Source organism: Lactuca serriola, chromosome 4 (assembly GCF_051521515.1).
Source record: "Lactuca serriola cultivar US96UC23 chromosome 4, Lser_US96UC23_V15, whole genome shotgun sequence".
Lineage (NCBI taxonomy): Eukaryota > Viridiplantae > Streptophyta > Magnoliopsida > Asterales > Asteraceae > Lactuca > Lactuca serriola.
This window is the reverse complement of record NC_136411.1, coordinates 252,220,030-252,292,118: the sequence shown is the minus strand read 5'-3', so window position 1 is coordinate 252,292,118 and position 72,089 is coordinate 252,220,030. Positions and strand designations below refer to the sequence as shown.

Here is a 72,089-nt window from a genome sequence, read left to right as displayed (position 1 = left end):
TGGTTGTTTCTAAGGCTCATACTCCCAAGAAGTCAAAGACAAGGTCCAAGGGAGTGGTTATTCAAGAAACAAAAGGTGATGATCAGCTACAGAGGAAAAGGAAAGCAATTAGGGTTTTAAAAACGCTTTCAAGTAAAAGGTTAGCAACAAAACCATTTCCTTGAAGACTCATGAGGATGGTTGTCTAAACTTATGATGTAACTAGGGCTACAAATGAGAACGAAGAAATTGATACAGAGTATATGGATCAAGGTCAATGTTCACAGTATACTAGGGAGGCGGATACAGATGATGTGGATCAATTATTTAATGAGGTATTTAATAATAATCTTTTAAATGTTTCACCATAAAGGGTTACCACTATCGAATATCATGCAGTGGAGACACGTAATCTAGATATCACTGTGAACACATCTAATATGAACACAAATATCAAAAAAGTTGAAACACCTTCAACATCATTTCCTATGTTGATGATTGCACTCCACCACAGTTTTCTACTATTGAATCCACTATAGAGGAGATCACGAATCTAGACATCCCACAATAAACATCAATATGGACTCAAATGTCACTACTAGTGTGATCCGGTCCATTGATACTTCAACATTACTTACACCATCCATTGCACCACTTATCACTTCTATCACTCAAGCTACTAGTATTATGTATGACTTACATACCTTTGATGGGATTCTTCAACAACCCACTAAAACCTTGGTTTCATCTCAATCCATTGATCCTTCATATGATCATGGGATTGATGATTTTCAGCAAATGGATGATCAAGATAAAGGTTTTGATTTTGGTTCTCTTAATTTTTATCCTGACAAAAATGATGTCGAAGATGAAGCTATCATATCTGGGAAGCAGTATAAGATTTTGAATTATAAGATAAATATGATTTTGCAGTTTCTTAATGATTCATCTGCAAATTCTTCTTCATTTCTCAATAGAAAAGTGGTGGCTTCGTTGTTATTTATACAAGAGTCAAATTTGAAGAGTTTGGTGAAAAAAGCTATGACAGACATACACGGTATACTTGAAGATAACTTGAGGTCATTCAAGTTTGATGTATCAGCAAAGACGAATGTTGCGAGAGACCGAAATGCATTACTTACGAAGGAATTCTCGACTTTAAAGGAATTGATTAATTTAAAGATTCAAGGATTTTGGGATCTTATTTATTCAAAATTTATAATAAGATTGGCGATTTCTTTTCTGGTGCTCAGAGGAATGTTGATAGCCTGATATCAACTATAAAGACATTAGTAGTGGATGTTCGAGCTTTCAATGTTCAATACAAGGCTGAGCTGGAGAAGAAGAATGTTTTTGATAATACACTTTTCAAAGGATTGTAGAATTCTCTCAATTCCTTTCTATAACAAACCTCAAAGTATTCAAACAATTCACCATCTTTGATGGCCAAAGACGAAGGCAAAGGTATTGAATTGTCTGATGAAGAGAAGAAAATGTTGAAAGAGTTGGAGATTGAGAAGCTAAAATAACTGAATAGCTTCATGACACAAAGAGAAAATGATCCACCCACATTAAATAAATGTGATGTTAACAAAACCTGGAACTATGAGAAAATAGAGTCTGTTACATTTGGAGAAGCTAATGCATTTGAGAAAATGCCTAAGGAAAGTTTGGCCATTGAGAATTTTCCATTACAACAGCTTGATTTTCCTTCAATCCAACAATGTTCATTTTTCCTATAACATCCGTTTTCCGTCTTGGTTTAGCTTGACACTTAGCAGGTTCAAAGATGGAGTTTTTTTTGGAAAAACTCCATGTGATAACATGGAACATGGAAACCCACGACATGGAAATATTATTCTGGAAAGCACATTTTTCGTGGGCTCCATGACGTGGCAAAGGATGGCCATGGCGTGGCAGCCACTACAACATAAACTTGTGATAGTTAGCGTTTTACTCATATATAAACACATTAAATCCCATTCTAGATCATCTTCCTCAGCCTCCATCACTCTCAATCCCAAAAACCCTAAACATAATCCCTTTTGGTGATTCTTCGCTCATTTTGGCACTTTTGGTGGCTTGAAGAAAAAGAAAGTGTTCTAGTGTGTTAATCCAACAAGCAAGCCTCATCATCCTTCTCTTACACATCTTCTGGATCTTTGTAAGTGTCCAAGATCCTAGATATTTGGTGTCATGCTTAAGATATAAATTTCTTGTCCCTTTTCTTCATGATTGTGAATGATTGAAAGAATGGACTCCACAAAGTTGGCAACTTTATGGAACCATCGATTCTCTTTGAGGTCATATGTTGTAGATCTAGAGTATCTTTGAGTACTTGGTCTCATGCAAAAGTTTAATTTCATTTATCCCATATGTTGACCTGAAAATGCAGGAGGCATGCATTGGACACACATGTCCATAAAGTTGCAATACTTATGGTCCATCAGGAGCTGGAAAGCCTTTTGGAAACTTTTGGGAAGTGGATTTTATGATTAAGTGCTTAATGGTTGAGTCACCCCTAAATTTGCCAATAGGACATAGGTTTTGAGATCTTTGTGTATGGCGATGTCCTAAGGGATAAACATGGAAATTGCTTTGGAGCCCTTAGTGTGGTTGGAGGCATCTTAATGCATTAAGATGTTGAGCATCTAGTTCCCACAACATGGCACCTTGCCACCACGATGTGGAGAATAGAGTGAGCCCCAATTGTTTTGTTATATTGCTGCCACAAAATGGTTAATGGGAGGCCACGACGTGGTGAATCGCTGAATAGTTTTTGATAATTTGACTTTGGACCATTGACTTTCACTTGTTGACCTATGTTGATGTTTGGTCAAGATTATTGGATTTAATGTATAGACTAAGGTTGTACCTGGTATGATTTGATAGGAGTGTTATAGCACATGTTGGATTGCTTTGAGCAGTGATTTAGCTTACTTCATGAGTGTCACACCCCAAAACCATGAACGGCGGAAATGTTCTGGGGCGGAGGACGTCATGTACAATATCACAACAATGAATAGTAGTAAACAAGCAACAACATCATCCATTGCATTAATAATATAATTTCATACAAGTGTGTTCTGTCAAGTTATATAGACACCAAAAATACATATCAAAATAAAAGACGAGTCTTGAACGAACTCCATCTTCTCAAAAACCGAGTACCTGTATCTGTCTACTGGTGACCTAAGAATACAAGTTATTTTGAAAAAGAGTATCGGCTTTAAAGCTGGTGAGATCATAAGTATATTAGTGTCTGAATTTGTATGAAAGTATTTGTAAGATGTTTTGAACTCTCCTAGAAAACCCTATGTTTCCTACTAAAAGTAGCCTTCTACAAAGGCATCTAGTGTATGTGTGTGTGTCTCTTGTAAGAGTGTGTATTTTCCCAAATCCGACTATCATTTATCAAAAATATAGCTTTTACATTACCGTGCATCGTGTGAATGTTCACGAAGTGAATGTATGGGAACAAGATGTAGTACTGTAGTACTTCGATAAGTAACTACCATTGTACTAACTACCTTAAACTAATCATAATTCAAAGTATAATGATGAGCAGCCTGTATCCTGCTACCGACTATAGAACGCGGCAATGTACAATGTCGGAGAAAAATGACATTTGGCACCCATAGACAATTAAGTCTTACTGTAGCTAGCAGCGAGGTATAGGATAGTCAATCCAGTATATATATACGCAAACTCATACACTCCCCAATTAAGGAGATTCTAGATACATGGACGGCCATGGCAGGTAGTGCCATGCCCCGGAACGTGGCTCTCATAACTGCAAAACTGCATATGTAAAGAATGTGCTAGTTGTAATGTATGTTCTCCCTTTGTCTAACCTGAATTGTAATGTACTGTGCGTGCTAGCTGTATTGTATGTTCTCTCTCTATCTAGCAAGTATTGACTCATGAATGAACTAACTCATTGTATGATACTTTGGTCTAGTAAGAGTACTAGTAACTTCCTATACTACGCCTATTGTAGCTTACTAGTAATATGACTTGTATGTATGAACATCAAGGTATACCCTTGCTACCCAAGGGTATTGAATTGACTGAAAAAACTTTTATGTATATATATGTATACATAATATATAGCTAATATTTAGACGACCTTCGGACGGATAACCGATGCACTAAGGCCACATCCCAATGAGGAAAAGGAGATAAAGCGAGCTAGCCTTCCTAAGTCCATTAAACATTACTTATATAACTATACATACATAGGCATGCATTTGACAATATAAAAGTATAATAAGAGTTTAAGTGAAAGCATTTGACAACAGAAGAGTTTGTAAAATAGTTTGAAGCAAAACAATTTGAAAAGTAAGAAAACCACTTGTTTGATAGCTATTAATCACATGTGATTGATATAATAACTATAAGTATTCAACTTTTACCCCCCCCCCCCCCCATAAAAGCATTTAAAAACATTAAAAGGTCTGTTTAAGGGGTATGAACTCACCTGTAGTGAGTGTTATGGATGAACTGATGAAACAAGATTGTTAGGTGTCAAGTGAAGACTTGAGCACACACAAGGATCCTAGTTACATATAATGACACATATATGTATCCAATTAGTCTTTAAACAACAAATTAAAAAAGTTAAGTCATCCTAAGACAAGTTTAACACTTTATATAAGTGTTATAAGTCCCTAGGATTGCATCAAAGTGATGCAGGACAAAGCTATTGGGTTTAAGGTTCAAAAGAACCCCTTTCTTGAGTTTACGGTTTTGTACCTCAATTCATTGAGTGTACGGTCTAGGGACCACTTCCCCATGAGTTTACAGCCATAAACTCATGGTAAGAAGTACCATTTCGCGAATTGGGGTCCTTAGATCAATGGTGTAAGGTTCTAGGCTACTAACCAAGGCTTAATAAGGTGTATAGGGCATCAAAACACACTTTGGGGGAGTTTACGGTTTTAGGAGGTTCCCAAACCGTAAACTCATAAACAAGGTGTTTTTGGTGTTTTTCATGTGCTAAAATCATCAAGGAAGGGATCTATGCTAGGTTCTAAGCATAAGGAAGGAGTTATGAACACTTTGGCACCCAAATTAGGGTTTACGACCTAAGAAGATCTTGGGCCATAAACACCTTGTTCTTGTGATTCTTGAGGGATTTCTTGATATATGGAAGTGTAACAAGCCTTAAGATACTCTAGGATAGAAGTACTTACAATATAGAGGCTTGAAAAGGTGCCAAAAGGCCAAGAACACTAGTGTGTGTTCTTGGTGTTCTTGGTGAAACTTGAAGATCTACACTTTTGGAATGATTTCACGGATAGTAGTGTGTTAGATCACTAGATTAAGTAATATATTAACTTAATAGGGCTAGAAACACTTACAACTTGAAGATCTAGGAGGAAAAGTCGGATGCTACTTGAGAGGATTTGAGTTCTAACTTTGAAATGGTGAAAAAGTGATTTAATTGGCTAAGTGCCATATATATACTCACTAGGGTTTACGGTCCAAATACCATTTGGGCCATAAACTTCAAACTCTTTAAGTTTTTGGAACTTTATTGTTGCACAATAAACCCTAGGGCATCCTCTCTCCTGATATCTTCTAAAGGGTTAAACCTAACATACTCAAACTTATTCCAAAAAGCTTGAAAGTTTGCAGAAACTGTTTCGACTTCTATTGAAGTGAAGGGTTTAATAGAATAGAAATTTCGGTTGTCACAATGATTCAGGCGAGTCTTCTGACTATACTATGTAGGATGCTTGTTGTCTTAGTGATACTTGCATGGAAGACCAGGTGGTGGCCCCTGGCATATGTATGAAAGACAAAGTGGTGGATCCTGTCAATTGTATGGAAGAGCATGGTATGGCCCATGACAGTTATACGTATGTTGCTAGTTGTCTTTGTGATGCTTGCATGGAAGACCAGGAGGTGGCTCTTGGCACTTATACATAAGACCATGATTTAGATCCTGGTGTGATAAGAAAAGACCATGACTAAGTCATGGATGATAGTGACAGCGAGACTATGGATTTCCCATAGCATTACCTATCTTTTGTATGGTGTGTGGTATTTTTTAGCACTCATTAAGCCTTGTGCTTACAGTTTTGTGTTTTAAACATTTTCAAGTACTTCCAATTCCAGAGGGAAGGGCCCGAATTGAGTGCACCACATCTCCTGATGGCATTTCCGCATTGACTACTTTTGATATACTTTCATGTTTGAAAATACATTCTTAATTTGTTGGGTTTTGGAACAATTGGTTATATAACTCAACAGTTTAAAATGAATTTTTTTTGAGGATTCGAGTACACTCTCAACTGTGTCTGAACTTAAACTGAGGAACTGATAATCTTTCCAAAAGAAAATAAATTTTCTAGAAAGTTTTTTTATTAAACAAAGGGGTGTGATGTGTGGAATCAACCAAGCTCATGTAAGTGGTTCCCAAAATACCCATACATGCTGTATAGTTATCTACTTTGCATGCTAGAAGTTAGCATAGGGATATGATAAGGGTTGCATGTTAGGATGCCTACTTGGAGAGATGTCTATTATAAAAAAATGACTTATGATGTTTTGTGGCATGTATAGTTCTACTGATCAAATGCTACTTGCTTGTGATTTATAGAGCTCATAATGATGTGAGTTAACTATTAAATGAATATGATAAGTTACATGTTGTGAATGTTAAATAATCTTAGAGTGATTAATTTGGCCCTACTACACAACTCTCATTTGAGTTTTACCATTGTAGGGTTAAGTCTTTTAGTCGAACGATTATTTAAGTTTTGTTGCATGTAATTGTATTCATGAAGTAGTTAGATGACATTGGAAGGGAGGTTTTCAACAACTGATAGCAGGATGAGGTGGAGGATCCTAGGAGAGCCTAGGAAGTGCTTTAGTTTGAGTGGGGAACTATTTAGCAGTTATGGGGAGTGTCAGTACGAGAAGGTGTCGTAGAATATTCTGGATGATTCTTGAGGAAAGTATAGATAGGTGCGGAAGGTAGTATTGGACCCATACTACTGAAAGTACAGGATCCATACTCATATCAAGAAAAGTCATGAGGATTCTAAGAACCATGTTGAAAGAGGAATCTTCGAGTATGTTTTGAACATTTGTTTAGTTGCTTTTCAGTATGGCGATGAGCACTCGTGGAGGAAGTTGTAGTCCTAGTTCAGGTCCAGGCTCTGGTGTTGAATTGATTGATGAGAGGATTCACGAGTTTGTTTCGTCTGAGATCACTCTCGATATTTTTGGATACGATTCCTATGATGTTTGGTACCATCAAGGAGGGGATCATGGAGCTGATGGGTGAGTTGCTTGGGGCATTTCATTCGGATATTGCAGCTGGTTTGATTGGTGCACAAACTCTATCTCTATTTTTGGTAGTTCAAGGCTTGCGGAGCCCTATAGTTTTTTTAAAAGAAGGACGCTATTGCGAGTAGGCGGTATGTCGTTGACATGGAGAATGCTCAACGGAAGAGTTTCTGTCCTCAGGGATCGAAGGTGGGATTTGCAACTTGCCTTCTGAGGTATGAAGCCTATGACTAGTGGGAGGAGGTTAGTCACTCATTGGGAGATGAGGATCTTGCGGCCATGTCTTGGGCATATTTTGTAGCGAGATTCAGGGCGGAGTTTGCACCAGCCATTGAGGTGAAACAATTGGCGAGGAAGTTTCAGGAGCTTCATCAGACGATGGAGTCAATAGCAGAGATCACTGCTAAGTTCAGGGAGAGGAATTTGTTAGTTCCTCAGTATGCAAGAGATGAAGAAATAAAGAAGGTGAGGTACCATGATATGCTGCAAGATGAAATTCAGGAGTTTCTGAGCAAGTCCAACTATAGGACCTTGGAGGATATGATTTCTAAAGCCTGGGAATGGGAGATTGATTTGGATACTGAGGAAGTAGAAGCCAATTCAGATTTGATTTCTGAAGAAGCAGAAGCCAATTCAGATCCAGGTAGTGGAGGGCTTAGCTAAAAGGCTTAAGACTTTTGATTCACGAACTGGATGCCAGCTAGGTTGAGGCCATTATGGAATGTATGGGAAACCACATGATATGGTATGTCATTCTAGAGGTATTGGTTGCTAGAAGTGTGGCGGTATTTTTCATGTCACCAGGGTTAGTCCCCAGAGATCGAGTTCAATATGTTTTCACTGCATCCAAGTGGGCCATAAGAAGGTCGACTGTCCGTGATTGATAAGTGGAGCTATGAGGAAACTTTCTCCATCTATACAATGGTATATTGATGGTCGCGAGGGTAGGGTCCAGGCTCCAATGGTGAGGAGCCAATCATTTTAGTTGCAGGCCTAGGAGGCCCGAGTTTCGACATATGATACCGATAGTATGTATCATATTCTTTCCCTTCATGCTTTTGTTATCTATAATATGATTATGTGATTTAGTTTGTGAGACACTATGTTCATATTATGTAAGTATCCACCTTAGGATTGCAGTTTCTTTATGATTGTTTTATTATTACTTTTGAGGGATTATCATATGCCATATTGCATTATGAGGATCTTGGTTAGAGGGTATCTAGATGAGTTGGTTTTTGGCTGCATCATGGGAGGTGTAAGCCAATGATAGGGTGAAGCCTAAGAGGAAGACAACTGATTATTCTGCTTGGAGGATCAGCCGCCGAATCGATCCTAATGATTTCAATGAATTAGCTCCGAGTTAGTTGCAGTGTAGTTTTTTGGATATTCAAGTTCGAGATTGTAGAGACCCCACATTGTTGCAATGAAAAAGGGATCGGTCTAATTCATGACTTCAGGTTATGGTCAATGCATTCTGCATGGGTTGTTCTCTGTAGCAAGTAGATTGTTGGATTGTTTGGCGATCCGATTCAAATAGTTAGTTTACTCTTTCTTTGTCATCGATTAAGTTGTCCGAGGATATTGGAGTGGTATGAGTGGAAGGTGCTTTGGAGGCACCTATCCTTCATCAAGTTTAGAGCAATGGGTGCCTTGGTGTTGGGGTATGGTTCCTTGATGGTTGGATGAGGAATTTTATTCTTGCAACCTCCGAATGGTTACGATCTTAAATAGTGAATCGTGGAACAATTTCGGAATTTGAGTAACTCTGTAGTTGGTAGGGTGTGGATGAATGCAAGTGGGGGAGAACTGTTTTGGATTAATTGGTATATCTCCAAGTGTAAGTCAACTTGTAGTTTTGATTCTAGGGTAAAGTGGATAGCCATTTTTGGTTGTGGTTTGAGTCAAGGCTTGTGCAAGGGATTATGTTCAAGGAAGCAAGGTTAAGAATTCAAGTTATCCTTTTCGAAGACATAAAGCATCAGTAGTGGCGCATGTTCGACTTACGACTAAGTTCAGGTTAAGGGTTGTGTTAGGACCTCTCTGCATGTTCTTGTTAGACGAAGGCTCTAGGGTTAGAAGCACGTCCCGAATGCCTGATTGGGTTTCTCAGGATCGGGTTTCAGCTTGATAGATGCCATTTTATGCATCTTTTAGGGTAGTTTTTATTATCAATTAGCATCATATTTTCAAATTTTGCATTCCATTACTTAAAATAATGTTCAAATCATGTCATTCGTTGGAATTCCCGAACTACTCATGTTTTTATGTCGTTTTTAGATAATACGAGTGGAGCAGTACTTTAGGAGAAGCTTTGGATGTGTTTAATGGAGCATTGAAGTCTAAATGGACCTTGGAACTCATTAATGGAATGCTTGGAAGATGTTTTAGTCAAGAAAATTTCGATCGAATTGATCATACGGAGATTGATTGCAACATTTTAAAGGGTGTTAATCCCTACACAACAGTTTTTAGCCATACACAACAATTTGTGTTTTATATGTTTATACTGTACAACTCCATAAAGCACAAATTGTTGTGTATTACCAAAAAATCTTGTGTACGGATCACTACCACATTCTAAAGCCTAAATGATGTTGCAGACAGCTTTGACCCCCTGTCATTATTTTGACCATATCTCTTGACTCGTAACTCCAATTGATGAGATTTAAAATGTTCTGGGAAATAAAAAAAATTTGGAAAACTTTCATGTTTGCATAAACATCAGAAAATGCAAAAGTTTGATCAAAGTGTGCCAAATTTGATCGAATAAACACTTGGAAGCTTCAAAAAGTCCTAAAAAATCAAAAAATGCAAAATTCAATCAATGTGTAAAATATTCGATTGAATTTTTGGGTTTCTTGCTCCGGAATACTTTGGCTCGTATACATAGGACACCTCTCTGATCAGATTGAGGGTTGGCCAATTCCTGAAGCTCTAGACGACGAGAAAGACGATTTCTTAGGCGTTTTCTCTCTGATTTCAGCGACTTTTGAAGATCTGAAGACTGTGACTAATGTCTCTCAATTAGTTTAGTAAGAATTAATAGTTTAATGCTTCTTTTTACTAGTTTTAATTCATTTTTAGCCATGTCTGGCTAAACCCTAGTTTTAGTTATGCATTGGACTAGTACTTTTCATGTGATTAGACTTTATATCTGGTTTTTGATTTGTGTTTCTTTCTAGATTTTTTAGTTTTGAGATTAATGAATGTTTGATTTTTAATTCTTGTTAGCTGATCAATTAGCTAGGGTTTTATCAGTCCGGTTAATCAGTTAATTGAATGTATAATTGTTCTTGTCAACTGGTAAAAAGTAACAAGTATCAGATTGGTTCCATGTTTGGGATTTAACATTAATTTAAATATAAACATCATATCTTTACGCTTCCGAGCATGTGACAAGTATTTGGTATTGCTGGGAATTTTATACAGATCTTATTGCAACTTTTCTATTCTTAATTTAATTGAAGAGCTTGTTTTGGTTAATTTAACTAGGTAAAAGAGATTATACTAGAGCTTGTTAGTTTTTCTCAGTACCATATTCGATAGAACGTATACTGAATAACCAGATTTGAACTGATTGCATGATTAGTAAAGTCATAGCAAAACTGAAATTGTTTTTATTATTGATTTTCATTTAATTTATTTTCACTGCAATTTTTAGTTTCTAGTTTAATTAAAAAAAACCCTTTTATAATTTCTATTTTACTGACTAGAATGTGTCTGATGCAAAAAGGCATTGACTGTTAGGTGGTGTCCCTAAGGATTCGACCCTACTTCCATGTTCTATATTATTAGTGCAACCAACAGTGAAATTTTATTTGCTTAATACGCCCACGATTGCGTGTTAACATGTCTCGTGTCGACTTTAGTTGGATGTTTTATGGATAGTCGGCAATACCATGGGTCTAGGCCCTGGCGGTTGTAGTAGTGTTGTAAGACTGCGAGGTGGCCCGTATTATTCACTAGGTTGGTAAGCAGTTGTAGCAGTGTTGTAAGACTGCTGGATAGCCCGTAGCATTTACTAGGTTGGCATGTAGTTATGGAAGTGTTATAAGACTGTAGGGTAGCCCATAGCATTCACCATGTTTCTATGCCGTTGTGGAAATGTTGTAAGACTGCAAGGTGGCCATAACATTCGCTAAGTCGATAAATAACTATGGGAATGTGTAAGTCTACACTATGGAACATAGCCTTTACTAGGATGAGTTAGAACATTGTATCCATGGTTGTGAGATTGTGGGAAGACCAAAGCATTCATAGAATCAAGGAAGTTTGAAGGTTGACTTGGGGCTAAGAGTGATGTAAGACTACGACTGGGCCTATAACATACATTAGAAGTGAATCAAACTAGTTATGGTTCATATTTTGGTTGGTTATGCCTTCATTTGTTTAAGTTGGAGGGTTGTTGCAGCCGTGTTAGCGAATAGGCTAGTATAGCCTTTGGCAGCTAGACTCTTGGTTGGAGTCTTATGGTGTGTTTGTGTGAGAGGTCATCAACTTCAACAGTTAGTGATGGGTTTTGTTTTCTAGTTATCCGTGTGATGTTCTGGGTGAAATGGATTCTGTTTTATTAGGGTTGCAAATTAGAGTCCTCATGGATGCGGTTGAAATGGTTCAGTCTTTATGGAAGTCATGCATGGCATGGGGTTTTGGATTTTGGTTAAGGGCAACATATTAAGGTTGGTTTTTTTTCTCAAGGTGTGTGTTTCCTGCAAAGATTGGTTCAGCAACGATAGCAAAAGGTGGTCGTCTATGTGAGATGATTTCTCAATTTTGTTTTGGTTTGAAGGAAGTTCAGATATGGTGTAAGGAATGATTTCGAGGACGCAATCTTGTTTAAGTAGGGGAGATTTGTAATACCCATTTTCCATATTGGTTTAGCTTGGGAGTTAACAAGTTCAGAGATGGAGCTTTTGGGAAAAACTCCATGCCACGATGTGGCGCATGGAAGCCCACAATGTGGCAATATTATTCTTGAACGCATGTTTTTGGTGGGATCCACGACGTAGTAAAGGATGGCCACGACGTGGCAGCTGCTGTAGCCCAAAACCCTATATTTTTAGGGTTTCACTCATATATAAACACATAAACTCCCATTCTAGGCCATCTTCCTCATCCTCTATCACTCCCAATCCCATAAAGCATAACCCTAATCTTTTTGGTGATTATTAGCTCATTTCTGCACTTTCGGTGGCTTGAAGAAGAAGAAGAAATTGTTCTAGTGTGTTAACCCAGCAAGCAAGCCTCATTATCCTTCTCTTGTGCATCTTTTGGATCTTTGTAAGTGTCCAACATCCTAGCTTTTTAGTGTTATGCTTTAGATGTAGATTTCTTGTCCGTTTTCTTCATGATTGTGAATGATTAAAGGAATGGATTCCATAAAGTTTTCAACTTTATGGATCTATCGGGTCTCCTTGAGGTCATATGTTGTAGATCTAGAGTATCTTGGAGTATTTGGTCCCATGTAAAAGTTTAAGTTTATTTCACCAATATTTTGACCTAAAAATGAAGGAGACGTGCATTGGACGTGCATGTCCATAAAGTTACGATTTTATGGTCCATCTGTTGTAGGAAACCCTTTTGGAAACTTTTGGGAAATAGATTTTATTATTAAGTGCTTAATGGTTGGGTTATAACTGAAGTTGTCTATATGAGCTAAGTTTTGAGATATTGGTGTACAAGGGTGTCCTAAAGGATAAAGTTGGAAACTTTATCTATCAAGACTTTAGAAAAATATAGATCTTAACTTTGGAGCCCTTTATATGGTTAGAGGCATCTTAATGCATTAAGCTGTTGAGGATCCAATTCCCATGGCATGGCACCCTGCCGCCATGATGTGACAAACAAAGTGAGCCCCAATTGTTTTGTCATCTTGCTGCCATGACATGGCTAATGGGAGGCCACGAAGTGGCGAATCACTGAAGAGTTTTTGAGTGTTTGAGTTTGGATTCGTGACTTTGACTTGTTGACTTGGGTTGAATTTTTGTCAAGAGTGTTTGATTTAGTGTATAGACTAAGATTGGACCTTATATGAATTGATAAGTTTGTTGTAACACCGCTGGGATAGATTTGAGTGGTTATTTAGCTTACTTCGTGAGTCAGGTGAGTCTACATATTATACTATGTAGGATGCTAGTTTTCTTAGTGATACTTGCATGGAAGACAAGTCGGTGGCCACTAGCAAAGACTTGGTGGTGGCTCCTAGCAATTGTATGAAACAGCAGGGTCCGACCCTCAACAATTATATGCATGTTGCTAATTGTCTTTATGTTGCTTGCAAGGAAGACGAAGAGGTGGCTCTTCGCACTTATACATAAGACCATGATTTGGCTCTTGGTTGGACAAGAAAAGACCATGATTGACTCATGGATGATAGTGTCAATGAGACTATGGATGACCCATAGCATACCCTATCTTATGTATGGTATGTAGTAATTTAGGGAACTCACTAATCTTTGTGTTTACTGTTTTTTGGTTTAAACAATTTCAGGTACTTCCAGTTCTAGTGTGAAGCGCCCGACTTGACTGGACCGCATCCCCTGATGGATTTTCTGCATTGTTTACTTTTGATATACTTTTCTATTTGAAAATACATTCTTAAATTTTTTTTTTGGAACAATTGGTTATATAACTCAATGGTTTAAAATGAAAACTTTTATTGGCATTTTTAAGACGTTTCATTTCCTCAATTCAAGCTGCCCAACAACTTTCAAGATGATGAAGCTTACAAAAGTTTCAAAAGAAGGTTTCATGTAGTACTTGGAAAGAAGGGGGGAGAAATTTGGTCTTTAAAGAAAATTGTTAGGCTTATCTCAATATCAAAGGATGTAGATTTAGAGAATCTTCTCCAGAATTATTGATACAAGGTCATCAGAGATGATATTAGTGTGTATAGGTTAACTATTATAGATTTCCCTCTAATGAATTTGAATGATCTTATCACCTTAGCATATCCTATCAATACTCTTGATGATAAGCAAGTTACCGATAAGAGATCATACATTTTTGGATGCACACATGTGATGAATTTTATTGATTGTTATTAAGTGCGTTTTTTCCAAAACTCGTTTCTTTTCTTATAACCTGACTGCTTCTAGAATACTCAGAGCTTAAAATGAATTAATTACTTCTCATGTTCTATTACTTTCACTGAACTCATTACTTGATTGAATTCTTAACTCATCAGATTCAGCACGTACACTCTTGGTTTTGATATGCCGAACTATGTACAGGTTTCAATGAAAAGTTTAGATGGCAGATCTGATATATAGCTCATTAGTGACGTTTGATAGATGGAATGATGTTACTAGGTTAAATTAGAGAAGAAATTCTTTAGTTATAAGGAAAATCTTTTTTTTTTGTTGAACTTCATACCATTCTTTTGAAAGTTTCCGATAATATTGTTAGAATTTTATAACATATGAGGTGGAAGATTTTATACGGATGTGATTTGTAAAAAAGTTTAAAACACTTTGGATCAAACTTGCAGCAAAATGAAAAGTTTGGACCTTTGGTGCTAGCCCAAACATTTTTAGACCAAAATCGCATTTTTCAGCTAACCACAAGACCATTCGTGCAGTTTTGTCTAGAACGGGTAAAATGGTCTTTTCATATGGACAAGGGAACACCTCTGCAAGAAACGCAAACTACATGACTTGCCAAGTCAAAATCCAATACTAATACACAAATATGAATTTTTGCAAAACCATAGGGACCAAATGTGAAATTTACTATAATATAATTAAAGAAAAATGTGGATCTATAGTCAACAACAATAGTCAAATCCTCTTAAAAATGGACCCCATTGAGTGGTTTGCATGTCTTAGAGTAGTAGTCGTAAGGATTGAGTCAAATATCATCATCATCATCATCATCAATGCCTCTCTCGTTATTGAAAATCATCATCCAATTTACTCTACATGACTATTTTAATATTATCACTGAATTAACAGCATTAATTTGCATATCCAATGTAATTATACGTCTATTTTAAAACTTTTTGTCCTTTGTCATCTTCATGACCCTTCACTTTTTAGTATTAGTACACACAAGCAACTGAAGGAAAAGAATGAAAAAGACAGTCCACTAAGTACAAAACTTACTCCAAGTAAGTCCATGTAATAAATGTTTGGAGATTAATATAATGAAAATAATTTAAAGTAATTCATCACTACACTCTCTTGGGAAGTAGAGTCCCACACATGGTTAAAGATCCAGCCACTTGTCAGTATGGTCAAACCAATATTATGATGTTTTTTTTTTCTCAAAGATAAAAATAAATAAATGTGATTGGTATTCAGTTCTAACCCTTTATATATTCATTCTATTTTATAATTAATATTTCTGTTTCATTCTATAAAAACAAAAAAATTAAGAACAGATTACTAAAATTATTCAAATGGTTTATTAAATTTGTGCTTGGTCTCTGTATTTTCTATTTGCACTTAATCCGTAAGTTTTGATTTTGTTATATTGTAAGTTTCTGTCTAATAGGAAACGACTATAATATATATATATATATATATATATATATATATATATATATATATATATATATATATATATATATATATATATATATTATTTTTTTACTATTTTCATATAAAAAAAATAAATTAATTGATTTGTTAACAAGTGGGGCCCACAAACACTGTTGCTCTTCTCAATCCCACTTTTACCAACAACAACTAGCTACCGTCAAAACATAGGCAACCCCCAACAACCACTACCAAATATGGACAACCACCACCCCTAATGGTCACCGCCAGACAACAACAAACACCATCAACCTCTTACTTTCAGACATCATCAAAACCTAAATATTGTTGTAAAAATCTCCACTACTCCCCGATTAATCTTTAGACGGTGTACAACCGACTAGACACCGTTTAGTGATTATTCTCTACGTAGACAAATAGCTAAATTGTCCGAACAAATGAATATTTAACGTAAGGAAGATGTTCTATTCCAATAAAAAAACATTTTAAAAAATATGACTCTTGTGTTAGTTAAATTAATTTATTTTATTAATATATTAATTCATTTTGTTATTACATTAATCGTATTTAAATACAATTTATGATATTTGGTCATACACTTTATTTAAAATTGAACTGATTTACTATTTAAGATCCACAACTAGACCAATTAATATCTAATTGTTAGTTGACCGACTTAGTATCAACAACTTTTACAACCTTATATCCTAAGAGGGTGGTTTTAACTTTTAATACTACCCAACAAAATATATATTTTTGTGAAGTCGAATATATATTATATAAAATGTTTGAACTTTTAAAGAAATTGTCAAATATGTATTTTTTATGAAACCAAATATATGCTACAAAATTCTTGAACTAATTTTTAAAGTTAAATTTAGTGTCTTAAAGATGTCTTGTCATGATGTTTGTGTCATATACATTCTCACTTTATCTTTAGTAATTTGCACAATCTCTAAACTCATGAACTGTTTCTCGTTGTGCGTTAACCAACATGTAGGAGTGCGACGTTTCCTTCCGTAAAGCATCCTATATGGGGCCATGTCGATACTAGAATGGTAGGTATTGTAGGCAAACTCCACAAAGGAAAAATGAGTGTCCCAACTCCCACCATACTCAAATAACACAAGCTCGTAACACGTCCTCCAGAGTTTGTATTGTCCTCTCGCTCTGCTCATCAGTCTGGGGTTGATAGGTTATACTTAGATGCACTTTGGTACCCATTTCCTCCTGAAGTTTCTGCCAGAATCTCAAAGCAAACCAACTATCATGATTTGAAATGATAGATAGTGGTACTCCATGCCGTGTAACTATCTCCTCCACATACATCTTAGCTAACTTTTCCAACTTCACATTCTCTATGGTTGCTAAAAAGTGAGCACTTTTCCTCAACTGATCCTTTATCACTCAAATCATGTGATTACACCTCTAAGTCTTCGGTAACTTTGTAACAAAATACATCATAATTTTATCACCTTTCCATTCGGGAATCTTCAGCTGCTGCAATTCACCATAGGGCTGCTGGTGATCAGCTTTGACTTGCGCACATGTCACACATTCTGCCACGTACTTTGCTATCTCTCACTTCACACCCGGCCACCAATAAGTGGCTTTCAAGTCTCGATACATCTTCGTTGTACCTAGGTGGATCGAATATTTCGATCTATGCAGGTCCTGTAACAATGTGTCACAAACACTGCCTATATTTAGTACCCATAATCGTCCGTTAAAGGTCATAAGTCCCCACTCATCATCAACTAAACATACATGATACTTAACCATTATCTTTTCCTTCACATGAGCTTCTTTAAAACTTTCCTTCTGAGCAACTCATAACTGCTAAAATATACCTGGTGTAACAACCAATGTCATAGACTTCAGGTGATATGACACTCGCGGCTCCTTATTGATGGGTTTTATGCATAAGAACAATCCTATGTGCTCATACAAACCCTAATGCTTGGATCTAGGTTTCTCTATTGTACATGCTTTGAATCCAAGACTTACAACCCTAGATCTATCATATAAAATTTGAAATTAACATCATAAGAATAGATCTAAGTTTTTACCTCTTTCAAATAGCTTGAAAAAACCATGTAATCTTCTTGATCTTGAGCTTAGAGTCACAATTGTAACTCATCTAATGGTTCACAAACCCCACAAGCAAGAAGGCAATTTGAAAGAGGGTGAGAGAGGCTAAAATCGGCCCCATGATTCTCGTGGAATCAAGTGTAGCCGATTTTCATAGCCTAGGGGTCTTATTTATACTGCAGGTTGCTAGGGTTTCAGTCTAAACCCTAATCGACAGCTTAATCACCAAGCAGCCCAAGGAACCTTCTAGATTAGGGCCTTGGACGAAAAATATGATGGATCCCCATCATAATTTCGTTCCCCTCCCCCCCCCCCCTTAGTCCATTAGGTTTTCCAGCCCAAAACTCAACTATCATACATTTGACAGTTTATACCCCTTTATTCAATTAATTTCTTTTAGTCACCAAATTAATTCCTAATTAATTTATGACTAATACTAATTAAATAAATATGATTTCTAATTTAATATATTATTCTCATAATATATTAATAAACCATAATTCTCTCTCTCTCCTTAAATTACCTTGTCAAGTTGCTTTGGTGAAGGCAACCCAAAAGGACCATGCAGAACCGAGTCAAGTACATACCAAATATAGTTATGGGCTTAGGCACTAATCCAACAGTCTCCCACTTGGAAAAGGCTAGTAACTATATCTCATATATGTCTTCAAAATCCGATTAGCAATCATAGATCTTATACTTCGCTGTCAACCCTGATCAGCAAATCGTCCTTCAGATAAGGGATCATATAATCCTCTCTTCTAGATATCATGCTGACAATGCCTATCGTCCAACATTCGTTCCTCGATTTCTGATTTGTTTGACATAGAATTTAGTTGAACAAATCAACTTCATTCTGACCGGGCCCGACACATAAGTCAAACCAAATCATCAAGTGGCCAAGATATCACCTTTATTCTCATAGAATAAAAGGAACAAATTAACTTCGACTCATATGCATCCATTATTTACTAATTAAATCATGCACAACAATGTGTTTTATAACATCAAGTTACTAATGCGTTTACACATCATCAATGCATAACCAACCAGCAAACAACAACCATATCTCTAAGTTTTAAGACTATATGATATTATTGCTTTGCGATCACTTAAGGTAAAACAACATGAAGTGATACCAGCAAATACGGGTTTATTCCAATGCTCAAATCATATTCATAAGCACTCATGAATTTTGCAGCAAACCTTTTCTATGTCCAAAACCTTTTAGACAATCTATGTCACACCCCCAAACCAAGGATGGCGGAAACGTCCGGGGGTGGAGGACTTCATGTACAGTATCACAACAATGTGTATAATAGTGCTCAAAGTAGATACAACCATCATAAATATAATTGAAAAGGTTACACCAAAGTATATGTTTACATGTTTCAAAATCAATTGCATTATGATGACAAAATAAATTGTTGACGGTTTAACGTCCCATCCTCAAAGCGCTGAAGTTTTCCCGTTTCACTGATTTCCTGAAAATACAAGTAGTTTTGAAAAAGTGTCAACAATTAAGTTGGTGAGTTCATAAGAATTTTGTTTGAAGTAGAAACCATTTTCCTTGTAAAATCGATAGAGTTTGATTTCCATAAAATCCAATATTTTCTTAGTTAAGTATGAACAGAATGTTTCTATATGATGCGTTAATGAACCCTAGAATAACCCGTAGATTTCCTCTATAATCGTCCAGCGTATATAAGTTATATAAGGTTTAGGTTAGATAAAACGTTGAATATAGTGGGTCTGCCCTAGGTCCACAACCCAACGAGGAACAGGAGATGAGGCGGGCACCACCAATTCTAAGCCAATCAAGACTAAATTCTTACATGACTCAAGCATATACGCTCAACGATTATAGTTGAAGTCTAACAATGCGAAAATTGAACGTGGACTTAAATCCAAAAACCGGAACCAAACCCTAGTGTAGTGTACGAAATAGTAATAGTGACTGTGAACATAAACTATACATATCATAGTTCATCGGATAGTGATAGTGACTAGTGAACATGAACTATGCATATTATAGTTTACCAAAAGTGGTGGTGATGGTGAATGTAACCTATACATATCATAGTTCATCAAATAGTGATAGTGGTAGTGAACATGAACTATGCATATTATAGCTTATCAAAAGTGGTGGTGATGGTGAATTCCTTTCTTGTAATTAAGTTCATAGTGTAGATGAAACATAAACTATACCTATTATAGTTTATCACTTTGTTTGTAATATATATATGCCATAACTATACTGATTATAACTAGCGTGTTCGTTTGTGGGGGTATAATGGCTTAACTATACTTATTATAGTTTATCATAATTATTCATAGTGGTAATAACTCTTTTGTATGTTTAACACCTTTAATAACGTGTTTGTTATGTAAGATAACCCTAAACTATACCTATTATAGTTTAATGAATATTTGTGTGGGTAGTGAGCATAAGCCTTACTTGTCATAGTTTACCGATGTTTGTATTTTAATGGATATAGCCTTGTAATATCATTTATATATTTACCATACTTGTGGAGGTAAGAATCCATTTGTTTCTGATGTATGTCTATATAAGAATACAAAAATGTCATATATTGCAACAACACATAATCACATAATGATGTATACCTTGCTCAACATGTTACAAGGTGAAATGAAATTTATAGTGTTTTTCTGTTAATAACATTTTCTGTAACTGTTATTGGAAAGTTTGTAGAAAAATCATAAAATGTCCAAATCAAGTTCTGTAACTTCTGAGAATTTGGAAAATGAGTCTAGCTTGTTCATAATTTTTATTATAATTTTTAATGACCTCTTACTTGTGTGAAAAAGTCCATAATCACAGACTGGTCCGGATTGATGTTTGAAATGACAGGCAGTTTTGTAAAAATCACCATAAATTGTAGAAAAATCGTATGGAGATGTACAAGTAGTCAATGTAAAGTTAAGAAGTGGAGCTACATGCACCTAAAACAGTTTTGAAAACTAAAATGTTTAAATTGTCCAAAACAATCCGTGAATGGAGTTGAACTTTTCTAATGAAGGCTGTTAGAAAAGTTTAGTTATGTTCTTGGTGTTTTAACTTGTATTCCCCCCCCCCCTAAAATCTTGAGAAAACATAAAAATGTAAGGGTATGAACTCACCTTGAGTGATTTCAGAAGATGGGTGATGGAGAGAAGAAGTGTTCAACTCAAGAACACTTGAAGAATCATTTGACGGTTTGAAGATCTAACAAGAATGTAATGATGTTTGTGTAAGCAATCTATGATTTTGAGTAAGGGGATGTGTAATAATCATAAGAAAGATGATGATACTTACTAAATGAAGGAGAAAAGTCTTGGAGTATGCCTTGAAGTTCTCGAATTTGAGAGAGAAAGATGAGAGAGTTTGGAGTGTGGTTCTTGGTGGAAAAATGAGAGAATGGATGAAGTGTGAGGAGAGATGGTGGATAGTGACATGGAGTGGGTATGGGAGTGGTTGCTTGTGTCATAGAATAGAGGAAAGTCAACACTCCACCTCTTGTACTTCACCCACTCTTCTTGGATAAGGTTTTATCCTTAAAAACATGATTAATTAATAATTAAGGGTCCTTATATGTTAAAATAAAGTTTTGGGTGAAAATCCCGTGTTAAAAGAATTAAAAACGGGCCTAAAACGCAAATTTAGACGAAAACCGAGAGAAAAGAGGCTTCCCAGCGAGACCTCTCGGTCCTAGGCCGAGGTTCGGTCCCTAATGATGCCGAGCCGGAACGAGATGGGGCGAACCAGAAGCGAGAAGCGAAGGCGAGGGGCTCGGTCCGAAGCAGTCAGAAGCGAACTAGACCGAGGGCACCATGATCCGAAATGGACCGATGGTTCGGGTTCGGGTTTGGCATGCGAGGATCGGGCCCGAGAGGACCTTTCGGGTTCGGTTCAGCAGCCTTCGGCTCAGAAGGGTTCGGTCCCTTAAGAGGACTTTCGGGTCCTTAAGAGGGGTTTCGGGTCCTTAAGTCCGTTTTTCGCGTAGACTTCCGTTTTTGGGGTGTTTTCGCCAAATTCGAGGGTCGTGATGCCCCGAGTGATTATAGAAAGTTGAGAGAGATTTTGAGAGAGATTTGAGAGAGATTCCACATACTTAGAGAGATTTGGGAGAGATTTGACATTCTTGGAGAGATTTCACATACAAAGAGATATTTGGGAGAGATTTCACATTCTTGGAGAGATTTGACATTCTTGGAGAGATTTCACATACGAAGAGATATTTGGGAGAGATTTCACATTCTTGGAGAGATTTAGGAGAGATTTGACATTCTTGGAGAGATTTCACATACAAAGAGATATTTGGGAGAGATTTCACATTCTTGGAGAGATTTGGGAGAGATTTCACATACTTAGAGAGATTTGGGAGAGATTTTCGATAAGAAGGGATAGAGTGGAAACGATTGAGAGAGGTTTCATTTGTGACCTTTTTGAGCGTCCGGCTTCGCAATGCAAGGTCTATAAACCCCGTTAAGCCTTGCTTAAGGATCTTACACACTCCCAATGAGTATGCAACATTGTATTATCGGTTTGGCTCGTCACTCACCACAGTTTTAGGTTAAGGAGATCTAGATGTACGTACTTTTCGATTTATGATCCCTTATTAGAATAGCGAGTTGTTTAGTAATTACATAACGTAATCCCTAGTACACAAGGGTTAGTTGAGTTGACCGGTTCAACTTGTTGACTTTAGTTGACTTTGACTTGACCGGAAATTGACGGTTGTCACAATCTACAAACAATTCATGACAATCTTCATTCATATCTACTTCCAAAATATGAACGATTGTGGACTGTTCGAATAATTCTATCATTCAGGAAGTTAAAACATGCAAAATTGAAACAATAGATAGATAACCAACACAAGATAGTAGGTTTACTCATAAATAACACAACTTTATTTATTCATCAAATGTCAAGTACAAAATATCTATTACACGTTTCCTATATGATCCAAACTTATATCATCCTTTAGCCCAATGCTCCTAGCGTGCTGTAAGTGTTTGACTCTACTCAGTCCCTTCGTAAGAGGATCTGTTGGATTCTCTTCTGATGATACCCTCTTTACAACGAAGAGTCCCTCTTCTACCCGATGTCTGATAAAATGGTATTTTCTGTCGATATGTCGAGATTTACCATGATCTCTTGGTTCCTTGGTTAAGGCAACCGCTCCTTTATTATCACAAAAAATTTCCATCGGCTCCTTTATGGATGGCATAACTCCAAGGTCTCCAGTGAAGTTCTTCAATCATATAGCCTCCTTTGACGCTTCGCTCTCCGCAATGTACTCTGATTCGCAAGTTGAATCAGCTACAGTCTCCTGCTTGGAACTTTTCCAAGTCACTGCTCCTCCGTTTAGGGTAAAGACCCAGCACGACTGCGATCGGTAATTATCCCGATCCGTCTGAAAACTAGCATCATTGTACCCTCGTACCCTTAAGTCATCACTCCCACCGAGGACTAGAAACCATTCCTAGGTCCTTCGTAAGTACTTAAGAATATTCTTAACTGCAATCCAATGAGATCTACCATGGTTCCCTTGATACCTGCTGACCATTCTCTAAGCGAAGGTCACATCAGGGCGAGTATAGGTCATAGTGTACATGATAGAGCCTACTGCGGAAGCGTAAGGTACTCGGCTCATATCATCTATCTCTGCCTCTGTACTCGGGCTCTGAGTCTTACTCAGATTGGTATTGCTTTGGATTGGCAACTCCCCGTTCTTGGAATTTTCCATACTAAAACGCTTTAGTACCTTATCCAAGTATGTATCATGACTGAGTCCTATCAGTCTCTTTTCTCTGTTTCTTACTATCCTTATTCCCAGAATATAAGCAACCTCTCTGAGGTCCTTCATAGCGAAACATTTCCCAAGCCAGGACTTGACCTCCTACAAGGTTGGAACGTCATTTCCTATGAGCGGTATGTCATCAACATACAATACGAGGAAGCTCACTATACTCCCACTGGCGTTGACATATACACAAGATTCATCTTCGCTTTGTAGAAAGCCAAACTCTTTAATTTTCTCGTCAAAACAAAGATTCCATCTGCGAGATGCTTGTTTCAATCCATAAATGGATTTCTCAAGCTTGCATACTCTATTTGGATGCTTCGCATCGACAAAACCCTCTGGCTGATCCATGTAAACATCCTCAGCCAACTTCCCATTAAGGAAAGCGGTTTTCACGTCCATCTGCCATATTTCATAATCATGAAACGCAACTATTGCAAGCATTACTCTAAAAGACTTTATCTTCGCAACTGGTGAGAAGGTCTCATCATAGTCAACTCCGGGAGTTTGAGTAAATCCCTTCACAACCAATCGCGCTTTATATGTATGCACTTTCCCATCCATGTCCGTCTTCTTCTTGAAGATCCACTTGCACCCGACTGTCTTACAACCCGGTACATTGTCAACCAAATTCCAAACTTGGTTGTCGTACATGGACTGAATCTCGTTGTCCATCGCCTCTTTCCATTTAGCAGACTCCTGACCTGCCATGGCTTCCTTGTAGCTGCTAGGTTCATCCAAATTCATTAGTGTTTCATCACTACTAAACGTATCCCCTTCACTAGTAATATAAAAACCATAAAACTGGGGTTGAACACTAACTCTGCTAGTACGTCTAAGAGGTAAGGGCCCATCAACGGGCTCAACAGGAGTTTCCTCCTCGGGTTGAGTGCCAGTGTCTGAGGTTCCTTCATGGCTTTGATCTTGAATATCTTCAAGTTCAATTTGCCTCCCACTGTCTTCTTGGCTTATCAATTCCCTTTCTCGGAAAACTCCTCTTCTAGCAACGAAGACAACATTGTCACTCGGTCTATAGAAAAGATAGCCAAAAGACTTCTGAAGATAGTCGATGAAATAACACTTCTCACTATAAGGTTCTAACTTGTCGTGAGTCTCTCATCTTACGAAATTCTCGCAACCCCAAACCTTAATATGTGCCAACGAGGGAGATTTCCCTGTCCACATCTTGTGATGAGTCTTGTAACCTTCTTGGTGGCAACTAAGTTAAGGATAAGGGTGGCAGTCTCTAAGGCATACCCCCAGAAAGCTATCGGTAAAAAGTTCGGCTCATCATAGAACAAACCATGTCCAACAAGGTCCGATTACGTCTCTCAGCCACACCATTCAAATGTGGTATTCTCGGAGGCGTCAATTGCGAAACAATTCTGCATTCTTTTAGATAGTCGTGAAACTCAAGACTTAGGTACTCTCCTCCTCGGTCTGACCGAAGCATCTTGATTTTCCTGCCAAGTTGATTCTCCGCTTCATTCTTGAACTCTTTGAACTTTTCAAATGTTTCCGACTTTTGCTTGATTAAGTAGATATATCCATATCTGCTATAATCATCTGTAAAAGTCACGTAAAAGCGGCAAGCATCCCTTGTGGCAGATCTAAAGGGCCCACACACATCGGTGTGTATGAGATCCATGTCACACCCCAAAACCGTGAACGGCGGAAACGTTACGGGGTGGAGGACATCATGTACAGTATCACAACAGTGTAAAGTAGTAAACAAGCAACAACATCATCCATTGCATTAAAAGTAAAGTTTCAATACATGTGTGTTCTTTCAATGTAATAAGACACCAAAATATACAATCAAAATAAAAGACGAGTCTTGTATGTGTTCTGTCTTCTCAAAACCTGGCCATCGTACATGTCTACTGGTGACCTGAGAATACAAGTTATTTTGAAAGCGAGTATCAGCCTAAAGCTGGTGAATTCATAAGTATTTAAGTGTCATTGTCTTGTTTTGGAAAACTGTTATGAATGCCCTGTAAATCTTTAAATGAAACAGTTGATGTAAGTAATGAAAGCTCTAGAAAATCCCTTATTTCCTACTAGTATGAAATGTAGTCTTCTACCAAGACCCGTATGTTTTGTAATTGAAAATAATAGTTTTTCCTTTCTTTTGACTATTACTAACAGTACTTAGTCTAAGTCATCGCTTATGTGAATGTATCACAAAATAAAGTAATAGGAAAATGTACTAATGTAATTGTTATCCTTTTGTATTAGGATTAACACGACATCGCGATTTGCGAAATGTATAACCTTTGAACATCCATAGATTGTTCAATTGTCTTTTGTAGCTGCAGCAGGGGGAGGAAGGGTTAGTCCCGTAAAGGTACTCCTAGTATAAGTATTAACCGTAGGCATCCGTAGATGTTCATTAACCTCTGTAGCGAACAGTAGGCCCAAGGAATGGTTAGTCCCGTAAAGGTACTCCTAGTATAAGTAATAACCGTAGGCATCCGTAGATGTTCATCAACCACTGTTGCTAACAGGTGGGATTCGGAATGTTTAGTCCCGTCTAGATATCCCGTTGAACTGGGATAGGCAGGAAAATTTACACAGGAGGTACTAATAAATCATCCTCCTGAATCGAGATACAAGTATTCATGTAAGTGTATATAGGTAAATGTATCTACGTAAAGGTACTCATGCAATATATTCATGTAAGTATTCATGTAAGTGTATCCATGTAAGCGTACTCATGTAAGTGTATTCATGTAACATGTAATATATAGTATAGACTCATGAATGAACTGACTTTAATGTAATTCCTTGTAATAGGAATAATGTTTTGTATCTTCTAACTATCCCTATAATAGTTAACTAGAAGGTAAATAGTTGTTCAAGCAAGTTTATACACCCTTGCTACACAAGAGTGTGGGAAACTGAATGAAGGATGAAAACTATAACATCAATACATATATAAGAACATAAGTGTATAAGTATAGTTTTGTTCAAGAAGGTAAAAATGGTTTTGTAAGATATCTATGAGTTTTGAACAATAATTAACAATGACTTGATGTCATTTTAATAAACCTTTCAAATGTAATACTTTTGATAACAAGGTATTTTAAGATAGAAAACCTTCTCATGCATCACATTTTCAAGTATGTGAAATCTGCTGGATGAAAACACAGTTATAAAATACATATGAGTGATTTAATAACATACTGTTTTCTACTTGTATTCCCCCCATTAAAGCATTTAAAATCATTTAAAACATTGATTAAGGGGTATGAACTCACCTGTAGATGGTGGTTTGGATGAACTGAATGATGTAGGATAGCTAGGTGACAAGTGAAGACTTATTCACACCCAATGATCCTAGTTAACATATAATCACACATATATGTACTCAATTAGACTTTAAACCACTAATTTACAAAGTTAAGACATCCTAAGGCATGTAAAACACCTTATTTAAGTGCTACAAGTCATAAGGATTTCATGTAAGTGCTAAAGGACCTTGCTATTGTGTTTGGGGTTCAAGGGTAAACTCCCTTGGAGTTTATGGTTTTCATGTCCTTGACCTAATGAGTTTACGGTCGTAAACTCAGAGTTTACTGTCATAAACTCCCTTCTTTTTTACCATAAGTTGTTTTGAGGATTTGCAAGTCCTTTGAAGCATTTCTACTTGGTGGTTTGGACTTTGGAAGGGACTAGGGCAACAAAACACCCCTTTTGAGGTGTTTACGGCCTCATGGTCATTTCCCTTTGGGTTTACTACCTTAAACCCATATGGAAATTGGTATTGTTATGTTTTCAAGTCCCTAACTCATCAAGGTAATGTCTATGCTAGTTTTTAGGCCTAAGGAAGGAAAATGATCCATTTAAACACACTAAAGGGTGTTTATGGTTTTGGGAGCTCCCCAAACCGTAAACACATGATCATGGAATTCTTTGGTGTTTTTCATGGCTTAAACCCATCAAGGGAAGGTTCAAACATGTCAAGGAAGGCTTAAACATCCGACTAGGGCTTAGATTAATGACTTAGGCACACTTTGGTGCCTTATATGGTGTTTACGGCCCAAGAACATTCTTGGACTGTGAACACCTTGTTCCATGTGTTCTTGGCATATTTTCTTGATTCTAACTTGTAATACTAACTCAATAAGACTCAAGGATTGAAGTACTTACTATAAGGAAGCTTGAAATATGTTAAAAGTCCAAGAACACTTACTGTGTGTTCTTAGTGTTCTTGGTGTTTTTGAGAATCTAATCAAAACACAAGAAATGAATGGATGAATAGATGCACAAACACTAGATTAAGTGTTTAATCAACTTGGAATGGATAGAACACTTACAACTTTGAAGATCTTGAATTTTTTCTAGTTTTCTATTTGAGAGGTTTTCTTGAGTTTACTCTTTTGGATAAATGGGGAGTAAAACATCATTTACTAGACTTAGGGAGTAAACTCATGGAGGTTAGGGATTCTCCACTCCCCATCTTAGCGGTGATCATGTTAGTAATGATCTCATAGCGCTCTTGCCTCGCGCTCTGGTGATACCTGTCCAGCAAATCCTGATGTATTTCATACAGATACATGTCCTCATAAGACTTTTGGAGTTCGAGGTTCATGGTGGCCAGCATGATGCAATGAACTTCCGTAGCATCACGCTCGTGGGCCTCAAAGGCGGCCATCTGTTCCGGAGTAGCAACATCTGGGATGATCTTCTCAAGCTTTTCATCGAGGACATATTCTTTGTCCTCGTAGCGTGTGATCATGCGAATGTACCTCATCCACTTGTTGAAGTTTGACCCATCAAATGTCACCTTTTGACATAGGTGCATCAACGAGAATGACCCAGGAGCATTGTTGTTGTTGTTTGCAGACATCTGAAAAATGAAAGGAACAAAGTTTGATTAGAAATGAGTCCCTAATTATACACCCAAATGAGAAATTAGGCTAGGACCCAACAACAATATTTACAACTTAGAAAGGGATGTCGTACTCTAAAAGTAAATAATTTGAAGGTAAGTGAATGACGATTCACTAATTCTCACCATGAAAAACGAAAAAAGAGATTTACGTTCTAAATGTATTGAAAATTCCTAGATCTTTGAGATTCATTGAACTTTTCAATGGCATGTTTAAATCTCGATATGCACTTCAAATTTACAACTGGGATACCGAGGATCGCAAATAAGTTGTTAATAACCATGCAAATCAACATGGTGCACTCAATGTCTCTATCACCTAATCAATGTGTCGGTAAACCACATACGCTCCATTGATCTATGACAAACATCGAGTCACCCTTCGCTACCAATGTCATTCCCAAATTAGTGTGTCGGTTAACCACACGCGCTCCACCAACGATTGACAAGGGTACAACGTGTAATTCCATGGATTAGCATCATTTTCACATTTTACCCTAAAGTAACTAAGATTGGGAATTTGTAAAACATGTAGTTACTTTGTATCTTACATTATACTTTTAATGAGGAAAGGATTGCCCTATCCTACCCGTTCGGCTAACGACCCTCCACCAGTCAAGCAAGCGGTCGGTGTGAGTGTACACCCATTAAGCGCCATTTTATAGGCAGCAACCTTATACCCACCTTATAGACTGGCTTCTTGAATGAGGCCTACTAACGGTAAGAGTAGCATTTAAAGTTATACATATATATATATATATATATATATATATATATATATATATATATATATTAATTAAGCTTGTAATAATATAATAGTATAGGGTTGAACTTTAAACTTGTAAAATTCTAAGGGATTGAAATTTAAATTATTCAAAATTAAACTTTTAATCACAACATTCAAATTTCAAAACCTGAGGGCAAGTTTTTTAGCTTTTCAAAACAAAAAGGGATCAAATAACAAATAATTTAAATTAAACAATTAATTTCATAATTATCTATATTTGATCTAATCCAATTTTAGACATAAGATAATTACCAAATAATTTAAATAATCCATATTAATCATATAAACAACTAATATTTAAAAGATTTGAAATTATCTATTGTTTTGGCAGGGATAAACATGCAAATGATATAAAATTCGGATTTTATCTTTCAAAAATGATTTAGGCATTAATCCCATGACAAAACGGCAACAACATCCCGAAAATCTTTCTGTCTGACGTCAAAACTCGCCGAGTCCACTTTGGAACTCGTCGAGTTCCTCATGGACCTCGTCGAGTTCATCAGACAGTAAGCACAAAAATGATTTTAAACAAGCAAACTGTTAAAGCATCACATACAATTGAAACCAATGAAGGCTCTGAAACCACTGATGGGTTTTATGCATAAGAACAATCCTATGTGCTCATACAAACCCTAATGCTTGGATCTAGGTTTCTTTATTGTACATGCTTTGAATCCAAGACTTACAACCCTAGATCTATCATATAAAATTCGAAATTAACATAATAAGAACAAATCTAAGTGTTTACCTCTTTCAAATAGCTTGAAAAAACCTTGTAATCTTCTTGATCTTCAGCTTAAAGTCACAATTGTAACTCATCTAATGGTTCACAAACCCCACAAGCAAGAACGAAATATGAGAGAGTGTAAGAGACGCTAAAATCGGCCCTAGGGTTCTCTTGGAATCAAGTGTAGCTTATTTTCATAGCCTAGGGGTCTTATTTATATTGCAGGCTGCTAGGTTTTCAGTCTAAACCCTAATGGACAACTTAATCAACAAGCAGCCCAAAGAACCTTCTAGATTTGGGCCTTGAATGAAAAATATGATGGATCCCCATCATAATTTCATTCCCCCCTTAGTCCATTAGGTTTCCTAGCCAAAACTCAACTATCATAAATTTGACAGTTTATACCCCTTTATTCAATTAATCTCTTTTAGTCACCAAATTAATTCCTAATTAATTTATGACTAATACTAATTAAATAAATATGATTTCTCCTTTAATATATTATTCTCATAATATATTAATAAACTATAATTCTCTTTTTCTCCTTAAATTACCTTGTCAAGTTGCTTTGGTGAAGGCAACCCAAAAGGACCATGCAGAACCAGGTCAAGTAATACCAAATATAGTTATGGGCTTAGACACTAATCCAACACTTATGACTCAGAGCATTTGCTACCACATTTGCTTTTCTAACTTGATAACTAATCTCACAATTGTATGCAAGCAGCTCCAACCATCGTCGTTGTCTCATATTCAACCATTTTGGTTCTGAATATGTTGCAAGCTCTTATGATTAATATATAGTGTGCACTCTGACCCATATCATGTACTGAGTAATTTCGTTCGACGCTTTTCAGTTGTCGGTAAGAATAAGCAATCAATTTCCCCCGATGAATGAGTACACAACCTAATCCTGAATATAACATCACTGATAACCAGAAAATCCTTATTCCCATTGGGAAGAGATAAAATACAAGCATCACATAAAAGCTTCTTCAATGTTTGAAATGCATCCTCATGCTTATTAACCTAAACAAACAGCTCTGCCTTTTTCGTCAGTTTGATCAGTGAACCTGCTACCATACTAAAATCTTTGATAAATATTCAATGTAACCCACTAAACCCAAGAAACTATGAATTTCAATAGGAGCTTTTTTCTAGGTCACTCCATGACTGATATTATCTTGCTTGGATCCATTTTGATCCCATCTGCACCAACTATGTATCAGATTAGGTGTCTAAGCCTATAATTATAATTGGTATGTATTTGACCTGACAATAGCATGGTCCTTTTGGGTTGCCTTCACCATAGCAATTTAATAGGATGAATTATGGAGAAAGAGGTTAATTGTGATTTATTAAAATATTATAATAATAATAATATATTAATTGAGAAATCATATTATTTAGTTAGTATTGATCAGAAATTAATTTGGTGATCAAAATAGATTGATTAAATTACAGGGACTGTTGTTGTAATTATCTGATAGTTGGAAGTTGGGCTAATGGATCCCTAGGAAGGAGTGGATGAAATTCTATGTGTATCCCACATAGATTTCGTCCAATGGCGACCTTCTAGAAGGATCTACCGGACTGTTTAAGGCTTAAGCAATCAGATTAGGGTTTTACCTGAAACCCTAGCAGCTCAGCTATAAATACACCCCTTGGCTCCTTGAAATCGGTAGATGCACTTAAGAAAGAACCCTTGTCGATTTTTAGAGCCTCACCCTCTCTCTCATAATCTTCCAGTTGCTACTTGGTGTTTGTGACACATTAAAGGTGCAACAATTGAGGCACTAAGCTCTTGAAGGTCAAGATCTACAAGCTACAAGGAAAAGGTATTCATCTAACTTTGTTTTAGTTATAAATTTTGAAAATTGTATGCTAGATTAAGGTTTATGCTTTGGATAATAATTTGCAAGTATAACTTGAGAAAAAACCTAGATTGAAAGCATTAGAGTTGCATGCACACCATAGGAATGTTGTAGTGCTCAAAACCCATCAGTGGTATCAAAGCTTAGGGTGTTTTCTGTTATATTTCATGCCATGGTTAATTGTTCAAAGCTAAAAGCAATCGAAATCTAGACTCTGCCAGATGAACTCGACGAGTCCAATGTGGAACTCGACGAGTCCAAGCCTGACTCGACGAGTTGACTCGTCTGATTGCAGAATTTTCGGATTTCAAGCCTAAATTAGATAAGGATAATTACCATAAGTTGTTTAAACTGATTAAAATCAATTTTTCTGATATGATAATGAATATCCTCGTCTAATTGAAAGATAATGGTCCAATTTTACGATAATTACAAGATTATGTGATAAATAATTATTTATAAAATTTGATTTGAATTTATCTTACCAAATAAAACTAGATTAGGTCAAATTTTGATAAAGATAAAATTATATGTTTATTTTAATTATTTTAAATTTGATCTAGAAGTTTTGAATAGTTTCATAACTTTCCCTCAAGTTTTGGAATTTAAAATTTGATTAAAAAAATTTAATTTTGAAATATTAAATTCTAATACCCTAGTGTTTTAAAAGGTTTAAAATACAACAAAGTACTAGTGGAGGGTCGTTAGTCGAACATGTAGTATAGAAAATTAATTCCTCATTAATAAGTATAATGATTATTATAAAGTAACTATATGTTTTATTAATTCCCAATCTTAGTTACTTTAGGAAAAATGTAAAAATGATGTTATTCCATGAAATTAAACTTGGCATCTTGTCAAAGTCGTTAGTGGAGCGTGTGTGGTTAACCGGCATACTAACTTGGACTAACAAGGGTGGAAAAGGGTAGCTTGAGAGTACCAAACTAATTTGTATGGTTATTCACACCTTGTTTGTGATCCTCGGTATCCCAGTCACAAACTTGAAGGGCATAATCGAGATTAAACATTCCATTAAAAATTTCAATGAATCTCAAAAGAATCTAGGAATTTCATTTCATTTACAACCTAATTTTTCATTTCGTTTTTCGTGGTGGAATTGGTAAATCGTCATTTACCTACCTTCATATAATTTGCAATTGGATTACGACATCCCACTTCCGAATTGTGGATTATAGTGTTGGGTCCTAGCCTTAATATTTCATTTGGGTGTTATATTAAGTATTGTTTATCTAATCAAAACTTTATCTCTTTTCTTTTTCAGATGTCTAGCTCAAACAATTCTTCAAGCTCGACCCTCTTAAGCTCCTTTTCTCTTATGACCATTTGTGGGAGGGTCACCTTTGAGAAGTCCAATTTCAATAATTAGATCCGCAACATCTGCATGGCCCTCCGATACGAGGAAAAATAATACGTCCTCGAAGAAAAGCTCAAAGAGATGGATGAAACTAAAGCTTCCGCTAAAGAAATAGCTGAGTATAGGGCTCACGAAAAGGACACGACAAAGGTGTAGTGTATAATGGTAGCCACTATGACTCCTGAATTGCAGTGGTTCTACGAGGACTAATGGCCTTATGAGATGTGCCAAAATTTGATGGAAAAGTACCATCAAAGTGCGCGTCAAGAAAGGTACGATATTGTCGCCTTGTTGATAACGACAAAGATGAAAGATGGAGATTCCATGACGAGCCACTTGTAAGGAATGCAAAGGTATGTGGATCGTTTACTGAAGTTGAATGTCAACTTTGACGAAGAGCTGGCGATTGATATCATTCTCCACTCTTTACTTCCCTGTTATGATCAGTTCAAGATGACTTATCATATGAACAAGGAGGAAGTCACCTTGATCAAGCTTCAAGGGTTGTTAAGAACTGGTGAAAGTTGGTGGAAAGGCAAAGTTGTCGCAACCACTCCTACTGTTGTTGCCCTAGTCTTGGCTATTAGACATGGGAAGGGTAAGAAAAGGAAAGATCCCTCTAAGAATCACAAAGGAAAGTCTCATGATGGATCCTCTTCAAATGGATCCAAAAGAAAAGGTAGTTTTGATGCTCCTTCATCCAATCCAAAAGAAGAGAGTGCTTCCACTGTCATGACAAAGGGCATTGGAAACGAAGCTGCCCGAAGTATCTGCAAGAAATCAAGTATGCGAAGATAAAGACCACCTTCGTTGGTATTTATACTACTCAATCTAATAACTCATTGCATGCTAGTTCTTGGGTCCTTGATATAGGATGTGGTTTTCACATAGGGGTTTTCCAAGAGAGAAAACTCATATTCCAAGAGGACACTGGGAGGCAAATTGATCTTGAAGAGCTTCAAGAGTCAAGCAATGAAGGAACCCCTAACACTAGCACTCAACTTGAGAAAGATATTCCTGCTGAACCAGTTAACGAGTCCCTACCTATAAGACGTTCCGGTAGAGTTAATGTTCCACATGTGTTTTCTGGTTTCCATATAATAGCTGAAGGTGATACGTTTATTAGCAATAGTACACTGATAAATTTGGATGAACCTAACAACTACAAGGAAGCCATGACGGGCCCGGAGTCTGCAAAATGGAAAGAGGCAATGGATAGCGAGATTCAGTCCATGTCTGACAATCAAGTTTGGAACTTGGTTGAGAATGTGTCGGGTCGTAAGACAGTCGGTTGCAAGTGGATCTTCAATAAGAAGACCGACATGGATGGGAAAGTGCATACGTTCGAGGCACGATTGGCTGAGAAGGGCTTTACTCAAACCCATGGGGTTGACTATGATGTGACCTTCTCAGCAGTGACTAAGATCAAGTCTATTAGGGTTATGTTCGCCATCGCTTCGTTTCATGATTATGAAACTTGGCATGTGGATGTCAAAATCGCTTTCCTTAACGGGAAGTTGGCTGAAGATATTTACATGTGTCAGCCAGAAGGTTTTGTGGATGCCAAATACCCCAATAGAGTGTGAAAGCTTGAGAAATCCATTTATGGATTGAATCAATCGTCCCGCAGATGGAATCTTTGTTTCGATGAGAAAGTCAAAGAGTTTGGATTTTCAAGAAGCGAGGATGAGTACTGTATGTATGTCAAGGCTAGTGGGATTGTAGTTAGCTTTCTAGTTTTGTATGTTGATGACATAGTACTTATAGGAAACGACATCCCGACCTTGCAGGAGGTTAAGTCTTGGCTTGGGAAGTGTTTTTCTATGAAGGATCTAGGAGAAGCTGCTTATATTCTAGGGATAAGGATATTAAGAAACAGAAGTAGGAGACTAATAGGACTTAGTCAAAGTACTTACTTGGACAAGGTGCTAAAACATTTTCGCACGGAGAATTCCAAGAAAGGGGAACTGCCAATCCAAAGTAATACCAAGCTGAGTAAGACTAAAAGTCTGAGTACCGATATCGAGATAGCAGAAATAAGTCGTGTGCCATATGCTTCCGCCTTTGGCTCGATCATGTATGTTATGACATGTACTCGCCCTTATGTGGCTTTTACACTGAGCATGGTTAGCCGATATCAAGGGAACCCGGGTACAGCCTATTGGACCGTAGTGAAGAGAATTCTTAAATACCTATGAAGGACTAAGGATTGGGTCCTTACCCTTGGTAGGAGTGATGACTTGAGAGTGACAGGGTACAGTTACGCCAGCTTTCAAACCGACAGAGATAACTTCCGCTCTCAGTCGGGCTGGGTATTTACCCTGAATGGAGGAGCGATTCCTTGGAAAAATTCCAAACAGGAGACCGTAGTTGATTCAACATCCGAATCAGAGTATATAGCAGCGATTGAAGCGTCGAAGGAGGAAATATGGTTGAAGAATTTTATTGGAGACCTCAGAGTTGTACCAGCCATAAAGGAGCCTATGGAGAGTTTCTGTGATAACGAAGAAGCGGTTGCCTTAACCAAGGAACCAAGGGATCATGGTAGATCCAAACATATCGACAGAAATACCACTGCATCAGACGTCGGGTAGAAGAGGGACTCCTCATAGTAAAGAGGGTATCGTTAGAGGAGAACCCAGCAAATCCGCTCACAAAGGGTATGAGCGGGGCTAAGCACTTACAACATGCAAGGAGCATTGGTCTGAAGGACGATATTAGTTTTAATGATTAGATAGTTGTTTAGAAAGTTGTAATAAATAAAATGTAATTGACATTTGATTTTTAAATAAAGGAGTTCTATTTATGAGTAAAGTTACTATTTTGTGTCAATTGTTTACTTTTTTTTCACTTTTGCATTTTTTACTTCTAGAATAATTAGATTGTTCAAATTATCCACAATTGATCATACTTTAGGAGTAAGTTCATTGGTTTGACTGTCATGAATTGGTTTGTAGATTTTCTAAGTGCTTAGACATAGCAAAGCTTGGTGCGATGTTCATGAGTGCCCTTGAAATAAGATTTGAGTATTGGATTAAACCCATGCTCATTTGAATCACTTCAAGGAATTTATCACGAGTGATTTTGAGACAATAATATCGTATAATCTTTAAACTGAGATATATGAGTTGTTGGTTGTGCATTTATAATGCATAAATGCATCAGTACCTTGATGTTATAAAACGTGTTATTATGTACGATTTGATGAGTAAAGAGTACACGCATATAAGTCAAAGTTTATATGTTCCTTTTTATCCTAGGAGGGTAAAAGCGATATCTTAGGCACCTCGATGATTTTGTGTTGACTTATGTGTCGGGCCCGGTCAGGACTGAATTGATGTGTTCGATTAAGTTCTATGTCAAACAAATCATAAGTCGGGAAACAAACTGTTGGATATTGAGAATGATTATGTTTCATGTCAAATTCCACACGATATCTTGCAGAACGGGGGATTATATGATCCCTTATCTAAAGGATGCTTCATTAACTAAGTTAGAGTTCGACAACGGCTTTGAGAGCTACGATTGCTAATCGGATTTTGAAGTCGTACTTACAGTTATAGTTATTAGAGTTATCAAAGTGAGAGACTGTTGGATTAGGTGTCTAAGCCCATAACTATAATTGACATGTACTTGACCCGATAGTAGCATGGTCATTTTGGGTTGCCTTCACCATGGCAATTTGATAGGATGAATTATGGAGAAAGAGCTATGCAGTCAACCAGATAGTCAAATGGTTTATCAGGAAAGGTGATTCCTCCAGATTATTGTTGACTTAGGATTTGTGAGAATCACTTGGCCTGGATAGAATGTCTTAAGGATATTCATGTCAGATTTTGTATTATCCATCAATGATTGTTTTGTAAGGATTATATTATCATTTATTATCATTAATTTATTCTGCATTTCACCAGGTTTCGGAAACCTGACCCACTCATTTTATATGCATCACAACTAGTGGATGTAAGGTTGTTGAAGCTTAGTTAGGATATCGAGTGTCATACAGAGATGTGACTGTTATAGTATTTTAGGATTTTACACATTCCCTTTAATGTATGTTTCGATATGAATGATGATATCCTAGAGCTTTAATATAAATGAAATAACTTTTCTTATGTTAGTTTTCTTATTTAAATGGGAATTTCTGCAACTGAATATATCAAGCGTAAAGAAAAAGTTTTTCTTGGTTCTGAAAAATAGGGGATGTCACAGTCGGTAACAGAGCATTAGTTTAAGCAAACTAGGAATTTTTTAAATTCTTTACTTAAACTTTGAAGCTAAGTAAGATCGGTGAGTTATGTGATAGAATGCTTTAGAGTAGATGCCTTAGTTGCTTTAGAATTTAGCATTAGCGTATTATAGGAAGATGTGTTAAATATATATTTATGTGTGTGTCTATATATATATATATATATATATATATATATATATATATATATATATATATATATATATATATATATATATATCGGTATGTCGTTCTATAGTCGTAGAGGCGAGTAGTTTAATAATGCGATATATATATATATATATATATATATATATATATATATATATATATATATATATATATATATATATATATATCGCCTTATTAAACTACTCACCTCTATGACTATAGAAAGACATGATGATCACAAGAAGCGGCAGAGTTGTAAACAACAAAGTAGGTCTAGCACCTCAGAACATCGGAGCAATTGTTTTTCAAATCCTGTTGAATGAAGCTAGAGCAATGTTACAGAAGGTGCTCAATCTGTAACGACTTAAGTTTAAGGATATCCTAGCTTAGGAGATAGTTAATGCTAGAGGTGGAGTGCTTGTGATCAACAAGCCAGTAGTTGTTGAACAAGACAACAACAGACCGGCTCCTTCTCATCCATAAATGGTTCAAGAAGGAAATAATAATGACTCAAAAAAATTTCAACGACCAAAATGTCCAGATGTCGAAAGTAACGAACCCAAAGGCTATTGCAAGTATAAGTATTTCATGACTTGCAAGACAGCATCATTTAACTATACTGAAGATTCAGTTAGAGTAATGGACTGGATACCAGAGATGGAGCTGACATTTATCTGTTGTAATTGCACGGGGAAGCTACAAAGAAACTATGATGTGTGGTAGTTCAAGGGTTCAACACTTCGTTGGTGGAACACATTGGGGATGAAGTTGAGTCCTAATAAGCCACTACGGTTGACGTGGGAGGAGTTCTTGGCCCACTTCAATAGGGAATTTTGTTTAGCAGAGAACATGCTGGAGTTAGAGAATCAACTCCTGAACTGGAAGAAGGGAAGTATGACTGTTTACAAGTACACTAATGCTTTCACAGACCAAATGGAGTTTGCTTACACCTTGTTCCAGATGAACTAACCAGGATCAACAGGTATGCCTAGGGGCTAGCTTGGGAGTACATTGTGCCCGTTAAGCAGACATGTACCTTTGATGTAGCCACCTACGTTGCAAAGTCTGTTAACAGGATGATGTAGAAAAGGACAACCGAAAAAATGAAGTCGATGAGACAAGAAAATTTGATGGGTTCTCAGGAAACAAGAACAACTACAAGAATAAGAAGAAGTTCTCCAAGTCGAGTAGAAAATCTTGAAACAACCAATACGGGAAGTGGTGCAACCATTGTAAGAAAAAGCACTTTGGCGACTGTGTCGACTACTTCAAGTGCAAGAAACCGGAGCATATTTCCACAAATTTCCTAGTGAAAGGAAAAGTTTGTTTCAATTGTGGAGAGCAAGAAAACTTTAAGGCAGAGCGCCAAAAAGTTGAGAAGCAAACCGAAAGAAGAAAAAGAATAGACTGATGTTGCTTCAGGTACATTCTTAGTTAATCAATTTCCTGCAAAGATATTATTTTATTCTGGAGCAAATCATTCCTTTATATCCCATACCCGTACCCGAAACCGTACCTGATGCGTACCCGATATATATATATATATATATATATATATATATATATATATATATATATATAAGTCATTTATGTAATATTTTTAATCAATTAAAAAATCATATAATATTATTTCAGCGTAAATGCGTAATTCAAATTGTGAAAGTAAAACTAAGTCAAACTGCCAATAGGGTTCTTTTATTCCTTAATCAAACTTGTAATTCTTAGTAATCGTCTCTTCAAGTCCTGCTCCTGCTTCTATTGAGACGTTGTTTGCCCTCGCTCCTACCTTCCTTCATCTGCGACTCTGCGTTTCGACTTCCAAGTTCCAACCGGCAACCTTCTTCATTCTCCATCGACGTCGTACCACCACTCCAGCGTAACCATCAAATGATGGGTAATCGGAGGTCAATCGACTACATTGAAGCTCAATCAGGTTTTTCCGTTCGATTTTTAGCTTTTGAGTCTGGTTAATGATTTTGCATCCCTCCCCATGTTTAGTTGATTTCGGTAAATATTTATTGTGAATCGGTGAATATGCATTGTGTATGAGTGTATGTGCATCGGTGGAGATTAATTGTTGTCAATTTTGAATGTCTATTATGTATTTTTGTATGACCGAATCAATAAATATCTATTGTGATGAATGTTTATATGCTGAAGTATTGTGTGATGAATTTGTTTTGGGCAGAAAAATGGAAGACAATGATTCAGGGAGTGAACAACCTTCAACACCAATTGGTTCTACAAATATTGATGTTGAACATGATAATACAAGTCCAAGTGTTCCTTCCTTTGAAGAAGCACTTCAATCAGATGCAGTAATGTCACAACTAGCATTCTAGCTAGGAAATTATCTACTCTTGTAAACATTATCTATTGTAGACTCGTAACCCTAATTCATGCTATGCTTGAAGTTCAACCTATGGAAACACATTCAAACCTAAATTCATCAAGTAAAGTTGAAAAACCCTAGAAATCTCGGCTTAACTCCTATATGGACTAGGATTTCCTTATTGGGCCTAATGGGCCAATAAGCTTCCAATTTGACTATTTTGGGCTTAGGGCTCTTAAATGGGCTCTCATTGGACCCACTCTCATGAGACTTAACCTTTTTAGGACTTATAAACCTATAATGGACTAGTTTATCTTTAATGGGCCTTATTGGGCCATAACAAATCCAATTAGCTTTAATGGACTCAAATCCATTCTCTTCTACAATGATTGGGTCGTGAGCTACCCTAAGGGCCCAATGAACTGTAGGTTTTCCTTATGGGCCTCATGAACTCGAGCCAAGGAAAGAATGGGCCAAATTGATTCCTTCCTCCTTCCTTATCCCATTTCGACACAAGTAAAACAAAAAAAAATAAAAAAAATAAACGATGAAATGAGGGTTAACATTTGTGGTGCCACCTCATAAACGTAAATAGGATACCCATGCACCATTCTCATATCTCTATGCATGTCAACTCATCTCACTCTCTCCCCTCTCTTCTTCTACTCTCAACCGAGGATCACCAAACACACACACACACTTAATTCACTTCCAAATCCTCTCAAGAACACCTTCATTTCTCCTTCAAAATTTTCGAGATTAAGGGCATTCAAGAAGGTTTTCATCCAAGAATCACTCCAAGATACATACTTGTGGTAAGATCATGACAACATACTTGCTTTTTACAGCTTAATCACTCTTCTTACCACCTTAATTTCTTAATCATACTCCTAGAAATCATCTTCAGTTCGAGATCTACTCAAGGGAGTTGCTAGGGCCGAAAAATCACTTCATCTTCTTCAAAAAACCGAATCCACAAACACAAGGTGAGTTCATACCCCTCTATTTTCAGTTTTCATATGATTTATGGGGGAGAATATGTAACGCCCGTAAATCTAGGCTAGTCAATTTAGAGGCAATAGGGGTCGAAAACGACTTTTCGACAAAAAGATTATATAGAGTAAATAATCTTAATCAAGTTGTAGAATATGTCACAAGGTTTCCGTACATATAAAGAACGCCGAAATCCGAGTTATAACGAAGAAGTTATGACCCGTCGAAGTTTCGCGTCGGAACCGGCATGGCACCGGGAAGCGTAAATAGTAAATTTATGATAAAGCGAGATTTAGCCTTAGCGCTCTAAACGAAAGTCGTAGAATATGTTAAACTAAGAACATCGATAAAAAGAACGCCCAAATCTGACTTCGTATGAAGAAGTTATGATTTTTCGAAGTTTTGGATTAGCGGTGTACAACCCGAAATTCGAATTTTAGATCGATTGATTTTTAGCCGACACAACCTAAACGAGAATCGAACATCTCGTTATTAGTAGCGTAAAGATAAAAAGACAGACAAAAATGGACATCGAATAAAGAAGTTCTGAGATTTTAATTGACCAATCCTGTCCCGGCCTGTTAAAAATATAACTTTAAAAATAAAGTCAAAATTAGCCGACGGAGTCTAAACGAAAGTTGTAGAGTACGTCTCCACCAATGTGTGGATATAAAGAACGTCAAAAACGGAGTTCGTATGAACGAGTTACAAATTATAATAGCATATTTACGTATTAAAATAAAGTATAAATCATGTATACGTACACATATATACATATGTATATATCATTAGAAAGGTATCGACGATGCGGTCATTATAAGACTAATGTTGAGTTCTTTCGACATTAGTTTAGTACAAATATCATTAAATCCATGTAAAACAGTATTATAGAGGGGTATTTAGTTGTTTATATAACTAAAAGGTCATTAAGTAATTATGGAGGGTAGTTTTTGAAAATTCAATTAGTATAAATAAGAGCCTTGGGCTCTCATATTTCTTGCACCATTCTCTTGATTCAAGAGTCTTTCTCTCCTTATCCCCCGAGCATTTCGGTCCCTCGTGATTCGACTTCTCTTTCTGTAGTTTTAGTATAGTAAAATGAGCGCTGAAGCGCTGCACGAATCTTTCTTAGAAAGATTTAGCGACGAAGTTCTGCCCCTGCAGAGCCCGACTCCTAGCTAAAACCCCCTTGTAAGTAAGTTATGCTTACCTTATTTTAATATAGCTTATATTTAAAATTAGTATTGTTATTATGACTTATAATAAATATTTGAGCTATTATTATAACTTATATAAGTGTCGTTATAATATTTTTTTAACTACTCGCGGTACGGGGAATCTGGTTTCAAGGGCCGCATAGGGTTGTTGGATTTCAGAAGTGCTATATGCCAAAATGGTCCTGCCCTTCGGTGTTTTATGTCTGGCCCCTGTCTGTACATAGTGGTTGGAAAATATTGTTTAACGCTTATATAATAATAATAATAATACTAAGACTAATAGTTGGTCACGGTAAATATTAGACTAAAATTTAGCGATAATAATGCTAGGTTTCGTCGAAGGAAAATAGAATCGTTAGAAGCAAGCGCTGCCCGATTTTGGAATCATCACTTTAACCAGTGAGTGCATAGTTACTTTCAGCTTACACATAGATATGAAGTATTTTATATAAATTACGTGCTATGTGTGCATATTATCTGAATACTTTCTATCTATGCTGGATGAACGTTTTATACATGTTTTTAATGATTTAAACTGTATATGTATTTTATATCTACAAAATGTGTTGGGTAAAACATGGGTAGATGTAATAGTTGATGTGTGACAAAATAAAACGATGAGAGGCCTCGTTATAGATGTTATTGATGATCCAGTCATCTAGCAGAGTATAGATGACGACCACGGACTATTCTAGACAGTCCAGTGGAACACTAGCAGGCTCGCAACCTGTAGGTGTTTATTCGAACTGTGTGTTTATTTGAACTGTGTGCTCACCAGATGTACTCCATCCCCCACATGGTTGCCTTAAGGACATTTATTGCTAAGGAATCCCCTTAGCAGTAGTGTCCGTCCCGATGATAATCCTTAGGATAGGTCCCTTATGATAGATGCTTAGGGACGTAATGTGAGGATAACGGGAACGGGTAATCGGGTTTGTTTAATTTAATGAAGTTAATAAACTTATTTATTGTGGGTTGAAAACCCTATGTGCTCACCAGGCTCCCAAGCCTGACCCACTCAGTTTTATGTATTACAGGTAGTGGCGCTTAAGCATAGTTATGATGTTTGGACGAGGGATTACGGATATAGGCCTGTAGATATGAAATAATGTAGTAAGGCTTATATTGTACTGTTTATGCTTTTGATCTGTACGAACATGACATCCCAAGTCTTTTAATGAAGTACATTTCTATGGAAATGCTTTTGATAAATCTTTATCATATTTTGTTTTGGGACAAATTCCGCAACACTTTTATTTAAAATGTTACTCTGATTTTTAAACAAAGCATAAACAAACCGGTCTTTTCTATCCGTGATTTTAGGGATGTCACAGTTGGTATCAGAGCATTAGTTTAAGTGAACTAGGAATATGGATTTATTTCTAGACTTAAACTTAGAATGCTAAGCGATGATTGTGAGGTGTGAGCACTAGATTATTTTAGGAATTGTGCCTAAAATGCTTTTATGTGCTAAATGTTTGTGCCTGATATGTTGTTATTTGTTCGGATCTATGGTCTGTTGTCGACCGGATCTGGAAACCTTATGTGTTTAGGATTTTAAGTGTTTAACTACGATATTAGAACTAGCATATAAACGTTTCGGAGTGATAAGAATGATTTAAACATCAATCCTAAGTAAAGGTCTAGATTCACCTTATTCGGTGTATAGATCAAGATGGCAAGAACCCGTAGCGGAAATATGAATGCAAATGGGAACCGAGATCAGCCCCCAGCGATTGTGCAAATATCGGTTGTGGTAGCTGCTGCTGAGCCAATAACGATGGCCGGAGTGCAAGCAATGATCCAAGCGATGTTGGATCGTCAAATGGAGGAAACCAGACGTTTGCTCCAGCAAAATCGAGAGGAAGCGACTATTCAGATCGAACAGCCCGAGTTGAACGAAGGGCAGACTGAGGAAGGAAACTACAGTGGGACTGTTGGTCAAGTCAACCCACCAATAGTTCGACAAAACAACCAAGATAACGAAGTCGAGACGAATGGATGCAAGTACAAGTGTAACGACCCGTCTCCGGTATGATGATTCCATGGTATTTATTTTGAAGTTTGCAAGAGGGACTCGGCGAGTTCATAGCCTGACTCGCCGAGTAGGTACGGGATTTCGAGCACGTGTTAGCTGGCGACTCGGCGAGTCCATATTCGGGACTCGGCGAGTCTGCCTGCCTGGAAGAAACCCTAAATCCCCGGGTTGCCCACTATTTAAGCCACCTTATAGCCCCCAATCTCGCCTCCTTCACCCTCAGAGAGCTGTGAGAAAACCCTAATTCGTTCTTGAGTGATTTAAGTGATCTTGTGTGCATTTGTGAAGGCTTGAAGAAGGAGAAGAAGAAAGGAGCAAGGAGAAGAGTTGTAGAGCAAAGATTCAAGGGCAAACCAGAGTTCTTTGAGGTATTCTTCGGATTTCCTCCCCTTTTATGCTTTAAAACCCCATTAGAACTCTTCTAGATCTAGTTGATGCTTTTCTCAAGCCTTATGTTGATATGGAAGCCCTATTATGTCGAGATATCCTTAGATCTGTTCATTTAGGAGTTGTAGAGCCCAGATCTATTGCCTTTATGGAGCTATTTTGCATAATAACCCTAGATCTACCCTTTTAAGTGCCTTTTTAGCCTTTATCCCCTTTTTTCATGTGTTTGTACACGTAAAGTTGGAAACTTTACGTGGTAAATCAGCTTTTTCGACTCAGATCTATCATTTGTATATTATGGATTCAAGCAGAATCGAGTTTAGAATAGTTGCATGGTTGTGACTCGGCGAGTCGGAAGAACGACTCGGCGAGTCGAGTCGCAAGTCCCCGATTTCTTCCTTTTTGAGCGATGCCGAGTGGGACCAGTGAGTAGTGGAGTGGACTCAGCGATTTCGAGGTCAGACTCAGTAATGGAGGGACTCGGCGAGTTGTTCATACAACTCGGCGAGTCCAAGGCAATCTTCTTAAGCTCAAGAACAACTCGTCGAGTTGTTCATATGACTCGGCGAGTCGGATGAAGAATGTCTGAGTTCTTGGATCGAGAGGGTACTCGTCGAGTCGATATCATACTCCACGAGTAGCCACGAGTAGGGTTGAGAAGTGAGATTAGAGACTCGGCGAGTTGGCGGCCCAACTCGGCGAGTCAGGTCAACTGTGGGTTGATTTTAACCGAGAGTTGACTTTGACCAAGGGTAAAAAAGTCATTTTACCCCAGTGCAGTGTTTAGTATTTGATTGAGTGTGTTTATGGACTTGTAGCCGGGAAGATACCAGAGCAGCAGCAGCAGCTAGTTTTTAGAGCCATTCACACAGCAGCCAGTTCACGAGGTGAGTTTCCCTTCAGTAGGAACGGGTCTACGGCCACAATGCCGGCCCGTTTAATTATCAGTAGTCCCGGACTTTGGTCTGATGCAGTAGTTAGAGTGCTTGATGTCTTTGTGATACAAGCATGTTTGTGTTATGTGTTCCGGACTCTGTTCCGATGCAGTATGCAGTATATGTGATTATAATAGTTGTTATGTTTTATGCTATGCCATGATCAGCCAGTTCCGGACTTCGGTCCGATGCAGTCAGTTCCGGACTTCGGTCCGATGCAGTTAGTTCCGGACTTCGGCCCAATGCAGTCAGTTCTGGACTTCGGTCCGATGCAGTTAGTTACGGACTCTGGTCCGATGCAGGGGACAAGGTCCCAGTTAGTTCCGGACTTCGGTCCGATGCAGCTAGTTCCAGACTTCGGTCTGATGCAGTGGGCAAGGCCCAGTATGTGCTTTATATATGTATTGTATGGTATGTGGTAGTTTGGGGGAGCTCACTAAGCTTCGTGCTTACAGTTTCAGTTTTGGTTTCAGGTACTTCCGCAAGCAAAGGGAAGAGCCCGGGATGATGGCATTGCACACACCACAGCTTTAGTTTTTATCCTGGGAGTTGACTCAGTTTTCTTAGATATGTTTTGATACAGTTGTGACAAAGTTTCTTGTTACAGTATTTTAGTGTGGTTTTTGAGAAATGCAACGCATGGTTTTATTATGATATACTCAGTTTTATGATTTTTGATTATATTAAAAATGAAATTTTCGGGTCGTATTTTTGGGTCGTTTCAAGTTGGTATCAGAGCCTTGGTTTGAGGGATTCGGATACACTTCCGAATGTATCTGAACTCAAACTAAGGGGAAGATAGAAAGATTTTTTTTTTAAAAAAAAAAAGAAAATGTTTTCTAAAGAGTTTTGAAAGCACTTAGAAAGAAAGAAATTTTTAAACGAGATAAGGGTGTGGTGCATGCGATTAGCCGAGCTCAAGTAAGTACTCCCAAATTACCCATACAAGTTATTTGTTCAGTTTCAGTTTCAGTAGAACAGCATGCTAGTATAGGACTAAGGATCTAGGAGGATGGCTTATGTGCCCGCCTTATGTGTTACAGTTTTATGAGTCTTGCATGCTAGTATTGAGTAGACAGTAGTAGGATAGCCTGTTTAGGTTATGCCTGATAGTATGAGCTTAGCATTGCATGCTAGTGCAGTTTCCCCGTTATGAGGATAGGATTGCTTGAGTGGCTCTTGTGTTCGAATGTTGCTTGCTTCGTGCTTTGTGGGATTCTGAGTGATGGGAGTTAGCCATTAGGTGAACACGTCACACCACATGTGATCAAGGTTGAATAATCCCAGAGTGCTGGAATTGGCCCTATTGCGCAGCTCTTGTTTGAGTCCAACCGTTATAGGGATGAGTCTTTTACTTGAAGGATTATCTGAGCCTCGTCACATGTGATGGTGTTCAAGTGGTGGCTAATTAACATTATAAGGAGGCCTTCAGCAGCTGAGGACTAGTTGAGTTGAGTCTGAGGTTTCCTAGGGCAAGCCTAGGATGAGAGTAGCAGAGATCAGTAGTAGTAGAAGTGACTTGGTGGAGTCAAGGCAGTTCTTGAAGAAAGTACGGATAGATGTGGAAGGTAGTATGGGCCCGTACTACTGAAAGCAGAGGATTCGTACTCGAATCAAGAAAGGCTGAGACAAGACCAGGAAGCTAGTTGTAGTATCAATGATCCCTTGAGATATTTCAGTTTTCTGATGTAGTTGTGATGTGTTTCAGAATGGTGGTTTTGCGTTCGAGACCAGCAGCCGGCAGTGGAGGTGTCGGGGAGGGATCAGGTTCAGGCTCGGGGGATGAGCGCATGGATGAGCAGACCCGAGAGTTTCTTTCTTCGGAGATTACGCGCATCATTATAGAGTAGACTCCTGTGATCTTCGGTTCGATCAAGGAGGGAATTCTAGAGCTGATGGATGAGAGATTGGGCACCTTCCGTGCCGAGGTGGCGGCCATGATGGGGTCGCACACCCTTACATTCAGGGAGTTCAGGGCATGTGGAGCTCCGGACTATCATGGGGCGTGGGACCCCATAGCGAGTACTAGATGGTTGGTGGATGTGGCCAACGCTTTCCGCACTAGCAGGTGTCCCGAGGGGGACAAGGTCAGATTGGCATCCTGTCTTCTGAAGGAAAGGGCACGGGATTGGTGGGAGGAGGTCGGACATACCATTGGAGATGATGCAGCATTGGACGCCATGACCTGGGCTGACTTCTCTACCAGGTTCAGGGCGGAGTTTGCACCGGTTATTGAGGTGCAGCAGTTAGCTAGGGAGTTTCAGGACCTCACCCAGACTATAGAGACAGTGGCGGAGATCACCGCCAAGTTCAGGGAGAGGGCTCTTCTTGTTCCTCAGTATGCGGCCGATGAGGAAATGAAGAAGGCCCGTTATCATGAGATGTTGCGGAGCGATATCCGCCAGTTTGTGAGCCAGTCTAGCTGTAAAACGCTGGATGACATGATTGCTAGGGCTCGGGAGAGGGAGATTGATCTCGAGATGGAGAAGAAGAGGAAACCGGAGGCGGTTTCGGGTACAGGTAGTTCGGGCAAAAAGCCCAAGGTTTCAGACCATAGATCTAGGAGTCATTAGAGCCACGGTCGATGTGGCAAGTGTGGGAGATTGCACGAGGGGGTGTGCAAGGCAGGGAGTTCCGGCTGCTACAAGTGCGGTCGGATTGGGCATTTGAGCAGGGATTGTACGGCCCCTGCTACTGTCGTTGCAGCATCAGATCTGATTTGCTTTCAGTGCAATCAGAGGGGACATAAAAATTCCCAGTGTCCAAGTTTAGCTGCAGCAGGGAAGGTGGCTGCACCTGCCCCTGCTACCTTGAGGATTACAGATGGCCGGCAGGGCAGAGCCGAGACGCCAGTGGCGAAGAGCAGGGCGTTTCAGATGACAGCAGAGGAGGCGCGAGCGACTCCTGATGTGGTGACGGGTATGTATCTTCCCTTCATCTCTTTATTATTATTGATTGAATATTGCATATGATTGTATGTTTTATTTAGGGTCGTTCTCTGTGAACGGCATTTCTGCTATGGTATTATTCGATTCGGGGGCTACCCGATCATTCGTATCGCTTGCGCTTAGCAAGAGGTTTAGTAGAGCTCCAGGGGAGCTGGATTGTCCATTAGAGGTTGAGATAGCAGATGATAGGACCGTGAGGGTCGGCAGAGTGCATAAAGGGTGTTCTCTTCAGTTGTTTGATGAGCAGTTTTCAGTGGACCTGGTACCTATTCCCCTGCGAGGGAATAAGGTTATTGTGGGCATGGATTGGCTAAGCTCCAATGGGGCGGTGATTGATTGTGAGCTTCAGCTGGTGAGGGTTCGCACTCCCAGTGGGGGAGAGTTAGTGATTCAGGGCGAGAGGCCACAGCGTGGACCGACCTTTTGTTCCGCCGCAAGGGCGAGGCGCTATGTTCAGCAGGGTTGCGCCGGTTTTGTAGCTTACGTCTTGGATGCCCGGGAGAAGGGCAAGATGACAGTTGATGATGTTCCTATAGTGCGAGACTACCCGGATGTGTTTCCCAAGGATTTGCCGGGGATACCTCCTGAGAGGCAGGTTGAGTTCAGGATCGACCTAATTCCTGGTGCGGCTCCGATAGCCAAGGCACCGTATCGACTAGCTCCCCCTGAGATGCAGGAGTTGTCTACACAGCTGCAGGAGCTGTTAGACAAGGGTTTCATTCGGCCGAGCAGTTCGCCTTGGGGAGCGTCGATCCTGTTTGTGAGGAAGAAGGATGGGTCGCATCGTATGTGTATAGATTATCGGGAGTTGAATAAGGTAACGGTGAAGAACCGTTACCCACTTCCGAGGATAGATGATTTGTTTGATCAGCTTCAGGGAGCATCTTGGTTCTCCAAGATCGATCTACGCTCCGGTTATCATCAGATGCGGGTTAGAGATGAGGATGTACAGAAGACTGCTTTCAGAACCAGGTATGGTCATTATGAGTTTGTGGTGATGCCATTTGGGCTCACCAATGCTCCAGCCGCATTCATGGATCTCATGAATCGCGTGTGCAGGACGATGCTGGATCGGTCAGTGATAGTATTCATAGATGATATCTTGGTGTATTCCAAGACGCAGGAGCAGCATGAGGAGCACCTGCGAGAGGTGCTGGAGGTTTTGAGGAGGGAGAGACTTTTCGCAAAGTTCTCCAAATGCGAGTTCTGGTTGCGCGAGGTGCAGTTCCTTGGCCACCTCGTCAACCAGAAGGGTATTTTGGTAGATCCGGCCAAGATAGAGGCCGTGATGCAGTGGGAGGTCCCGAAGTCTCCATCTGAGATTCGGAGCTTCCTAGGGTTGGTAGGGTATTATCGGAGATTTATCCAGGATTTCTCCAAGATAGCAGTGCCGCTCACCCGACTGACCAAGAAGTCGGTGGTATTTCGTTGGGGGCCTGAACAGCAGGCAGCATTCGAGACCCTCAGACAGAGATTGTGCGAGGCTCCGATCCTTACCTTGCCAGAGGGAGTAGAGGACTTCGTAGTCTACTGTGATGCCTCGATCACAGGTATGGGAGCAGTATGGATGCAGCGAGGCCATGTGATAGCTTATGCCTCGAGACAGTTGAAGCCTCACGAGGCTAATTATCCTACCCATGATTTAGAGCTGGGGGCGGTTGTGTTTGCCCTCAAGATTTGGAGGCATTATCTTTATGGGGTTCGTTGTACTATCTACACGGATCACAAGAGTTTTAGGTACCTTATGGATCAGCCGAGTCTGAACATGAGGCAGAGGAGATGGTTGGATGTGCTAAAGGATTATGATTGTGAGATCCTTTACCACCCAGGGAAGGCCAACGTGGTGGCCGACGCCCTAAGCCGCAAAGTGTCGGCAGCCCCTATCAGGGATTTGTGTTTGAGGATGACAGTGACTACTCCATTGTTGGAGCGGATCAAGGAGGCTCAGGTGGAGGGCCTCAAGGAGGAGAGGCAGAAGTGTGAGAGGATAGTGGGCCGAGTAGCCTCGTTTGATTATGACAGTCGGGGATTGCTGACGCTTCACGGGAGGGTGTGGGTACCGTACTGGGGTGGAGTACGGCAAGTGTTGATGGACGAGGCTCATAAGTCTCGATTTTCTATCCACCCAGGGGCGACGAAGATGTATCGAGATCTTCGACCTGATTATTGGTGGCCCTGCATGAAGCGGGACGTCGCCTGGTATGTTGAGAGATGCCTGACCTGCCGGAAGGTCAAGGCGGAGCACCAGAGACCTCACGGCAAGATGCAGCCGTTAGACATTCCCGTGTGGAAATGGGAGGACATCACCATGGATTTTGTCACCAAGCTTCCCAGGACCGCACGAGGAGTGGATTCGATATGGGTAGTAGTGGATCGGTTGACGAAGAGTGCCCATTTTATCCCGATCCAGGAGAGTATATCGGCAGAGAAGTTAGCCGATATCTATGTGCGAGAGATTGTGGTACGTCATGGAGTGCCGGTATCGGTGGTGTCAGACCGAGATGTCCGTTTTACATCCAGATTCTGGAAGCGGTTTCACGACGAGATGGGTACTCGTCTTCATTTCAGCACCGCTTTCCACCCTAAGACGGACGGGCAGAGTGAGAGGACGATTCAGACTCTTGAGGACATGCTCAGGGCATGTGTTCTAGACTTTGGTGGCAGTTGGGATACGTACCTTCCGTTAGCGGAATTTTCGTATAACAACAGTTATCATGCGAGCATTGATCGACCTCCCTTTGAGATGCTTTATGGGAGGAAGTGTAGGACCCCGATTTGTTGGGGCGAGGTCGGTCAGCGAGTCATCGGGAGCACAGAAGTGGTGCTCAAGACGACCGAGTTGATCAAGCAGGTCCGTAGTAAACTGCAGACTGCGCAGAGTCGGCAGAAGAGCTACGCCGACAGGAGGCGTTCAGACTTGGAGTTCCAGGTGGGAGATATGGTCCTTCTGAAGGTCTCACCTTGGAAGGGTGTCATCAGATTCCGGAAGAGGGGCAAGTTGGGCCCCAGATTTATTGGTCCTTTCAGGGTTTTGGCCCGGGTGGGTCGGGTTGCTTATCGGTTAGATCTTCCTGAGGAGCTTAGTCAGATCCACAACACTTTCCATGTGTCTCAGTTGAGGAAGTGTTTGGTGGATGAGTCAGCAGTCGTTCCCCTAGAGGATATTCAGGTTGATAGCAGCCTGAATTATATTGAGAGGCCGGTCGCGATTCTGGACTGGAAGACCAAGACCTTGAGGAACAAGGAAATTCAGTTAGTGAAGGTGCAGTGGCAGCACCGGAAGGGGTCTGAGTAGACGTGGGAGGCTGAGGAGGAGATGAGAGAGCACTACCCAGAGATATATGCAGATTCAGCCGTAGCAGACTTCGAGGACGAAGTCTGAGATAAGTGGGGGAGAATTGAAACGACCCGTCTCCGGTATGATGATTCCATGGTATTTATTTTGAAGTTTGCAAGAGGGACTCGGCGAGTTCATAGCCTGACTCGCCGAGTAGGGACGGGATTTCGAGCACGTGTTAGCTGGCGACTCGGCGAGTCCATATTCGGGACTCGGCGAGTCTGCCTGCCTGGAAGAAACCCTAAATCCCCGGGTTGCCCACTATTTAACCCACCTTATAGCCCCCAATCTCGCCTCCTTCACCCTCAGAGAGCTGTGAGAAAACCCTAATTCGTTCTTGAGTGATTTAAGTGATCTTGTGTGCATTTGTGAAGGCTTGAAGAAGGAGAAGAAGAAAGGAGCAAGGAGAAGAGTTGTAGAGCAAAGATTCAAGGGCAAACCAGAGTTCTTTGAGGTATTCTTCGGATTTCCTCCCCTTTTATGTTTTAAAACCCCATTAGAACTCTTCTAGATCTAGTTGATGCTTTTCTCAAGCCTTATGTTGATATGGAAGCCCTATTATGTCGAGATATCCTTAGATCTGTTCATTTAGGAGTTGTAGAGCCCAGATCTATTGCCTTTATGGAGCTATTTTGCATAATAACCCTAAATCTACCCTTTTAAGTGCCTTTTTAGCCTTTATCCCCTTTTTTCATGTGTTTGTACACGTAAAGTTCGAAACTTTACGTGGTAAATCAGCTTTTTCGACTCAGATCTATCATTTGTATGTTATGGATTCAAGCAGAATCGAGTTTAGAATAGTTGCATGGTTGTGACTCGGCGATTCGGAAGAACGACTCGGCGAGTCGAGTCGCGAGTCCCCGATTTCTTCCTTTTTGAGCGATGCCGAGTGGGACCAGTGAGTAGTGGAGTGGACTCAACGATTTCGAGGTCAGACTCAGTAATGGAGGGACTCGGCGAGTTGTTCATACAACTCGGCGAGTCCAAGGCAATCTTCTTAAGCTCAAGAACAACTCGTCAAGTTGTTCATATGACTCGGCGAGTCGGATGAAGAATGTCTGAGTTCTTGGATCGAGAGGGTACTCGTCGAGTCGATGTCATACTCGACGAGTAGCCACGAGTAGGGTTGAGAAGTGAGATTAGAGACTCGGCGAGTTGGCGGCCCAACTCGGCGAGTCAGGTCAACTGTGGGTTGATTTTGACCGAGAGTTGACTTCGACCAAGGGTAAAAGAGTCATTTTACCCCAGTGCAGTGTTTAGTATTTGATTGAGTGTGTTTATGGACTTGTAGCCGGGAAGATACCGGAGCAGCAGCAGCAGTTAGTTTTCAGAGCCATTCACACAGCAGCCAGTTCACGAGGTGAGTTTCCCTTCAGTAGGAACGGGTCTACGGCCACAATGCCGGCCCGTTTAATTATCAGTAGTCCCGGACTTTGGTCTGATGCAGTAGTTAGAGTGCTTGATGTCTTTGTGATACAAGCATGTTTGTGTTATGTGTTCCGGACTCTGTTCCGATGCAGTATGCAATATATGTGATTATAATAGTTGTTATGTTTTATGTTATGCCATGATCAGCCAGTTCCAGACTTCGGTCCGATGCAGTCAGTTCCGGACTTCGGTCCGATGCAATTAGTTCTGGACTTCGGTCCAATGCAGTCAGTTCCGGACTTCGGTCCGATGCAGTTAGTTCCGGACTCTGGTCCGATGCAGGGGACAAGGTCCCAGTCAGTTCCGGACTTCGGTCCGATGCAGCTAGTTCCAGACTTCAGTCTGATGCAGTGGGCAAGGCCCAGTATGTGCTTTTTATATGTATTGTATGGTATGTGGTAGTTTGGGGGAGCTCACTAAGCTTCGTGCTTACAGTTTCAGTTTTGGTTTCAGGTACTTCCGCAAGCAAAGGGAAGAGCTCGGGATGATGGCATTGCACACACCACAGCTTCAGTTTTTATCCTGGGAGTTGACTCAGTTTTCTTAGATATGTTTTGATATAGTTGTGACACAGTTTCTTGTTACAGTATTTTAGTGTGGTTTTTGAGAAATGCAACGCATGGTTTTATTATGATATACTTAGTTTTATGATTTTTGATTATATTAAAAATGAAATTTTCGGGTCGTATTTTTGGGTCGTTTCAACAAGGATTTTCTGACTTGCAAGCCATCGACTTTCACTGGAAAGGAGGATCCAATCGGGGTCATGGATTGGATCTCGGAGATGGAATTAGCTTTCATGACGTGCGGTTGCAAGGGAAAACAACATACCACATTTGCAGTGCGTCAGTTTCGAGGAGGCGTTGTACGATGGTGGAATACCTTGGGAAAGACATTGAGCCCCAATGAGCCCCTGGAACTGACATGGGCAGAATTTCTGGTGCAATTCAAACGTAGGTACTGCTCAACCCAAAATCTGCTCGAGCTAGAAAAGCAATTCCTTACCTTAAAGAAAGGAAGCATGTCTGTTGATGAATACACCAACAACTTCACAGAGAAGATGGAGTTCGCCTTACGTCTTGTTCCGGATGAGCTGACGAAAATTGACAAGTACGCAAAAGGACTTCCATGGGAATATGCAGTGCCAGTGCGTCAGGCACCTACTTTGGAGGCAGCTATTTGGGCTGCCAAGTCGGTTGAGGAGATGATCAAGGGAAGAGCCGCCAACAAGACCGAGGTTGGCGAAAAGAGGAAATTTGAGGGGTCTACGAAGCCCGATGAGAGAAGCAAATCCAGTACCAGGAAGTTTAGAGGAGGAGGGAGTAAAGAAAGATGGTGCGAGAAGTGCAAAAAGAAACACTCTGGAAAATGCGGTGAGGAAGTAACTTGTTTCAAGTGTGGGAAGCATGGGCATTATGCCAACGCGTGTAAATTCAATAAAAGGGTGTGTTACGAATGTAATGAGGAAGGGGACTTCAAGCAAGATTGCCCAAAGAGAGAGGGGGCTACAAAGCCAAATGTGTCACCAAAGCCAAAGGCGTGAGCATTTCAAATGATCCTTGACGAAGCAGATGACAATGCGAGGATTCAGGAGTGACGGCTTGACATCCAAGGATCGAGTTATGAAGTAGCCATAGAATCGTATGATGTAGCCTGTTAGAGGCATAGTCTAGGGTGAACTTGAACACGTATGTAATAGTTTCAAGGAATAATAAAAACCTTCGTTTTGATATTTGATGTGTTAAGTTGTTATGTGATTTTCTTGTGTGGTGACTTGGAAAACTGCGGGACAATACTTGAGACGAGTATGAGTAGGTTTGAATGGTAGTAGAGGCCTATACTACCGGAAGCACATGACTCACACTTGGATCAGGGAAAGGCACAACATTACCAAGAAGCTAGTAACTAATTCTGTTTTATTCAAGTATGTCATTACCATCGTTTCGGTAATGACTAAAAAGATTGTTGATATTCCGACCCTAGTGGTCATATCGAATTGAGTCCGAATACGATGAGTATGTTGCGTGGTTCAGGGAACCAAGTTCGATGTAGTGTCTAACTTAAACCAAACAATTGAAATCAAAGCGATCAATAGAAGTATCGCGTTCGTTGTTAAAAAAGTTGGTAGCTAGAAACGCTACATGTTAAAGTGTGAATATATCACATTAGAACATGAAGGAAGGCATAGTCTGTTTTAGAATTTAACTCTAAGAGACCTGAGTCTAAACATGCATCACATGATGATAGGTCATAATTTGGAGTCTAGCCTGAGGTAGAGAGCAGGTGCACGATCGAGTACTGCTTATAGTCAATGAGTCTAAGAGATAGACTTGAAGGAATATAGAAGTTATAATTATTACCTAGGATGAAGAAATGACGTATGGAGTCATTATACGAGCCCTGTTTCATTGATGATTCTGGGACGTAATCATCCTAAGGGGGAGATCATTGTAACGCCCGTAAATCTGGGCTAGTCAATTTAGAGGCAATAGGGGTCGAAAACGACTTTTCGACAAAAAGATTATTTAGAGTAAATAATCTTAATCAAGTTGTAGAATATGTCACAAGGTTTCCGTACATATAAAGAATGCCGAAATCCGAGTTATAACGAAGAAGTTATGACCCGTCGAAGTTTCGCGTCGGAACCGGCATGGCACCGGGAAGCGTAAATAGTAAATTTATGATAGAGCGAGATTTAGCCTTAGCGCTCTAAACGAAAGTCGTAGAATATGTTAAACTAAGAACATCGATAAAAAGAACGCCCAAATCTGACTTCGTATGAAGAAGTTATGATTTTTCGAAGTTTTGGATTAGCGGTGTACAACCCGAAATTCGAATTTTAGATCGATTGATTTTTAGCCGACACAACCTAAACGAGAATCGAACATCTCGTTATTAGTAGCGTAACGATAAAAAGACTGATAAAAATGGACATCGGATAAAGAAGTTATGAGATTTTAATTGACCAATCATGTCCCAGCCTGTTAAAAATATAACTTTAAAAATAAAGTCAAAATTAGCCGACGGAGTCTAAACGAAAGTTGTAGAGTACGTCTCCACCTATGCGTGAATATAAAGAACGTCAAAAACGGAGTTCGTATGAACGAGTTACAAATTATAATAGCATATTTACGTATTAAAATAAAGTATAAATCATGTATACGTACACATATATATACATATGTATATATCATTAGAAAGGTATCGACGATGCGGTCATTATAAGACTAATGTTGAGTTCTTTCGACATTAGTTTAGTACAAATATCATTAAATCCATGTAAAACAGTATTATAGAGGGGTATTTAGTTGTTTATATAACTAAAAGGTCATTAAGTAATTATGGAGGGTAGTTTTTGAAATTTTAATTAGTATAAATAAGAGTCTTGGGCTCTCATATTTCTTGCACCATTCTCTTGATTCAAGAGTCTTTCTCTCCTTATCCCCCGAGCATTTCGGTCCCTCGTGATTCGACTTCTCTTTCTGTAGTTTTAGTATAGTAAAATGAGCGCTGAAGCGTTGCACGAATCTTTCTTAGAAAGATTCAGCGACGAAGTTCTGCCCCTGCAGAGCCCGACTCCTAGCTAAAACCCCCTTGTAAGTAAGTTATGCTTACCTTATTTTAATATAGCTTATATTTAAAATTAGTATTGTTATTATGACTTATAATAAATATTTGAGCTATTATTATAACTTATATAAGTGTCGTTATAATATTTTTTTTAACTACTCGCGGTACGGGGAATCTGGTTTAAAGGGCCGCATAGGGTTGTTGGATTTCAGAAGTGCTATATGCCAAAATGGTCCTGCCCTTCGGTGTTTTATGTCTGGCCCCTGTCTGTACATAGTGGTTGGAAAATATTGTTTAACGCTTATATAATAATAATAATAATACTAAGACTAATAGTTGGTCACGGTAAATATTAGACTAAAATTTAGCGATAATAATGCTAGGTTTCATCGAAGGAAAATAGAATCGTTAGAAGCAAGCGCTGCCCGATTTTGGAATCATCACTTTAACAAGTGAGTGCATAGTTACTTTCAGCTTACACATAGATATGAAGTATTTTATATAAATTACGTGCTATGTGTGCATATTATCTGAATACTTGCTATCTATGCTGGATGAACGTTTTATACATGTTTTTAATGATTTAAACTGTATATGTATTTTATATCTACAAAATGTGTTGGGTAAAACATGGGTAAATGTAATAGTTGCTGTGTGAAAAAATAAAACGATGAGAGGCCTCGTTATAGATGTTATTGATGATCCAGTCATCTAGCAGAGTATAGATGACGACCACGGACTATTCTAGACAGTCCAATGGAACACTAGCAGGCTCGCAACCTGTAGGTGTTTATTCGAACTGTGTGTTTATTTGAACTGTGTGCTCACCAGATGTACTCCATCCCCCACATGGTTGCCTTAAGGACATTTATTGCTAAGGAATCCCCTTAGCAGTAGTGTCCGTCCCGATGATAATCCTTAGGATAGGTCCCTTATGATAGATGCTTAGGGACGTAATGTGAGGATAACGGGAACGGGTAATCGGGTTTGTTTAATTTAATGAAGTTAATAAACTTATTTATTGTGGGTTGAAAACCCTATGTGCTCACCAGGCTCCCAAGCCTGACCCACTCAGTTTTATGTATTAAAGGTAGTGGCGCTTGAGCATAGTTATGATGTTTGGACGAGGGATTACGGATATAGGCCTGTAGATATGAAATAATGTAGTAAGGCTTATATTGTACTGTTTATGCTTTTGATCTGTACGAACATGACATCCCAAGTCTTTTAATGAAGTACATTTCTATGGAAATGCTTTTGATAAATCTTTATCATATTTTGTTTTGGGACAAATTCCGCAACACTTTTATTTAAAATGTTACTCTGATTTTTAAACAAAGCATAAACAAACCGGTCTTTTCTGGCCGTGATTTTAGGGATGTCACAGAATACAAGTAAAATTGTGAAGATCTATGTGTATTTGTATGTTATGTGTGATTTCTTGTGTTTATGTGGTAAATATGTGCTAAAAATGATATATATTTTGAGATCTATAGTTCATGAAGGAAACATATATGATCTAGGTTATATTTCACTTAACATGTCAAGATAAACTACCATACAAGCTTTATAATAAACACACTACAACATAAAATTTGTTATTGGTCCGTTTTTGATAAATAAACAAAAGTTGGGGGAAAAGATGTCATTCACAGTTTCTACAAGGATCAAAAGTTCAAAACAACTAAAATAAGAGTTTTTATAAATATTAGGCTTTCTAAAGGACTAAAAATGCAAATTTTAGTTTAATGGGCTAAAACTTGGGCTTTTCGGTTATTTAGGCCCAAAAATGCGAAAAACCAAATTTAAGGGGGCTGAAATGGAAAGTTTTCTCCAAACAGGGGCTATAAATGTAAATAAACCCATTTCAGGGGTTAAAATGGCCTTATTTATCAAAAGGGACTAAAAATGCAAAGATTTTGGATTTGGGTAAAAATTGTAAAAATTGCAAAAAGTGTGGATTTAAATGCAAATGTTTTAACTAAGGGGCTGAAACTGTCCTAAATAAAATTTTGGGCTTAAAACATCATCTAACTAAGTGTTTAGGTCAAAAATGTCAAGAAAAATGGTTCAAGGACCTAATATGTCATTTTTCATAAAACGGGCTAAAAATTGCCAACTTTACCAAACTAAGGGGCTGAATTGGTCAAACTAATATTTTTAGTCAATTATGTTAATAATGAAATAATTGGGTCAATATATATATATATATATATATATATATATATATATATATATATATATATATATATATATATATAGATATGAAACTTTATAACTTATGGGTTAAATAAAAAATATCTATTTTTTTTTAATCTATGAATCGTTATAAAACAATTTGGTGATTATTACGACATATCGATTAAACAATTTCGCAACACTAATACTATACAAAACAAGTAAACATTCTAATTGATGGGCTTGAAAGATTCTAATCATGCTTATTGGGCCTTCGTGACACATTGACATGGCTTTTGGACCTAACATATATAATACATGTTATTAGGCCTCCTGTGACCCAATTACATGCTTAAGGGACCCTCAATGGCTTTTACATGCTATTGGACCTTAGTGGCCCATTAGCATTGCTAGTAAGGTCCAAATAAATCTTATGTGAAATGGGCCAGCGCGTCTTTCGTATACTCGACAGTCTTAAATAACATATGTAACTAGTAGAGCCTAGTAGTCCTCTTCTCCTCGTCTGTTCGGCTTACCTTCTATTCAAGTAAACAAAAATCAGGTCGTTAATCAAGGTTAATCAAATTCATTTGGAATAAGTGAGTAATAACGGGCGACACCAATAAGTGTCGATCGTAGTCTGTAGTTATAATCAAAGTCTCCTGGAGGGAGAGCGAGAGTTTGTGTATAGATCTATACGGGGGTGACTCCCCCACGCCTAAGTTGTTCGCAACAGTTAGACTCGGCCAGTCTAGGGTGACAAAATCTTAAGATCAATTCTGGTGTTCATTAGAATGCCAAGACAGACGAACTAGTCATTATCATGCATGGTTATAACGACTCACATAGAGATCCAATTCCATCTAAGTAATCATGGGAAATCATATTCATTCGTTGTGACGATACAATAATACAAAACAATTATAATATTTTATTGGAAAACATCGGTTTTTCTGGGGAAACCAATCTTATTCACTTGTACTTTCAATAACTATAATGCAAAACGTCTCATTTATACACGTTTTGAAATCATTCACGCATATACTTACAGGGTCATCACAACATTTTCATGAAAAGTCTTATTACAGAAAATATCGGATTTTTTGGGTTTTACAAACGACATAAACTATTTTACATCAAACATACTTATGAACTCACCAACATCATATATGTTGACCGTTTTCAAAATAACTTGTATTCTCAGGAAATCGTTAGAACGAGGAAGCATCCAGTGTGTTGAAAGTTTCTTTTGTAGTTGTTAATCATCAAACACTTTATATTTTGGGATCATGTAATGTAAACCATGTACTTGATGTAAACAATGTCAGTTGTACTATGTAATGTTTGGTGATGAATGTGCTATGTTTCATATATACTCATTGTGATGATATTTCAATTTAAATCACGCGAGCCCTCGGACGTTTCCGTCGTCTGGTTCGGGGGTGTGAGAGGTTAAACCTCCAAACAAAAGACAAAAAAGCATTGATTGGGATAAATTTGTTAAAGTTACTGTTAATTGGAAACTGAAGGCACGATGTAAAACTTGTAACGCGTTATTAGGAACAGATCCAAAAAATGGCACCAAACACTTGCTAGTACATAGGGAGAATTGCATAGCTAAAGTCCAAACCAATATTCGTCAAAAGCTTTTGGTATCGTCAAAAGCTAAAATGGTTATATTACATGAGTATCCTTTTTCTATTGTTGAGAATGTTGGTTTTAAGAATTTTACAAGGACCGTTCAACCTTTATTCAAATGCCCTTTTCGGAATACATTGAATAGTGACTTTAAAAATGTGTATGCAATGGAAAAAAGTAAGGTTATTCAAAAGATTGAAATTTTCCAAGGTAGAATTGCCACTATAACTGACATGTGGACTTCGACCAATCAAGAAAAAAGGTTCATGGCTATCACAGGTCATTATATTCATGATTGGTGTCTTCAATGTTAAATATTAAGGTACTGTTTCTTATCTACTTTTTTATTATATGTTATATGACATTTTTTTACTTTATGATTATTATGTTTGACAGGTTTATTTATGTGCCTTGCCCACACACAAGTGAAGTTCTCACAGATGTTTTGATCGATGCATTGATGGAGTGGAATGTGGACACCAAATTGTCTACTATCACAGTGGACAATTATACTACAAATGATGCATTAATCGGTAAGATTAAAGAAAAGTTGCAAATAAATAATTAGATACATGATGGCACACACATTCACATGAGATGTGCAACTCATATTCTTAATCTTGTTGTGGGTTAGAGGTCATTAAAGGATCAATTGAAAATGTACGTGAAAGTGTAGCTTATTGGACAACAACCCCCAAAAGAGTTGATGCATTTGAGAACTCATGTCGAAAACTCAAAATACCTTACTCCAAGAAGTTAGGTTTAGATTGCCCCACAAGATGGAATTCAACTTACTTGATGTTGAAAGTGTCATTAATGTATAAAGAGGTCTTTGGGCGTTTAAAACAACGTGATAGTCAATACAAAACATTGCTTAGTTCATTAGATTGGGAGAACACACAAGAAATATGTAGGAGATTGGAATTGTTTTATAATGTCACCTCGGTCTTTTCTTTAACAAAGTACCCTATAGCCAACTTATATTTTCCCAAAATATGTTAGATTAGACTTGAAATACCTAAACGGAATTCTTGCTCTAATATAATTGTACAAAAAATGGCAATGCAAATGATTGTAAAGTTCAATCATTATTAGGGTACTATTCATGAGTTGATGGGTGTTGTTGGAGTTTTTGATCAAAATTACAAGATGAAAATGATAGAATTTTATTTCCAACTTCTCTACTCGAAAGGTTATGTGAATCAAGTTAGTAGAATCAAAAGTTTTTGTGATGATTTGGTTACGAATACGAAAAAAAGAGTATGTAAAATTCACATAGAAGTGGTGATTATATGGGGTTGGGTTTCACAAATGAAATGGATGGTGATGAAAATTTGTCGGCTTAGGATAAGTATGTGAACGCCAAGGATAAAGTTCCTCAATCGGTTTTGAAAACCGAGTTTGACCGTTATTTAGAATAAGGGATTGAGCCTGAATCTTGAGACTTTGATATTTTGATGTGGTGGAAGTTAAGGGCAACAAAATATCCTATATTGCAAGGAATAGCTAGAGATATAGTGGCTATTCCCGTCTCTACTGTTTCCTCCGAATCGGCATTAGTACTAGTGGATTGAGCCTGAATCAGCATTTAATTTGGTGAGCTCATAAGTATTTTAGTTATGAAAGTAAACTATAAGTTCTTTTGAAAAGTTCGCATGTTCCTCCATAAAAATCCTAAATTTTCTGATGTGGTGAAAGATAAGTAAAAATGACTCTACAATTCTTTCTATGAGTACTAAATGGATACAAGTTATATATAATCCAGAGTAAACAAACAATCGATTTTGTGAATCTGCCCTAAGCCCACAACCAAACAAGGAATAGGAAGTAAGGCGGAAGTCACACATCCCATTGTTTATTAGATCCTCATTGTATGTAACCCTAGTGTATCCACTAGGTGCTTACGGAGTTAACTGTAATAGTTCTTTTATGTTTGAAGAAAACATTCTTTAAGAAAATCATATATTTCCTTTAGTAAAAATGGTAACCACAATAGTTCCTTCTATAGTTACTGAGTTTATACAAGCCATATATAATCTAATATCGAACGGACAGTTAAATGTGTGAATCTGCCCTAAGCCCACAACCAAACAAGGAACAGGAAGTAAGGTGGAAGTCACACATTCCCGTGTCTATCGGATATTAATTATATATAACCCGGATGTATAAACCAAGGAATTATAGAATTAACTATTTAAGGTCCTATATGTTAAACAAGTTTAATAAAACGAATTAAACCTTTAATAGATAAGTTTCTAGTTTCACTAACTCAATTGTGAAACACTGATTTCAGTATTAAGTGTTATTATTTTCAGAAAGATCCATCGAAAACTGTTTTCCTTAAAAGAATAATGTGTACCATAGAAAATCTATATTTCCTATAAAACCTAACTGGATGTTTATGTTGTTCTAAGTTTGAAAAGAAAAAGTATACTCCATATAGTTATTACAATGATGTCTAGTTTGTTGATATGTTAAATTGAATAAAGACATGGTTATTCTGGATACCTGATATGATGATACTACTCTCCTAAGATTACGTAATAAATATGAGTTGCATATAACCGAGATCGAATAAACATTTGAATGGGTGAATCTGCCCTAAGCCCACAACCAAACAAGGAACAAGAAGTAATGTGGAAAGCACACATTCCACTATCTATCAGAAAGCACACATTCCACAACCAAAGAAGGAACGTACTGTATACATTAGGTAATCACATAGTTAGTATCCTTTGAGATTCGATCATGAAAAGTATATTATTGCGTAAATATATCATTGGTATCTATTGTGAGTTGTTTATACTAATTGGACCGGTTAACCATGACGTATTGTAGACATTGAAATGAATATGACATTTGTCACCCGCAGACCTGCCGGTCCGGCTGTAGCTAACAACAAGGTGCGGGATTGTCAATCCTATATAAATCTATACACAAACTCACGCTCTCCCTCCAGGAGACTCTGGTCGTAATGGTAGACTTCTGATATACTTAGGTAAGTACTGAAGAGATGTCTCACAAGCTAGATTAACAAATTTACAAGTAATAATGCAGAAAACTCTTTTAATAATTAATAGAAAATTTTATAAAAATATCATTTTGTTCCTTAAGCTAAACTTATTAAAGTTTATAAGCTCATTAATATGTTCTAATCAAAGTTTCATGTTCTAAATATAGTTTATTGGTACAAAGACATAATAAGCAATTTATACTTTATAACACAACATTTCTTGTGTTATACTTGTATCCCCATCCCCCCCCCCCTCCTCAAAAGCATTTAAAAATATTTAAAAGATTGATTATAGGGGTATGAACTCACCTTATGTGGGTGATTCAACCGAAGGTTCGATATAGAATGATAAGTTCCACGAATGAAGTCCTGAGGCACAAACGAGTCCTAAATGACATATAATGATACATATAGGCATGTAATTAGTGAATCTACCTACAAAGGTGATTGGGAAACAACCTAGGATGCAAGAATAACTCACCAAAAGAGTGCTAGAAGCAAGTTTGGAGGCTGAAAGATGATCACGACTGGGATTGAGGTGTTCACGGCCCATATGATGAAGAAAACTTAAAGATCTTGGTGTTTTGGCAAGTGTTTGAAGATCCTAGTAAGCTTCTATGGAGTACCAAAGGAAAGGGGTGTTTAAGAGTGAAAGATGGTGTTTTTGAACTAAGATACTTGAGAGAGAATGGAGTGATTGCAGCCAAGAGAAGAACAAGTGAAGAAAAAGTGGCTAAAACTCATCTATATACCATGAGTTCACGGCCTAAAAGGGTTTCACGGCCGTGAACATGGTCCTTGGTTGTGAACCTCACTTGTTGAGGTTTTATGGCTCAAATGTTGTTCTAGGCTCTTGTTTCTTTCGTGGTTCACTTCTTAACACACAACCCTTACGTACACTCGGTCTAGAAGCCTGTAAGTTTGACCTTAAGTTGATGTATTTTACCTAATCCAATAAAAAATTTCGGGTTGTGGCATAAGCCCTTATTGAAGTAGACTTAAACCAAACACAATTGAAGCTCTAATGTACGCACAAAGTTGGTTGTGGGAAATTGTTAACAAAGGTATTTCTTTCTAATTTACTAATTACTACTAACTTTTTTTTTTCTATTTAGATGAAGGTGTGCAATTTCACTCAGATAACCATGCAATTATTTTGATGATTACGACATAGATGGTGAAAATTGATGGTAATAATGATACCATTTTTTCATGATTATAATCGATTAAATTATAGTTTTTTTATGCTTTTGTTTATACATTGTCTTTGTTTTTTTGGTAGGTGAATAGGTGATATTTGATGGTTCCATGCAACAGCTGGAACTGAAATTTGGTGAACTTGATTGTTATTGTTTCGATGATAGATGGTGTTTGGCAAATTTTTGGAAGACTTTTTATGTTTATGTTTTTTTCTTGCAAAAAGCGGTTTAATTTGTAAGGTTGAATGTTATTGTTCGTGTTTGACATCATTCAGTGATTGAAGTGCTTTATATTAGTTCTATAACCTTTTATTTTGTTGGTTAATATATAACTGAGTTTTTTTTTCATAAAAGTTCAAAACCCATGTAACGGGGAAAATCCCCGATTACCCGTTGGGGATCTCCGTTCCCCATTGGAGATGGGGATGAGGATGAATTTTTAATCCCCGACGGGGATGGGGTCGAGTATGGGGATGTGTACGGGGATACGTGTATGGGGATGGGGAACATGATCATCGGTATACCCGTCCCCGTTGCCATCTCTAGTATACCTTAGTGATCTATACATCTAGGTCTTTGAGAAGTGTTAAGGCGAAGCCTTGCCCTAGCCTCTAGTCACCTACTTTTGTCAAGTAAGTACATAGTTACTTTCAGGAGCATAAATTAATAATTGTATTTTTAAAATGTAATTTTTTTAATTATACTCTTTGTTACTTGTATACCTATAATAGTACTGCTTATTAGGAACTTTTTCAGAATAAGAATTGCCTTTAGATATAGCCTGGGTTAGTTATTGACTTATAAAAGGTACTTAGTTCTAAATACGCTAGACATTGATTAGGTCTCAATCTGAGGGTAGAATGTGAGATCAGAGCGGAGTGTAGTATTCCTCCTCTTTCTTGGATGACCAAAAATGGTGGTTCAAGATCAGAAAACCGGTAGGTATTTCTGGGCCATCAACCAGAGTAGATGACATAACTTGATTGTTCTAGGCAGTCTAGTTAATTATGTTGCTAGTGTGAACTTATAACCTACAGACGTTGATAAAATATTTATCATTAACTCTGAACATTGGTTGCCTTTATATGACTTACACTGGCCATCGACACATTTAGCTATGTAGTCAACCAGATAATCGTTGACTTAGGATTTGTGAGAATCAGTTGGGTTGGGTAGAATGTCTTAAGGATATTCAAGTCATATTTTGTATTATCTGCCAATGACTGTTTTGCAGGGATTATACTATGATTTATTATCATTAATTTATTATTGGCTTGAAAACCCTATGCATCTCATTAGGTTTCCCAAACCTGGCCCACTCATTTTATGTGCATCATAGGTAGTGGATATAAGGCAGATGAAGCATAGTTAGGATACCGAGTGCAATAAAGTGATGTTCTTGTTTGTAGTATTTCAATAGCTTTTACATATTTACAATATAATATATGTTTCGATATGAAAGATGACATCCTGGAGTTTTAATATAAATGGAATAAATCTTGTTATCTTAATTGTGTTATTTAACTGGTAATTTCCGAAACATAATATATCAAGAATAAAGAAAAAGTTTTAACTGGTTCTGAAAAATAGTGATGCCACGCTATGTTAAACATTGAGGTAGCAGTAAGGAGTTCTATTTTAGTGAGGAGAAATTGTGACGGGTGTTCAATCATTATCTTTGGTCACACCTTTTCTCTTACTTTAATTCCAATAGGAATCAAATCCTTCGATGTTGTTTTGGGTATGGATTGGTTATCTACCAATCAGGCTGAGATGCTTTGTTTCGAGAAGTGTGTTCGTATCAAGCTTTCCAAGGGGGGAGTATTATGGATCGAGGGTAAATGTCTTTGGGGTCTATACTTATTATTTTTGTGATAACGGCTCGTAAGTGCCTGGCGAGCGGATGTAAGGTCTTCTTGGCTAATGTGAACGAGAGTCCAACGAAGACAGTGGACTTGTTGAGGTGGAGGTGATCAAGGAGTTTAGTGATGTTTTACCTGAAGAGTTGTCTGGTTTAACACCACCACGAGAGGTATAGTTCCAGATTGATCTCATTCCTGGCGCAACCCAAATAGGCAAGGCACCATATTAGGTAGCTACATCAGAGATGAACAACATGTGGACTCAACTTCATGAATTGTTAAAGTGGGGGTTTATTAGAATGACTTCCTGACCCTAGGGAGCGTCGATTCTCTTTGTGACGAAGGATGGTTTTATGTGGATGTGCATCGACTAAAGGGAACTGAATAAATTGATAGTGAAGAATAAGTATCCACTCCTAAGGATTGATGATCTCTTTGATCAGTTGCAAGGAGCTAGCCACTTCTAGAAGATAGATTTGTGATTGGGGTATCATCAGGTGAAGGTGTGTGAGCATGATGTTCCTAATACCTCTTTCATAACCCGTTATAGGCATTATGAGTTCCTGGTAATGCCTGTTGGTTTGAGGAATGCGCCTACAATCTTTATGGACCTAATGAATCGGGTAATGCCTTTACATAAAGTTCTCCAAATGAGAATTCTGGCTGAGGGAGGTCCAATTTAGTGGGTACATAGTGATTGGTTTTGAGCACTACAAAACTCCTATGGTGTGCATGCAACCCTAATTCTTTGGATCTAGGTTTTTCGCAAGTTATACAGGCAAATTATTATCCAAAGCATAAACCCTAATTTAGCATACAATTTTCTAAATTTATAACTAAAACAAAGTTAGATGAATACCTTTTCCTTGTAGCTTGTAGGTCTTGACCTTCAAGACCTTAGTGTCTCAATTGTTGCACCTCTAGTATATCACAAACACCAAGTAGCAATTGGAAGATTATGAGAGAGAGAGAGGGTGTGTCTCTAAAAATCAGCTAGGGTTCTTTCTTAAGTGCATCCATCGATTTCAAGAAGCCAAGGAGTGTATTTATAGATGAGTTGCTAGGGTTTCAGGTAAAACCCTAATCTGATTGCTTAAGCCTTAAGCAGTCCAGTAGGTCCTTCCAGAAGGCCTGATGTGTGTGAAACGAACTAGTTTTAATCCTACTAACTTAGACACAAAATAAACACATGAAAGGCAGTGTACCTATCGATTAGTAATATAGTTCAAGCAAGTAGGGTATCGAACACAGAGAACGGTAAAAAATTAAAATAAATGCTAATATTATCTAAATAAAACAAGTAATAGAAAGGGGGTTTCTCTAGTTTTGCAAGACTAGAAACTTAAACAATTAACTAAAATTTAAACTAAGAAACTAAGAACTAGATAAACAAAGATTCAACTAAATTCAATAACGAAGGGAACTTCTGTTTAGTTCAACTCAATTGATCCTATGGTTGATATTATGGCAATAGTGCAATGGATTAATTCTTTTATTGGCTACCAATTCAAGTGATTAGATTCATGTTCGCTGCACTAATCCTTAGAGAACAAACTAACTCAAACAGTGGCCAGTTGTCTAATTTAATTCAATTCACTAGGTTATTTATTCGGGTTAATTTAGACTTGTAATGGTTAACTAATTTGGTCCTTTAGTTAACCTCTTGTTGATGGTCATCACACAAGCTCACACATGAATTTACCTATTTTTCTTATTAATTATAGTTTCATGTTCATTAATCCTAGACATATGATAAAGTGGTCACATAAACATATGAGGTTAACAACTAAGAGATGTTCATGCAGCTCAATTATCTTCATATTAACAGAAAAATAGTTATCATTCACACATAAGGTTCTTTAACAAGCTAGAATCAACAAAATCACCAATATTAAATCAATCCTACCATAAATCAAACCATAATCACAAAATCATTTATCCTAAACAGAAGTTATGAGTTCTTAGCTCATATCTACAGCAAATAACAAACTAAAAACATAATCTAATGATTGAAACATGATTTATGCAAAAGATTAAGATAAAAGTAGTGTGTTATTGCCTTTGATCTTCTTCCAAGTTGATATCTAGGTTGAAATCTCGAAAACCACAGCTTCTAAGAACCCTTCTGGCCTCCAAAAATCGTCATAAACTTCCCCCATTCATTAGGGTTCGAATGAGAAGCGTTTCTATATATATATATATATATATATATATTCTGAAAACAGGGGCTACTCGGCGAGTCCAGTGACCTACTCGCCGAGTCCATCACTTAAAATCCCGTGTACGGCAAGGCAAAGTCAAGAATCACGAAACTTTTGACCAACTCGGCGAGTTGATGGCCTACTCGCCGAGTCTGTTTGGAATCATCATTTTCTCAAAACAGAAAAGTTGTCCGAAATTGTGTCTAGTTTTCAGAACACTTTGAATCTCGTCAATCGGAGTTACGGTTCATGAGATATGGCCAAAGCACTGACAAGGGGTCAAGCTGTCCAGCAACATCCTTCTTTCTTCAAAATCCAAGATCCAAGCCTCCAATCGCCAATTCCACTTCATTTTCCTTTCAATCTTTTCTCTGTTGCTGAAAATGAAATATTTAAGCTAATTAAGCACCTTTTGTTCATTAAATGAGACAAAAACAGCATAAAGTATTAAGATAATGCATGGATTTTATAACTAAATATGCCCATATCAAGGCCCCCTTTGGACGAAATCTATGTGGGCTAAACACAGAATTTCGTCCATCCCTTCTTAGGGATCCATAAGCCCAAGTTGTAACTATCAGGTAATTGCAACATCAGTCCCCGTAATTTAATCAGTCTCTTTTGATAACCAAATTAATTTTTGATCAATACTAATTAAATAATAAGATTTCTAAATTAATATATTATTCTTATAATATATTAATATATCACAATTAACCTTACCTCCTTGACCAACAGTTCAACTTTCCCTTTTAAATGACCTAAATACGAATACTACTAAACCTTAGTATTCATTCATATTTATTAAGTTTAATTGTAATAATATTTTCTCATATTTATCAATAGTCCCAAAAGAATATTGAATTATAGCTGATAAGGAATGACCAAATAAGATCATATCGGATGTAGGATATATTTGGTAAAAAGGTGTATCGTTTGGAAAATCCACTTTAAACAACTCACAGTTCTAGCCTTGATCAAGGAAGGAGCCTTTGGATCCTGTATCTAGAACATCTTGGAGAGCTTTTGAAGGTAAAAAAACTCGCATATTGTCTATTCTCCTTGCTTGTTGAGTTAGGGTTTGCTAGAGTCCAATTTTAAGTCCATGAATCATCTCTTGGGAGTTTGGGCAACTCAAGAGGTTAGGAAGGCTATATTTTAGACTCTTGGACTTGTTTATAATATAAAAATGCAAACTTGATGTCTTCTTTGGCTCCATGCATGAGTTAAGACCTTTAGAAAGGTCTTAATAAAGTAGATTGAGTTGTTGGGATCTTATCTAGCATGCAAAGGCCTAAAGTTGCCAACTTTATGCCTTAGGACCATTATATCGACCAAGATCTGGAATTTGAATGAAGAGCCTGCACGCATTAAGCACTTAATGGATTTTGTGCATGATCGGTTTGTATGTTGGGCGTACTATGTAATACGTTGCGCGTAATACCCCTTAGCTTAGTACGCTAAGCGTATAGAAAAGGTACGATGGGTGTACGCTCTCAGGATGTCTTGGGTTTTTGGTGCATTTCGAACCTTTGGGCCCGAAGTGTTTGGGCCTAGTCTCGCTGGTGTTTGGGCCTGAATTTTTCATTTGGGCCAAGGTTGGCATGTTGGATCTTTTGGGCCTTGTGGCCCAATATAGAATTGAATTTTAGTGATAGGCTCATTAGTAAAGGAAATGCCTTTTAAGCCATTTTGAAGGGACTTGGACTTAGGATTTTGGGCCCGTGTCTAGGTTATGCCAAAATTCTAACTAAGGTTACTTGTATAGTGTTCAGTGTGATATTTTAGGCTAGTAGTCGAGCAACTTTTGTGTTCAGCAGATTGAGGTGAGTCTTCTCACTATACCAATGGGTGGAAGGCACCAACGTCAGCCCATTACTTGATATGAGATTTCTATAGTTAAATAAGAAAATAAGATGTATAGATTTACGTGAAGACCATGGGGGAGCCCATGGCACTTGGTAAGACCATGAGGGGGAGCCCATGACCCTTGGGTATAAGACCATAGGGAGTAGCCCATGGCATCCCGGTTGAAGACCGTGGAGGGAGTCCATGGCAAATTTATGTGTATATTTGCATGGCATTATGTGGTTATGTGTTTTGTGTATTTTGGGAAACTCACTAAGTGTGTGCTTACAATTTTTTTTGGGTGTTTCAGGTACTTCTGTTTCTAAGGGCAAGGGCCGGCTTGATGGCGCAGCATGCACTCTCCAGTATTTTCGCACTAGTCGTTTTGGATATTCTAATATTTTGAACAATGTGTTATGTAATGGAATTTTTGGAAAACATATATGAATGAGATCTCTAATTATTAAATGAAAAAATTACCTGGATTTTTGGGTTGTTGCAAGTTGCTATCAGAGCCTTGGTTTGAGGGATTCGGGCACACTCTCGGGTGTGTCAGAACTCAAACAAAGGAAATGGTAAACCCTTTTTTGAAAGAAACCAAAAGTGAAAGTTTTCTTAAAAATGGTTTCCGTAAGTAAAAAGCAGAGAGTGCAATGCGCGTAATCGTTCGAGCTCAAGTAAGTGTTCCCAATGTATTAGCCATGCTATAGTTATATTTGGAAATTGTGTTGAATTGATTATTTGCTAAGTGTATGCTTTCAAAGTTGTATATGTCTATGATTGTATAGCCCTTGAATGATGGATTCTGCCTTATTCTTATTCCTTGTTTGGTTGTGGTTTATGGTAGAAGCTTATTTGACAGTCTATGTGGTTCTATTTGTGTATAACTTGCATGCATAGGGCAACCTGTTATGATTGACTTAAGTTTCTGGTTCAGTGAGGATCGAGAAATCCTAGAATAGTATAGGATTTGATTTTATGTTGTATTTTGTGGGTCATGTTATTGTTTTTAGGTGAATTAGATGTATCTAGTATGGCCTTGGGGAAGGTACAAGTAGGTGTGGAAGGTAGTATTGGGCCCGTACTACTAAAAGCACATGACTTGTACCCAAAACAATGTCTATTTGGGAAGCTCCAAGGACCCTTCGAACTTCCTTATCAATTTATATCATGTGGTATCTTTTTCAGTTGAGGATAGTGATGATCACGCGAGGTTCAGGTTT

At 38.1% G+C, this 72,089-nt stretch overlaps 1 protein-coding gene across 1 annotated transcript; it reads left to right on the top strand.

Annotated features, from left to right (window-relative positions):
* The first annotated feature begins 39,934 nt into the window (after positions 1-39,934).
* On the top strand, positions 39,935-65,050 carry LOC145099284 (zinc finger BED domain-containing protein RICESLEEPER 2-like). Its single transcript, XM_079036875.1, has 6 exons — positions 39,935-40,060; positions 60,635-61,005; positions 61,140-61,276; positions 61,378-61,571; positions 64,872-64,877; positions 65,039-65,050. The coding sequence occupies exons 1-6, from the start codon at positions 39,935-39,937 to the stop codon at positions 65,048-65,050; spliced, it is 846 nt and encodes a 281-aa protein (XP_078893001.1).
* Positions 65,051-72,089: the final 7,039 nt, after the last annotated feature.

What these genes read in the sequence shown, in the direction of transcription:
- LOC145099284 (XM_079036875.1), top strand. Translation starts at nt 39,935, where the DNA reads ATGGAAGACAATGATTCAGGGAGTGAACAACCTTCAACACCAATTGGT. An exon ending in AAGCACTTCAATCAGATGCA is followed by an intron (nt 40,061 to 60,634) that starts GTAATGTCACAA and finishes TGGAAACTGAAG; the next exon opens with GCACGATGTAAAACTTGTAA. An exon ending in TCGACCAATCAAGAAAAAAG is followed by an intron (nt 61,006 to 61,139) that starts GTTCATGGCTAT and finishes TATGTTTGACAG; the next exon opens with GTTTATTTATGTGCCTTGCC.